This window comes from Rosa chinensis, chromosome 2 (assembly GCF_002994745.2).
Source record: "Rosa chinensis cultivar Old Blush chromosome 2, RchiOBHm-V2, whole genome shotgun sequence".
In the NCBI taxonomy this organism is placed as follows: Eukaryota; Viridiplantae; Streptophyta; class Magnoliopsida; order Rosales; family Rosaceae; genus Rosa; species Rosa chinensis.
In genome coordinates, this window is record NC_037089.1 from 46,808,207 (window position 1) to 46,861,795 (window position 53,589).

At 37.1% G+C, this 53,589-nt stretch overlaps 1 protein-coding gene and 2 long non-coding RNA genes across 13 annotated transcripts; 1 reads left to right on the plus strand and 2 right to left on the minus strand.

Moving 5' to 3' along the window:
* Positions 1-3,778: 3,778 nt before the first annotated feature.
* Positions 3,779-6,014, minus strand: LOC112188199 (60S ribosomal protein L11). Of its 2 annotated transcripts, XM_024327274.2 has the most exons (5): positions 5,972-6,014; positions 5,756-5,863; positions 5,625-5,667; positions 4,746-4,941; positions 3,779-4,253 (listed from the first exon to the last, which is right to left on the minus strand). In XM_024327274.2, exons 1-5 carry the CDS (start codon positions 5,972-5,974, stop codon positions 4,058-4,060), a joined length of 546 nt encoding a protein of 181 aa, XP_024183042.1. In that variant the 5' UTR covers positions 5,975-6,014; the 3' UTR covers positions 3,779-4,057. The 2 variants fall into 2 exon arrangements, with proteins under 2 accessions (XP_024183042.1, XP_024183041.1); XM_024327273.2 differs by lacking the exon at positions 5,972-6,014 and having other exon boundaries at positions 5,756-5,869.
* A 14,080-nt stretch (positions 6,015-20,094) lies between these two features.
* LOC112186120 lies at positions 20,095-38,599 on the minus strand. Of its 2 annotated transcripts, XR_005807231.1 has the most exons (4): positions 38,316-38,599; positions 31,557-31,634; positions 20,508-20,840; positions 20,095-20,419 (listed from the first exon to the last, which is right to left on the minus strand). It is a non-coding gene; the product is annotated as an uncharacterized LOC112186120 (long non-coding RNA). The 2 variants fall into 2 exon arrangements; XR_002930649.2 differs by having other exon boundaries at positions 20,095-20,840.
* Positions 31,903-37,239, plus strand: LOC112186119. 9 transcript variants are annotated; one of them, XR_005807227.1, is made up of 9 exons: positions 31,903-32,371; positions 32,558-32,702; positions 32,910-33,017; positions 33,096-33,255; positions 34,122-34,254; positions 34,358-34,456; positions 34,821-34,954; positions 35,304-36,759; positions 36,917-37,239. It is a non-coding gene; the product is annotated as an uncharacterized LOC112186119 (long non-coding RNA). The 9 variants fall into 9 exon arrangements; XR_005807224.1 differs by having other exon boundaries at positions 34,122-34,182; XR_005807228.1 differs by lacking the exon at positions 34,358-34,456 and having other exon boundaries at positions 34,122-34,182; positions 35,304-36,492; positions 36,605-36,759.
* Positions 38,600-53,589: the final 14,990 nt, after the last annotated feature.

A 53,589-nucleotide genomic window follows, 5' to 3' on the forward strand; every position in this document is an offset into this window, starting at 1 on the left:
TGTTTGATGCATTTGAATTTGGAGGCACTAGTATTCATTGCTTGTGCACTTGATCGATTATCCTTGGCAGAAAATCATGGTTTTCAAGTGTTTAAGAGTCTTGCTGGGTATTTTATAAATGTACATTAATTTCATTTGTGGATGTTGTAGAAAATCATTACCAGCAATGCCAGCATGGTGATACGCTCAAAGCAAGCGCATAATTTAACCCTATAAAATGTCATTGTTAGTATATAGTAAATAGAGATCGTTCTAACCGGGGATTGAGAGTACACCTGTAATTGTAAAAACAACTAAATAATTAAAATAAATACAAAGTATAATATTTACAAAATATATACAAATAACTAAATAAAAGGGGGATTTTAGAATTATAACATCAAAAATTAAAATAAAGAAAACGTAAAAACATATATACAAGGGTGGAACGCAAGGAATAAAGATTAAAACCACATTCACATACATGAAATCCATTCACAATTCCTATAGTTGATTATCTATGTCATGAGAAAGAAGTTGACCATGCGAAACGTTAGAAAGCAAACGATTTCCCATTTTTTACTTTCCTTGAATAATTAATCTAAGTGAAAGCACCTAAATCAATCCTATTGAACATGCAATCATAGTCTAGAAAGCTAGCTAATCAAGAACGCATTCAACGCATTAAGAACAAATAACGGATGTCAACCAAAGTGCACAACCTAGTTATGTATAAGTTCACCTATTTGCAATCCTCCTTAATTGATTTTGACTTTTGTCCAAAGCCTTTACTACTTAAATTAGCTACAATTACATGCATATATCCTAAGTTGGCCACCAAAGAACACATACATATAAAAGTTTTCTATAAAACAAAATCAATCAAGCAATCTCACATAAGCAACATATAAATCAACATATAGAAATCACAATTTTATTTCAAAACATATAAATAGACTTTAAACTTTGCCCTTAACGTTTATGTCAACTAGAAATCAAGTTCATATGAAATCAAAACAAAGAAAACCAAAAAGGTTGCAAGGAATAAGATAGAATTACACCATGAAGGATGAATGGTGGAAAGCTTGAGACGTTGGTCTTGGATCTTGAAAGCAAGGCTCCAAAGCTTCAGGACACAAGGTGGATGATGGCGGCTAGGAGGCTTCATGGCTTCTTATTCTCTTCTTCTCTTTGCTTGAAGATGCTGAGACTTGAAACTAAAGGATGGAGAGAAAGCTTGACGTAATGGAGAGAATTTTCTGAATGAAGAGGTGTGTCTTGTGGTGTAGCATAGGGGGGTTTATATAGGGGAAGGCAAGGCTTCATGAATTTAATTTCTAAGGAATTTTCTGGTTGCACCACACAGCTCCAACCAATGAATTAATGCCACGTCAGCTCTGCCATGTCACTCAACCAATCAAAAAGCTCCAAAATAATTCCATAATCTTTCCAAATATATTATTGCTGATTTCCCAAGATTTTATCTGATTTTTCTCTTAATTTTCAGCTAAAATAATCTTGAGTGAAAATATGAATGAATTTGGACTTGTTTTGGACATTTTCTCCCTTAAATCTCTCCATGGCATTATCCTTAGTGTCCTCCCCTTGATTTTCTCTTGATTTTCACATTAAAATTGCAGATTTTATTCTCTAATTTCAGCCAACATTTCTTGAGGGAATTGAGGAACGAATCTGGACTTGTTTTGAACCTTTTCTTCCTTGAAATTCTCCCTTGATATTCTCAACGTAATCTCCTTGATTTCCCATGCAAAAATCAGATTTGATCTCCCAAAATATCACCCATGTCATCATGTGGTCTCCTAATGCCTTCAGGTTTCCTAGCCTCATCAGGATTCCTGCGTTGACTGGGATTCCTAGTCGGACCAGGAAAACTCCATTTCTTCATTTCAGCTCATTTCAGCTCCATTTATTCCAAGGTACCTAGAAAATAGAAACTTTTGTTAAAATTACTAAAAATAGAAACTTTCTAAAGATTGAAACTTTCCTAAACAAGAAGGATTTATTTAAGGAAATAACTAAGTAAATATGAGGAAATAATATTTAAAATGTCGCATTAAAATGCTCCTATCACATGGACCAAAGTGTGCCAGACACACCGGAACCGCTGCACAGAACAAAAGATATTGAGAAAGGAGATACTCTTTGGGGGCTCTCTAGAAGATATGGGGTACACTTTTTCTGCTCTTTAATTAATTTTTGATACATGAATGTTTTATGTGAACATTTTCTTTGAGAAGTTTGCAAGTAAAAGTACTTCTCGTAGTGTATCGGTGATGACTGAGAATTGAGGGGTAACTGGGTAAGGATCCTGCTTAGTCAATGTTTGCTAACCTCAGATTCTTTGAAGTATATTGTATAGATGTTGGAAACACCTCTAATTTTTTGTGCGGAGGTTGTTTGATAAATAATCACATACACCGCTAGTTCTCCAGAGGCTTCATGGCTGCATTTTGGTAAAGTTCATGCAATTTTATTCTTCAATATTGTGGGATTTCATGAAGAGTATTAAGGAAAACTAAGAAATGGCACAATGAGTCAAAAAAATGCAAATATAATTCATTCAACAACGATGATGCAGCAAACTGGATTAAGAAAGTTGAATTTTCTCTTGGTTGCTAGAACAATATGGTGCTTAACTTTGCAGGAGTGCAGCCACATATGGGAAATATTAAAGGTTGAGACCATTTAGATCTGTTTTGCCATTTGCAAGACTTAGTTCAGTTGAAACAACAATGATATAGGAAACTTACTTTAGTGCAAAAAACAATGATATGGTTTATTGTATTTGTTAATGTAACTGAAGGTGAGATCCATGCTTGGTGGAACTCTGAAGAACTAACAGAAGTAATCATGTTTGCATGCCCAAGTATATTTCTTTCCTTGATTTTACTGAAGTGTTGCAACCAGTACGAAGTAATACCATTTTCCTATTTTTATTTGGCTGTTGCGAATTTTATTTTATGGATACAGTTGCATCTTTGCTTTCAGTTGATATATTTGTTCCATGATATATCTATGTATCAATTGACGAAATCAAAGGGGCTAATGGTATTAAAGGGGACACCATCTCCGCAGGCAAGAAGCTCGTCATTCCATGAAAACTTATTCTCTGTGTCTCGGGGTAGTATAGAGTGAAAGAAAAACTGGTTTTGAAGAATTCTCAGGAGGAATGTATGAGTTTCCAGGCTCTGGATTCACCATCTTAAGACTGGAAAGCAAAGTGAGTGTAACATGCAGTCTTGTACTCTTGTAGCTTTGAAATTTCAATGGAGAAATCTTTTTCATCTGTTTGAGTGTTTCATGTAGATCTCATGGCATTGTAACCACTTGCCTTGTGTTCTAATAAAATTTTAAAGATCTGTGGGACACTTGAGAGCAACTCCAACAAAGATATGTGTTTGTTTTTGTATTGGCTGGGCCAACAAACTCAACAATTCACTTACAGTCAGATTGGAGACTTGTATCTCACGACTCTGCTGAGCGAAATGCACAGCATGCTATAAAATTGGTTACTTTATGCAGCGAATAGAAAGAAAGAGGAAGATGAAGAGTGGTAAGCCCCTTACGCAGATAACAAGAGACACAATAGAGCCAAAATGAGACAAAACAGAGTAAATGCATTTTTCAGGCATAAAGGGGGAGGGGGAGAGATGCATGACTTAAAGCAGGGATGTCAGCTTTGAACAACCCAGAAATTGCTAGGACGAGGTTTTAACTGCAAGATATTGACCAAAATTGCAGCGAGAATACTCTACTTCTCAAACTGAAGAAATACCAATTTATCAAGTTAACAATTTAGCGTTATCATTCCCCAATAACGATACCCAATTTCTTCAGAGTTTGAGGAAAATAAAATTTAATTCCATCGCAAGTGCAAACCAAAATTCCAGACGAGTAAACCAATCATACATCGTAACTATGCAAATTTTGAAGGAGTACTTCCCGACACAAACTAAGGAACTATGGTTCACACGTTAACTCAAGCTTTGTCAGCACTTAAAAATTGAGGGACTCGGGTCATGAAGACTAATCATACTAATTCTGCAATCCTAATGACCTAAGAGATTTGCTGGGACTTGTTAAGGATCACACCCTCATACTTGACCTGGAACCACTTCATGGAATCCTCCTTCGTGACCCTGTGCTGGATCCCAACACGAGACTTGCATCTACGACGACGACCCACACGATAACCGGGGCGCTCCAAAACAACATAGAAATCCATTCCATAAATACCGGTAGAAGGATCATACCTGAAAAAAAGTAATTACTAATGAACAAAAGAAGCAAGAAATAGAGATATAAAATAAAAATGAAGTTAAGTAGTAATTAGTAACGTCATTCCACATGATCTATCATGCATGACCGAGAAATGCAACAAAATGGTTAAAAACTAGCTGCACACAACCAATTAGATAACATTCTTCAAGTTACTCTGGGTTCTTTCTAAAAATCATTAATTCAACAGAAGAGTCTGTGAAAGGCCAGATAACTCCTATATGACAAATCCATCTACTACTAAAAGGCAGGAAACAGTTCCAAATAACATGAATATAAGTATCATCACTGTTTATTTTTTTTCTTTTTCAGAATAAAAGAACTATATTTAGACAAAAACAGAAAATATATACTGGACAAGAAGCCCACACATGAAAACATTTACACATGGTGGATAAGCATGACTCAGATCTTTTGGGAACAGATAGATGCATGCGAAATTGTTAGGGATATAAGAGACGGCTTACTTGATTCCCAGATCGATGTGCTCCTGGATACCAAAGCCAAAGCAACCAGTATCACTAAAGTTCTTTCGGAGCAACTCGTATTCCTTGACCTTCAACCCACTCTCCAGAAGTGACATGGCCTTTTCACCCCTGACAGTGACGTAGCAGGCAATCTTCTCATTACGCCTGATGCCAAAGCTCCGAACAGTGTACCTTGCTACATATCCAAAGAGCATTACATAAGAATACAAAATGCAGAACAATGAAAGAATAAATACGGCAACAAAATATATGGATACCATCTAACATGTACATAAGAAAATCTAGAATAAAGTAAAAGGCCCGGAACTAAGCTAAAAGATATTGCATTTGGCAAAGTTTTCCCAATTAGTCACTTCCTCAGTTCTGCTATACTCCTTAACAACTCATGGCCACAGCTCCCCAACCTAAGGATAGCTTCCCTATAATTTCTGTATTATAGAGAAGCAAAATTTAAAGCTTTAGCCTCTTTTTCTTCTCCAACTCCAACAGATTCCCTATTTTACAACAATCTCTAAAACAGTTATAGGGAGTCTGTTGGAGCAAAAGAGGCTTATTTTTCCATAAAGTGGAGAAAAATCAAAATATGGGGAATCTGTTGGAGTTGCTTACACATGAAGTAGAATGCCTAAAATGTAGTACGAAATTAAAACAACCTTCTCTATGCATTGGAAAACAAAATAGCTCAATTAAAAAATCCTAAACAAACAAAGTAGCAGCTAAGACTTAAAATTTCTTCTCATTCACTTGTCACCTAAGCGACTCCAATCCAAAACCCACGAAATCTTTAAAATTTAAATAAATAAAATTATGATTGAATTTCAAATGCCTTTCTCATGTGATGGGATAAAAAATTGTTACCTTTGGAAAAAACAGGGGTTTGGCCACTGAGTTGCTCCAACACCTTTGAATAGAAAAAGGAATATATTTACAACAGAAGAAGCAGAATTGAAGGCAAAGTGGTATGGGATTTGTGTGAGACAGTGGGTTACCTTCGCGGCTCTGGTGAGTCGATCACCGCTCTCGCCTACAGAGATGTTGAGGACCAGCTTCTGGACCTTGATTTCCCTCATAGGGTTCGCTAACTTCTTCTCCGAAGCCTGCATTTCAAAACCCCACACCACAGAGCAAGTTAAAAAGAGAGAATGATGATGATGATACAGTAAGATACATGATAAAAAAAACAGTGAAATCGATGAGAGAGTGACCATTAGGGCTTTTAAAGTTGTTGCCGCGAGAGGGGCGGAGAGAGAGGTAAGAACCCTAATAGGAGGAGGAGGAGGAGGGCTGGAGGCAAAGGGGGCTAGGGTTTTGATGCCGAGTGTTTAAGTTCAATGTTTCTGCGAGGGACAAAATTACCCTCTGTCGAACTTAGGGCGAGTTTGGCCCCGAGGTGATTAATTTAAAAGCAGCTTTAGCTGTACTGTGAGTATAATCAGCTGTGAGTATAATCAGCTGGGTGTTTGGTAAACTGTGCTTTTAAAAGTATTGTGAGTACAAAAGCAGTGTTTAAGTGTTTGGTAAACTTTAGTATAAAAGTGCTGTGAGTTTAGAAAATGACCAAAAAGGACATGAAGTTAAAATGATGTTACTTATATATTTTGAGAAATAATAACATTAATGATCTTTATAATAACATTTATTATCTCTATAATTATACTCTACTCATTCATTTATCCTACTTGTGTGTGTAATCATCTTCAAGTGTCTTTGACATTATATTTCATGTTCTAACTATATTATTGCAAGGAAATATGGGTTCTTTCCTCTGAGTAACTTTCGTCGACTGAATCAATAAGCTTCCTTGCATCATCTTCCATGTGATGGGTTCTGTCAAGCATGTTTCAAACAAGTTTGATTCAATCCTCACAAATGTATATCCACTCTTTCTTCTCTCAGATCATGGCAATGCTTAAAAGCTTATACACTCAAGTATATGTGAAAGATAACAAGTATATCACATAATGTAAGAAACGAAAGCACATGTATAATTTTCTTTAAAGATCTCATGAAGGATACCAATTACTTGCACAGATGGACCCAAGCCATAGGTTCAACTCTTGTAACTCATCTCCACATCAAGGGCTGTCCCATCTTAAGGATCAAGAAGGTCTTATCAAGGGTTGTAATGGGGCCATGGCTCAAGGTTTAAAGAAACGAAGGGTAGGATTTTAACAAAGTGTCCTAAAAGCCTAGTAGAGCTCATGCAAATGTAGAGAGACTTCTAGAAATCCACCAAGTATGCCAAAAACGTCACTTTCCCATGGGGGTGTTATAAAGGGGCCTAATGTCTTCATGTTGGGCCCAAACTTCACTCTAAACTTCCATTGAACACTAATGAGTTGGACAAAGGCCAAATTTTTCTGTAATGGGCCTTCAAATCAAAGTAAACTCCTAACTCACCAAGTATGGGGGACTAAAATCCATAGATATTTGTTTCTTTTTCTTTCTTTTATTTTCTAGCCGTGCATTTTTCTTTTTCACTTTCTTTTTCTCGGCTTTTTCATACATTTTTCTCTCATGGATAAGTCTACCCCCACACTTGAGCTTTCACCTCTTCTTATTCTTCATTATTGACGCCAAAAATCTTCAAGTAAAGTCTCCATTTAGCTCCACTAAGTTCTTAGAACAAAGGGTATGGTTATAGCTATACTAAGGATTAGGTTAAAGATTTTTAAGGGTGATGAAAGAAAAGGCTTAACGTAGGCTCAAATGGGTTTATCTAGGGGAGTCCCACGACGGGCACAATTAGGGACACAGGTTCATTTGGCAATGGTGGTAATTCCTAGGGTGCCTCTATCCTTTCCAGAATCAGGGCCATGTATTGATATAACGTCTCAACAAGCACAAGAGTGAATTCTAGCATTCTCTAGTCCATCAAACTTAATCTATGGCAAGCAATCAATCAAATGAAGAATAATGAGATCATCAAAATATCGCCAAGAAATTAAGAATATATGTTCATTTATCACTCCAAGAACAAGGGACATGGCTCAATTATCTCACATGGGCTTTATGAATCAAAACTCATCTTAACATGCTTTATATTCTGTACCAAAGTTTCGAATCCATATCCACTACATATGCATACATTTTTCATATATCTCAATTAACCAAAGAATACCATGTTTAAAAATCATCTCAATCTTGTGATCCTCTTTTAGTCATGATTTCAGAGATATAGAATCATCCTAGACAGTTGAAAGGGCATCTTAAGACTCAAAACAAAAATAAAAGCAACGAAAATTTTTGAATTTTTGACATTTTTCAATTTTTTTGTATTTTTCAATATATATGACTCAAGATAAAAATGTAAATCCCTTCCCCCACACTTAAATATTGCATTGTCCTCAATGTAATCAAGAATAAGCATGCAATGAAACACTTAAGCATATAGGGTAGAGAATTACGAAAATGACTACCAAAATAAAGAAAAATTGGGGAAGTAAAAGGGAGAGATAAAACAAATCTGCGTTGATGACTCCTCCACAGCTTCTTCTGAATTGGGTTGCCTCCCAAGCAGCGCTTAATGTTTATAGTCTTTCAGCCTAGACTTGTACCTCCATTTAATGCTCAGGGTTTGGAACGTTTTGGAGGGGTACGGCCTCCACTTCATGTTCCACAAATGCCTCATAGTAAGGCTTCAAGCGGTGCCCATTCACCTTGAACTCGTTATTTGTTTGTTCACTCTTTATCTGCACAGCTCCATGAGGAAACACATGAGTGATAACAAAAGGTCCAATCCAACGAGAACGAAGCTTACCTGGGAAGAGTTTGAGACGAGAATGGAAGAGAAGAACTTTTTGACCCACAACAAAAGTCTTCCTTCGAATCATTTTGTCATGGAATGCCTTAGTCTTATCCTTGTAAATTTTAGCACTTTCGAAGGCATCATTCCTAATCTCCTCTAACTCTTGCAATTGCAACTTCCTATGAAGCCCAGCTGCATCCATATCCATGTTGAACTGCTTCACAGCCCACCAAGCTTTGTGCTCCAACTCCACAGGTAAATGGCAAGGTTTACCATAGATAATTCGATATGGGGACATACCTATGGGAGTTTTGTATGCAGTTCTGTAGGCCCACAGAGCATCCTCTAAACGCAAGGACCAGTCCTTCCTGTTGGGGTTCACAGTCTTCTCCAATATCCCCTTAATCTGACGATTAGAGACCTCAGCCTGCCCACTAGTTTGTGGGTGATAAGGTGTAGAAACCTTATGTGTGACATCATATCTCCTCAAGAGAGCCTCAATCGTCCGATTGCAAAAATGGGATCCTCCATCACTAATGAGAACTCTAGGCATTCCAAACCTGCTAAAGATGTTAGACCTGATAAAATCTGCAACAACCTTAGAGTCATTAGTTCTAGTGGCCTTTGCTTCCACCCATTTGGAAACATAGTCCACTGCAAGTAAGATATAGAGAAACCCAAAAGATGAAGGGAAAGGTCCCATGAAATCTATACCCCATACATCAAAGATTTCCACAGTTATGATATTAGTTAAGGGCATTTGATCTCTAGGACCTAGGTTTCCTGTTCTTTGGCACTTATCACAAGTTATACAATAGGCATGTGCATCCCTAAACAATGTTGGCCAAAAGAACCCAGACTCTAATACCTTAAATGCAGTCTTCTTAGACCCAAAGTGTCCCCCACATGCTTTAGAGTGGCAAAAAGAAAGTATAGCATTATGTTCATGTTCAGGCACACATCTCCTAATCAATTGATCAGAGCAATACTTCCACAAATAAGGTTCATCCCAAACATATTGCTTAACAGTTTTCTTAAGCCTATCCCTATGAGCACCTGACATGGTATCAGGAATCTTTCTAGACACAATATAATTCACAATGTCTGCATACCATGGTTCACTTACCTAAAGTCCAAAGAGCTGCTCATCTGGAAATGTCTCCACCAGAGGGAGATGATCTTCTTCATGCACCAAGCGACTCAAGTGGTCAGCTACCACGTTTTCACTACCCTTCTTGTCCTTGATTTCCACATCAAACTCTTGTAAGAGTAGGATCCATCTGATAAGCCTTGGTTTCGCCTCCTTCTTGGTCATCAAGTATTTCAGAGCTGCATGGTCAGTAAAGATAGTAACTTTGGTACCAAGTAAGTAAGAGCGAAACTTCTCAAGGGCAAAGACAACTGCAAGGAGCTCTTTCTCTGTGGTGGTATAGTTCATCTGTGCATCATTGAGAGTCCTTGAGGCGTAGTAGATGGCATAAGGCAGCTTGTCCTTCCTTTGTCCCAAAACGGCTCCAACTGCGTAGTCAGAGGCATCACACATTAACTCAAAGGGTAAGGACCAGTCTGGAGGTAACATGATGGGGGCAGATGTCAACAACTCCTTAAGCTTGTCAAAAGCTTCTTGACACTCCTTGTCAAAGTGAAAGGGCACATCCTTCTGGAGTAGTTGACATAAGGGTCTCGAAATCTGAGAGAAGTCCTTGATGAACCTCCTATAAAAACCTGCATGGCCAAGGAAAGAACGAATCTCTCTCACAGAAGTGGGAGAGGGTAAGTGACGCACAATATCAACCTTGGCTTTATCAACCTCTATACCCCTAGCAGAGACAATATGTCCTAGAACTATTCCTTGCTTAACCATAAAATGACATTTTTCCCAGTTTAAGACAAGGTTAGTTTCCATGCATCGTTTCAGAATTATTTCCAGATTATTAAGACAATCATCAAAATTCTTTCCAAAAACTGAAAAGTCATCCATGAATACCTCTATGATTTTCTCAATATAATCTGAAAAGATACTTACCATACATCTCTGAAACGTACCTGGAGCGTTGCAAAGTCCGAAGGGCATACGTCTATAAGCAAATGTTCCAAAGGGGCAAGTGAAAGTTGTCTTCTCTTGATCTTCATTTGCAATTGCAATCTGGTTGTAACCAGAGTATCCATCCAGAAAGCAATAGTAGTCATGTCCAGCTAGGCGCTCAAGCATCTGATCAATGAATGGCAAAGGAAAGTGATCTTTCCTTGTAGTTGCGTTGAGCCTCCTATAGTCAATGCACACTCTGTGGCCTGTGACTGTCCTTTGGGGCACCAGTTCGTTATCAGCATTCTTTACCACAGTGATCCCAGACTTCTTGGGCACGACCTGAACTGGGGAGACCCACTTGGAGTCTGAAATGGGGTAGATTACCCCACAATCAAGGAGTTTGATAACCTCCTTCTTCACTACTTCCATCATTGGAGGGTTGAGACGGCGTTGAGCCTCTCTAGTGGGTTTAGACCCCTCCTCCAGAAGTATCCTATGGACGCAAATTGTAGGGCTGATTCCCTTGATGTCCGCCAATGTCCATCCTATGGCGGTCTTGTGTTGCTTCAACATGTCCACCAACTTTTCTTCTTGTGGAGTCGTTAGTGCAGAGGACACAATCACTGGTAAGGTCTCCTTGTCCCCTAAGTAGACATACTTCAAATGGTCTGGAAGAGGTTTTAGCTCAAGTTCTGGGGCCTGGACCACTGAAGGTAAAGTCTTGTTAGTGGATAACGAAATGGACAAAGGAGAAACATACTTACCTATATAGGGAGATGCCTCAAGGAAGGAGACGTTCTCAATGATTTTCTCCTCACAAGTGTCTTTCAACTTGTCTTCTGAAATGGTGACTCCTTCCTTTGTATAGCCTACCCCACTCTCAAGGGTAGTGACTAAGGTATCCTCATGCATAATGTCAAACATTTTCTGCGCAAGTTCATCCAAAATATCAGTAGAAAAACAATCATGAACTTCTAGGGGATACCTCATGGCTTCAAAAATGTTAAAGCCAATAATGTCACCATCGAACTCCATTGTAAGAGAACCTTCATACACATCAATCTTCGTCCTAGCTGTCCTTAAGAAAGGACGTCCCAAAAGTAATGGAGTGGAACTCACAGGGGAGTCCTCCATTTCTAAAACATAAAAATCTGCTGGGAAGATAAGATGGTTAACTTGTACAAGCACATCCTCTAACAACCCTTTAGGGTAGGCATTGGATCTATCAGCTAATTGGATGATAACATTGTCAGATTTAAGTTCCCCTAGACCTAGGGTTTCATAAACAGAGTAGGGCATAACATTAACAGATGCTCCTAGGTCTAGCATGGCATTCTTAAATCTAGAATTACCAATAGTACAAGGAATGGTAAAGCTTCCAGGATCCTTACACTTTGGAGGAATCTTCCTCTGAATCAGGGCAGAGACATTCTCACTTACCTTTACCACCTCCTTTTCACGGTTTACTCTCCTAGTAGTGCAAAGCTCTTTGAGGAACTTGGCATACTTAGGGACTTGCTTGATGGCCTCTAGGAGGGGTAGGTTGACTTGCACCTTCTTGAAAGTTTCCAAGATAGCTTGGTCACTTTCATCCTTCTTAGATTGGGCAAACCTGCGTGGGAAGGGCATGCAAGAAGAAGAAGGGTTAGCAATAACCGAATTTGATAAGTTAGAATGACTACCTTTTATTTCCGGTTTTTCCTTTGATGGTGAGGATGCCTTGGTTTCTTCTTTGGACGTTGCAGGGTCCTTCTCAATACCCAACTTGGTGGGTTCTTGGTCTTCCTCAATCTCTATGCTCACTTGGGCCTTCTTTGACCCTTTTGGTTGATCCATGAACATTCTTCCACTCCTTGTAGTAACAACTGATGCATTCTCCACATTAGGGTTAGGTATTGTGTTACTAGGGAGCTTTCCAGTTTCGTGGATCTTGCTCATGAAATCCACAACTTGACCCATTTGCTTCTTGAGCTCTGCAATGTCCTTCGTGTGGGTCTGTTGTCCTTGAATCAAAGCTTGAGTGGAGTTTGTCAAAGCTTGTGTAGAGCTAGTCAAGGCTTCCAACGTTTTGTCATAGTGAGACATGGAAGGTCCAGAGTTTTGTGGAGGAGGAGGCATGTAGGGCCTTTGAAAAGATGATCCTTGGAATGAAGGCCCTTGTGGACGTTGGAAATTCCCACCAAGAGGATTCTGAACGTTGTCATTGTTGGTCCACTTGAAGTTGGGATGGTCCCTCCATCCTGGGTTATACGTATTGGAGTAAGGGTCATGTCTAGGACGTTGAGGTCCTCCTTGATATCCTCCTTGATACCCTCCAATAGCATTCGCAGATTCCCATCCTCCATTCTCATTGAGTTGAGGGCACTGATCTGTAACATGCCCTTGCATAGAGCATACCCCACAAGCTATTGTTGCACTTGGTCCCTTGGAACTTACCACTTGATTCATGAGAAGAGTAAGCTTGTTCAGTTGGTCCTCAATTGCAGTATTCTTGCTCATCTCATGCACCCTACGAATAGAGTGTCCTACTCCCTCATATTGTTGGGAGTTTGATAGGAGCATAAAATGTGACGTTTATAATGTTTAAACCCTATATTTTGCTAAGTTATTTCCTTTATCTTGATCAATTTAACTTAGTTAGTGTTTTTACAGTTAAAATGGAGATCTAATCATACTAGGAGACCTGTGGAAGACATGTGGAAGCATCTAAGAAGTCTGATGAAGATCATTACCGAATTGAACACAAATTGTGCTTTAAAAATCAAATCCATTACAGATTCGGAAAACTGCCACTGCAGATCAGTCAACTTCAACGGAGTGTCAAAAATCGTTCAGAGCTCAGAAAATTATGATCTTTATATGGATGGAAAGCTACGGATGTCTAGTTTCCAGAACTTTTTACAGCTCGTCGATATCTATTTTCTAGAAGAAGTTATGACCGTTTTAGTACACTGAGGTCAAGTCTGCCGGAAATCTGTTTTGTGTCAAAGGAGTTCTAACTCAATTTTGTTTCTTCATCATCTATCTTAGTTTGTTTTCAAACTTGAGTACCATTTGGACAGAACATTTAGACTGTTATAGTATAAATATATTATAGTATAAATATCTATATCTTGTAATAGGTACTTGAGTGTATAGATAAGTACTTGAGTGTGTAAATATAGGTATGAAGACTTGTGTGGCATAAAGGAGATGGGGAAGCAACAAGCATGGCAGCTCTCATAATTTCAGCAACCATGTGGAGCTGCAGCTATGATCATTGAAGCCACTATAATGGACTTCTTACCATTACATTCACACTACAATGTATTCCTATAAATACCCTATTCTGTGAGAATAAAAGAGACCTTCCTTCATCAATTTTCCATCTTCTTCCTCTCTCAATTTTCTTATCATAGCAGTTTTCATATCTTCAAGGAGCTTAGCTGTGCCATCCACCCTCCTAATTGTGATCACCACCTTGTACCGCCACCTTGGAGCTGCTTTGGATCTTTGGGACGTAATCAAGGGTTGTTCATTCCACCATTATCATCATATCTTCACGGTTTTGTGTAATTGTAGATAGAGAATTCTGTTTTTATTTTCTTTGTAAACTGAAATTATGAGTTCATAATCTTATTTTTGGAACAATTTTGATGCTCTTTTCAAAGTAATATTAGTTTATGTGTTCTTGATTTTTGTGTGTTTCATCTATATGAAAAGATAATCTGATTTTGTTTTAAAGAAAACGTTTACATGTTTTTGGTTCTTTGGTTCGAAACATAGAGTGATAGCATGTAATTGGAGCTAGCAATTAGGTTTATGCTTTGTAATCCTAATTCAAATGAGTAGTAAAGGCTTAGGACATAAGTCGAAATCAGATTGTTTATGCATTGAATTGACATGCTTTGTGTACATGGATTTGCATAATTATTAACCAAACTTTCACATGAACTTAATGATTTGAAACTTGAGTTTGCATGATTGCTTTGATTGTGTGAAACCTGTTTTCAAAATATATTGGTTAGGTGCTTTGCTTGATCAATTGTGTAAAGGGAAGTAAAATAAGAGACATTGTTTGCTTTTAACTTTGTTTCTTGGTTGATAACTTTTCATGGTATTAGTAAAGGATTAAGGATGCATGTAACAAATTGATCTTGAATTGTAGTGGATGAATTGTTACCAAAAGTTTCTGTTCATGTTTCCATTCATCTTCAACTTTTTGTTTTATTTTTGTTTTCCAAAATTTTCATTCCAAAACTCCCCAAAACCTTTATTTGATTGCGTGATATGTGTTCTTGTATATAAATTTGTGTTTTTAGCTTTTCGTACTTGTAAATATTTCAAATATAATCTGAAAATACCTTAAAAGAACTCGTGAACTTTGTTAAGTTTTTAGGATGTTAGTTTCAGTTCATGTGTGTTTTTCTAGTTAGTTTTGTGCATGTTAGAATTAGTTTTTTTTTAGATTTTGTGTTTGTGCTATATTTATTTGTATTTACTTATATTCATGTTCTTTGTTTTATTTTTGTAAATAATTCTTCTTATTGTTTAATTTCTTTATTTGTTTACACAATTACAGGTGTACCCTCAATCCCCGGATAGAACGATCCCTATTTACCATATACTAACGATGACATTTTAAAGGGTTAAATTGCGTGCTGCTTTGAGCGCGTCAGAGTTCAAGGCACGATTAGCTATAAGCTCCTTCCCAACTGCAGGTGACTTATCTACAAAAGCTCCTCCAGCTGCAGCATCCAACATTTGCCTTTCCAAGGGTAAGAGTCCTTCGTAGAAACATGTGAGTAGGGTCTCATCCTTCATCTGATGTTGAGGACATTGTGCAAGTAAGGAATTGAACCTCTCATAGTAAGCAGCGTATGACTCATCATGGGCTTGCTCTATTCCACTTAGCTTCTTCCTAAGTGTGATGACCTTAGAAGCTGGGAAGTATTTTTCCAAGAAGGCCTTTCTCATTGTCTCCCATGAAGTGATACGTCCTGCAGGGAGTTCATAGAGCCAATCCTTGGCTCTATCAGCTAGAGAGAATGGAAATGCTCTCATTTTCAGAAGATTCTCATCTGCCCCTTGTGGTTGCATGTTCGCACAAACAGATTGGAATTCTCGAATGTGCTTATTGGCATCCTCCATATTAAGTCCATGGAAGATAGGGAGCTTGTGCAACAGTCCACTCTTAAGTTCAAACTCCGCTTGTCTTCCAGCTGCAGGGGCAGGGTATACTATGCCTGTAGGGGGTCCTCCTTCAACAGTTGCGGTGGAAAGTTCCCTAATAGATGCCATTCTTTCTTCCTTGACTTCTTCAGGTGGTGGTGAAGGTGGTGGTGTAGAGTTGGACGAAACCACAGGTGAAGGTGAACGTGAAGGAGGAGATGGAGATGGTGTAGGTGATGTAGACTCCTCAGAACAGTAGGTCCTCTTCCCTTGCTCGTTAAATGTGTACTATTTGTATGTTGAAGGAGAGGGACTTGTGAACTCAAGGAGTGAAGGACCCTTCAAACGAGCGAGCCTTGCTTCAATTTCCTTTATTGTAGATGGTCCAAAAGGCTCGGTCATTCATAGGATTCCTGAACATCATCAGAATTCAAAGAAGTTAGCAAAGTATAAAGTAAACTAATTACAAATTAGTGATTTATACATCAACTTTACTATTCACGAGTTACTATTCACGACTTTACTATTTACGATTTATACAAGTATAAGGATAAGTATAAATTACAAACTAACCACAATCTTTTCACAAATAAACCACAAAAGAAATTTATACAAGTATAAAATGTACAGAACACACAATTTACAAGTGAAGGTTATGTTCAAGTATCTTATTATCTTTACAAAATAAAGTTAATATCTCAATTGATCACAAGTTGTAAGTCGAGCCCAATAGAAACCACTACTATTGGTGAGATACGATCTAGGGATAGTCGCCTAGACATAAGTCGCTTTCCTTTGTTTCAGAAGGCTAGATGGCCAGATTAAGAGGTAAGTGAGAGGGAGGACTCATTTTGGTGACACTACGGAGGCTACTCCCTCATTGAGGTTTAGGCCCCTATCGGCTACTCCCACATTGTGGTTTACGCACAGTCTATAGTATCTCTGAGATCCAATTGAACCCATCACCCAGGGTCTCAACCTAAGACACCACCTATATGCCCCTTACTCAGCTTGAAAAGAACTCATGTGTTAGACAGTTCTCCAAATGCTAATAAAAGCCGCCCACAACCTCATAAGACCTTAGAAAGGCACTAATGAAGGGTTAAGGCCAATATTAACAAAAGGGCCCTTATCTACTCATACGATTTTACACACTTATAATAAATCAAGAATTTAACAATATTTATAATTAATTCTTTACATTTCTTTTGTTTTAACAAGATTAGACACACTTTACAAAACTTTCAAACAATACTACACACAAACGTCAAAATTTTTTTCTTTTTCTTCTTTTCTCTTTTTTTTTTTCTTTTTTTACGAAATTAGTTACAAAAGTCTATTATTTCCTTTTCTTTACAATTATTTTCAACACTTAGGTACGGGAACAGGGAGTCTCGATGTGCAATGGGACTGAAACAGCTACCCTTCTCAAGACTATGTTTAATCCAATATACCTTAGTGAATCACAATATTTTCATTTGTTATATTTATCATTGATTTCAAATTCAATTCCAAGCGGTAAATCAAGAGGACGTGCGGCCCAAGTATAGTCGTCTAGACACAAAGTCCCTCCTACATCCTTTGGGCAACCTTACTGAAATGGCCAGGTAGGGGAGGGCGACCACGAGAGGTAGAATCCATTTTGGCATGAGCTACTCCCACATTGTGGTTTAGGCCCATTTGCATGCACTTCTGGATTCAAGAACCTGTCATGAGCGTTGTCCCCTTCCTAGACACCATCCCACATAGGCTATACTTACTTGGATGAAAAAGGTCCTAAGTGTGAAGACAGTTCAATGAATGTTAATAAAGGCCGCCCTCAACCTTAAGGGACCTGGACTAGGTACCAATAAGGGGTTTAGGCCTATATTAATAAACACGACTTCACCTATTCCATCTATAATTTACAACCTACAATTAAAATTCGTATTCAACAATAAAAATAACAACCTAAGTAATTAATCTACTAATTTTCGACAATTACAAAATAATTAACAAGTAAAATTAATTTTTTTTTTTTTTTTTTCGAACACACATATATACAACACAATTATTCACAATATGACAAATGATTTTTCAATCCCCGGCAACGGCGCCAAAAATTGATGTCGCTTTTGGGAAGCGACCAATTTAACCCTGAAATGTCATTAGTAGTATAGAATAAATAGGGATCGTTCTATTCCGGGGATTGAGGGTACACCTGTCATTGTCAAACAATTAAACAATTAAAATTAAAACAAAGTATAATATTTACAAAAATATAACAAAGTATATACATATTTACGAAATTAGGGGGGATTTTTGGTTTTGGTTTTCGAAAATTAAACTAAGTAAAGAAAACAATTAAAATGCAAAAACATAAAAATACAAATGGAATGCAAGAACAAAGATCAAATCGAAACATATAATCAAAGTTAATTCAAGTTCATCATTGTTCATCATAGTCATGCAAGAGGAATTGATCATGTGAAACGTTCTAAGCAAACAATTTCCCATATTTTACTTTCAATGCTAATTAACCTAAGTGAAAGCACCTAAATTAATCCTATCAAACATGCATTCAAGCCCTAGAAAGCTAGTCAATCACACATGTTTAACGCAAGAAGTTCAAGGAAGGCTATCAATTCAAATGTGCAACTTAGTATGAAAAAGTTCACCTAATTGCAATCTCCTTTGATTAAATTTCGGTTTTTGTACAAAACCTTTACTACTTATTGATTCAAGAACACAAAACCAAAAAGTTGATTCATGTTCTCGAATTCGTAGCAACATTCACATAAAAACCCTAAATGTTTCGAACCATTCAAGATTATCATACAAACGATTTCTATCATGCAAATTCAATCAAACACTTACACAAAAGCAACCATAAATCACAATATATGAATCTGAAAATTAACAATTAATCATAAAATTTCAGAAAACAAAACTTGTTCATACATATGTGTCAACTAAGGCAAACCAACGAAAATACAAACAAAGTTACAAGGATAATCGGATTACACCGTGATGAAGATGAGATGGATGAAGTGATGATGTGATCTCTTGAATTTCGAAAGCAATCTTCAAGGTGGAGGATGGATGGTGTTCACGGCTTGTCTTCTTCTTCCTTGGCCTTGCTTGCACTTCGTGGTTGCCCTAGAGGATGGAGAGGAGCACGGCTAGGCTAGAGGTTTTTCTGATTTTTTTCTAAAGTGTATGAAATGCAAAGAATGGAACTCCAAAACGTTGAGAGAAGAGATGAATATATAGGGGACGGCTTCTAAGTCTTCAAGCCGTGTAAAACCCTAGAGAAACTCACGGCACAATGACATAACTCCACATAATTTCCTCCAATGCTTGCATGCCACATAAGCCCTATGAGGTGGTTCAACCAATCACAAAATTCCAATATTAATTCCCTAGAAATATTGCCGAAATTCCTTGAGATAATTTCTGATTTTTCTTGTTTAATTTCGGCCAATCTTCCTTTAGGAATTCTAGGGATGAATCTAGACTCCTTTTGAGCTTTTCTTGGTCACCACACATATCTTCTTTCCTTAAAACTCTCTAGATAATATCTTTGCCGAATTCTCTAGGGTTTCTTCTTTATTTTGCACGGCATTCCCTCCTTTTCCTCTTGGCTTGGACGGCTAGGAAGACTCTAGGGTTTATCTCTTGATTTATTTCCATAAAAATAAACCTAGAAAATCTCCCTAGAAAATCTCCTTTTTATTTCTGATTTTTGGACGCCTCTTCCTTGTTTCTCTCTTGCAAATTTACGGCAAAACATCTTTAAGGGTTAGGGTTTGCGTCACAAACCCTAGTGTCATGGGCTTTGATGGGCCTTGATCCAATTTGCCGAAAATCCAAAGAGTTCTTGGGCCTCGTTGCTTCATCTTCAAGCCTTCTCATTTTCCAACGCAAAACACTTTATTTTTCCATTTCTTTTTCATGGTTGCGTTGGAAACTTGCTAGGGAAGCTTTCCTCCATTTCGTAGGATTTCCTGGTTGGACTAGGAAAGCTTATTTCTTCATTTCTGCTCAAATGTGTGGGCCGTTTTCTCTCATATTCGTTCGTCTTGATGTTCGCAAGCTCCTCTTTCCATTCGTGCGTTCATTTCCACTTTCTAGCTCGGAGGTCCTGAAAATAGAAACTATACTTAAAATAGAAACTTTCTAAAAAATGAAAATAGAAACTTACTAAAAATGAAAAATAGAAACTTTCCTAAACTAAAAAATGGAAACTTGCTAAAAATGAGAAATGAAAACTACAAAAATGGAAACTTTCTACAATAAGGAACTTTCCCAATCAAAGAATGGAAACTTCCCAAAACAGGGATTTTTCAAGGAAATGGCGCAGAAAAATGTAGGGAAATGCAGTTAAAACGTCGCATTAAAATGCTCCTATCATATTGCTAACTTAGCTGCACCTCCAATCTTTCTTGATCCTATACCTTTGGATTTATTATTTTTCTCAGTACCTGCATTAACTTGTTTTGTTGGTGTCCTTTTCCTCTTACCTAAAGAACTGGCAATGACTTCAATGGGACATGCCAAATCATCATCGCTATCTAATGGAACTGCAACATTGTTAACTTCTATATGATCAGGTGGAAGTACACCAGAAGATGGTGCCCAAGCATGAACACCACTTGCAGTAACTTGTTGGAACATCATATCTAGCTTCTCTTCCAATTCAGGGTTTATTCCCTTTTTACGCAATTTGGCATATTCAGGATTGTCCTACATTTTAAAAAAGATGACTGTTGAAATAAGTTCATTGTAAATTAACAAAATGCCACATTAAAAACTGCACTAGAAAATTACAAACCTAAATTTTACTACACCACCATTCATCAGGTGCATCTACAGTTTTCAGTTTGGGGTTCCACCCCAAACCAGTCTCCTTCCTAATTAGTTCTTTCCACAATTTCCATTGATCTCTTAATAAATCCCACTTATTTTTGAATTGAGATTTAGTATATTGAAGTCCCGTCTCTTTAGCGAAGTTAATGCCCAAATTTTCATAACCTTTTGGTGTGAGGTGAGTACCTGGACGACTTCCTTTCTCAATCTCCTTGATACAAAGGTCACAAAAGACATCTACATTATGATCAGTCCAAGTAGCCTTTCCTTTTTCCTGTATTCCACTCTTGTTTGCCATCTGTGTTTAAATCATCATTCCAAAATCTATAACAAATAGGTAATCGAAGGTCCCTCATATCACCTAAGAAGAAGGAAAGCAAAAGAAAAACAAAGGCCAATAACCATGGAAAAAAACAAGAGCAGAACAGCAAGGGGTTGCTGATGCGCCTGAAGCAAGCGCGCAATTTAACCCTGAAATGTCGTTAGTAGTATAAGTAAGTAGGGATCGTTCTATCCGGGGATTGAGGGTACACTTGTAATTGTGAAACAAATAAAGAAAAGTATTATTTACAAAAATAAAATAAAGAATATAAATATATACAATTGTATAAACAAATAAAGAATTAAAATAATAAAGTATTATTTACAAAAATAAAATAAAGAATATAAATATATACAAGTAACAAAATAAAAAGGGGGGGGGTTTAAGAATTATAGAATTGAAAATTAAGATAAATAAAATAAAGAAAATGTAAAAACATATATACAAGGGTGGATCAAAACCACATCCATATGCAAGAAATCCAATTACAATTCCTATAGTTGATTTTAAATATCATGAGAGAGGAGTTGATCATGTGAAACATTCGAAAGCAAATGATTTCCCATATTTTACTTTTCAATGCTAATTAACCTAAGCGAAAGCACCTAGATTAATCCTATCAAACATGCAATCAAGCCCTAGAAAGCTAGTCAATCATGACATGTTCAACGCATTAGACATAGAGAAAGGCTATCAACTCAAGTGTACAACTTAGTATGGAAAAGTCCACCTAATTGCAATCCTCTTTAATTAAATTCGGTCTTTGCACAAAACCTTTACTACTTTGATTCAAGTTTACACAAAACGAAAAGTCGATTTCATGTTCTTAAACCTAGCGCCAATTATATCAAAACCCTAAGTGTTTGCAACCACATAAGATTAAAATACAAAAGTTTTCTATCATGCAAATTTAATTAAACAAACCCACATAAGCAACATAAAAATCAACATATAGAAATCACAACTTTATCTCAAAACATATAAACGGGCTTTAAACTTTGCCCTTAACATTATTTGTTAACTAGAATTCATAGTTCTACAAATCTAAACAAAGAAAACCAAAAGAAATTACAAGGAAAAAGATAGAATTACACCATGAAGGGAGTGGATGATGAAGAGCTTGAGACATTGATCTTGAATCTTTAAAGCAAGACTTCACTATCACGGCACAAGGTGGATGATGACGGCTAGGAGGCTTCATGGCTTCTTCTTCTCTTCTTCTCTTTGCTTAAAAATGCAGAAACTTAAAACTAGAGAATGGAGAGAAAAATGGAAAGGAAATGGAGAGACAAAGAAGATGAGATGGATGAAGGAATTGGTGACTAAGGAAAATGGAGAGGAAATGGTGAGACAAGAAGATGAAATGGATGAAGGAATGTGTGTTATGGATTCAGAAATTGGTGATTGAGAGTGAGAGGAGAAGGTGTTTAAATAGGGAAGAAAAAGAAGAGTGAAATGATGAGATGAAGAAAAATAATGAAAGTGGAGTATGAGAGTGGTTTGTAAAATATGTAAAAGATGAGGTAATGATGAAAGCAAAGCATGAAGGTGAAGAAATGTGGAAGTGATGATGATCTTTTAGAGTAGAAAAATGTATCCAAGGAAAAAGAAATGCTTTCTTCATGTGGGTGGGAAACATGAATATGTGGTGTTGAGCTGTTTTCAAGTCAGTTTCTTCCCCTTTATTCCTTCAATTATTTCTCCAACAAGACTTCATTATATGTCTTCGACTTCTTCATATGAAATTATCCACCATGAGTGTAGATTACTGTGGTAAAATTTCAGAATTTCTTGCCATGTGGTTGGGCCGGAAATGCTGCTGGACCTCTTACAGGTCCAGTTTTCCGGTTTTGCTTCTGTAGAGAATTGGGCTGATCGTTTGAAGGCCTTCCACTCATATTTTTCTCTGGCACTCTTCATAAGAAATGATCCTTTGGGTGTCTAGAGTGGATCTGGAAGGTTTCAGCTCATTTGAAGTTCATTTGGTCAGGCGGCCGCTCCTTCTTCTTTGCTTGGCTTGGTTTCTCCTAACCGGAGTAGGAATATGTGTAAAATTGATCTTTTAGTACATTTCCATTTTTCTACTCCAATGTACCTTCATCTTTGCTCCCCTTGGTGTTCGCAAGCTCCTCTTTCCATTTATGAGTTCATTTCCATATTTAGCTCGGAGGTCCTGAAAATAGAAACTAATAAGAAAAATAGAAACTTTCCTAAACTGAAAAATAGAAACTACCGAAAATGGAAACTTACTAAAAATGATAAATAGAAACTATAAAAATAGAAACTTTCTACAAATAGGAACTTTCCCAATCAAAGAATGAAAACTTTCCTAAACAGGGTTTTAATAAGGAAATAACGCAAGAAATGTAGGGAAAAGCAAGTAAAACGTCGCATTAAAATGCTCCTATCAAATTCCCCCACACTTAGCTTTTGCTAGTCCCTTAGCAAAATCACACTAAGACACACACTAAGACTCAACGAAAATTAAAGACTCTACAAAAACAATGACTCTATTGCCCTTCAACTTTTTGTCTCAGAAATCTCCTACTTTCACAACATCAAGATTAGCACTCAACCAAGAATCAATATGTAGATATTCAAGAGTTAATTAAAACATATAATCCACACATACACAAGTAGGACTTGGTTGTGACAATGGTGATGGTTTCTGTTAAGCATGCTTCGAACAAGTATGATTCATATCCTCACAAGGTATATCCACTCTTTCTTCTCTCAGAATTCAAGACAATGCTTAAAAGCTTATAATCACTCAATTATATGTGAGAGAAAATATTTTGAGGCAATCAAATAGCTCACATATATAAGAAACGAAAAGCACTTTGTGAATATAATTTTTTTTTGAAAAGATCTCATGAAGGATATCAATTACTTGCACGGATGGACCCAAGCCATAGGTTCAACTCTTGTAACTCATCTCCACAAATCAAAGGCTGTCCCATCTTAAGGATCAAGAAGGTCTTATTTAGGGTTGTAATGGGGCCAAGGCTCAAGGTTTTAAGAAACGAAAGGTAAGGAATTTCACAAAGTGTCCTAAAAACCTAGCAGAGCTCATGTAGATGTAGAGACTTCTAGAAATCCACCAAGATATATCAAAACGTCACATCCCATAGAGGTTTTATGAAAGGGCCAAATGTCTTCATGTTAGGCCCAATCTTCACTCTAAACTTCCCTCGAACTAGTGAATTGGACAAAGACCAAATTTTCCAATAGTGGGTCTTCAATTCAAAACAAACTCCAAACTCACCAAGTATGGAGGACTAAAATCCATATACATTTTTTCTTTTCTTTTCTAGCCGTGCACAATTTTTTTTTTTCTTTTCTTTTCATTTTTCACGGCTTTCACATATTTTTTTCTTTATGGACAAGTCTACCCCTACACTTGAACTTTCACCTCTTCTCAATCTTCTTTCTCAATGCCAAATCCTCAAGTAAAGTCCCAAAATATAGCTCCGCTAAGTTTTTAGAACAAAGGGTAGGAGTGTAGCTATACTAAGGTTCAGGGTTAAGGATTTAAGGGTGATGAAAGAAAAGGCTTAATGTAAGCTCAAAGGGGTTTATCTAAGGGAGTCCCACGACGGGCACAAATAGGGACACATGCTTATTTGGCAATGGTGGTAATTCCTAGGTTGCCTCTATCCTTTCCAGAATCAGGGCCATGTATTGATATAACGTTTCAACAAGCACAAGAGTGAATTCTAGCATTCTCTAGTCCATCAAACTTAATCTATGGCAAGTAGTCAATCAAGAGGAAAGAATAATGAGATCATCAAAACATCGCCAAGAAATTAAGAATATATTTTTCAATTATCACTCCAAGAAAAAGGGACATGGCTCAAATATCTCACATGGGCTTTTATAAATCAAAACTCATCCTAACATGCTCATATTCTGTACCAAGGTTACGAAATCCATATCCACTACACATGCATGCATTTTTTCATATATCTCAATTAACCAAAGAATACCATTTTAAAAATCATCTCAATTTTGTGATCCTCTTTTAATCATGATTTCAGAGATATAGAATCATCCTAGACAGTTGAAAGGGCATTCTAAGACTCAAAAACAAAAACAAAAGTAACCAAAATTTTTTTAAAATTTTTGACATTTTTCAAATTTTTTTTTTTTTTAAATTAATTTAATTTCAACACTTAGGTACGGGAACAGGGAGTCTCGATGTGCAATGGGACTGAAACAGCTAACCTTTTTCAAGACTATGTTTAATCCAATATACCTTAGTGTATCACAACATCAATTATAAACACAAAAAACACAATCCAACATCAACTATTTTTCATTTTTTTTTTTATATACTAACTACTAAAAACACAATAAAGCAATAACCCTTCCCCCATACTTAATTCATGCATTGTCCTCAATGTATAAACAAATATAAATCATGCAAAGCATAAATCAAGCATAGAAGAGAAAGTTAACACAACGAAACCTAAAACAACTTAAAATTCATGAAAATAAAATAGAAGGAAGAGTTCAAGAAAGCAAATCTGCGTTTGATGGCTCCTCCACAGATACGGTTGAAATGGGTTGCCTCCCATGCAGCGCTTAATGTTTAAAGTCTTTCAGCCTAGACTTATACCTCCATTTACTCCTTTGGAGGAGCGGTATGCGGGCGAGTGGCAGCCCTCTTGCTGGTTTTAGCCTCCTGAGGAGGGTTCTCATGTTGTGATGCAGTAGCGTCCTTGCGAGGAAACCCAGGAGGATAACTCTGCAAGTTATTGACTTCCTGAGCAAGCTTGTTTATTGCAGTGTGACAGCGGATCAAAGAGCAGTTCATCTCAGAGATGTAATCGATCATGCAATTGACTCTCCAATCTGTCACCATAATACCATCGCGGAGAGAGGAACGCAAATCATCAATCGAATCCGACAAGCTTTCCAGGGTGGCCATAGGCCGAGGAGCACGAGTAGCTGGTGAGGAAGAAGACTCTCCGGGATGCAGTCTGGGAGAGCGACGAGGCAGAGGAGGGGGACTGCGGGTACGCTCACGGATAGGACGATGGTCCCATGGACGAGTAAGCCCAGCTCTAGTGGCCGCTTGACGACCTTCTTCTTCCAAAGAGAGAACACGGCGTTGATTGACGCCCCTGCGAGGGGCTACCTTGGTTCGAGCCATGAGGAAGTAGAAGGAATTTGAAACTGCACGCTTAGACAAACCTTAGTAAAATCTGGAGGAGACAAAAAAGGATGTATATGTAAAGCACAAAATAGGGTAGAAATCTCAACAGGCACACGGTTTTAACAAAGCTTCTAAGGGAAGGAGAAGAGTTATGATAGTTCACGGCCCAAGAAACTCCCCCACGTGTAAATATTCCTTTCTTTTCCTGGATTTATGGCATGCTTTCGGCTATAGCTTGTCTGTCACGGATCCTCGAGATTCGTTTGATTCCCCCACGCGTCCTTTCTTTTCCTTGATTCACGGAAATTAAACCTGCTTTCTGCTGTAGCTTGTCTGTCACAGCTCCTCGAGATTCGTTTGGTTCCCCCACGTGTCTTCCACGCACCAACAGCTTTTCCGTGTTTTCGGGTGACTTTAATCCAACGCGTAGATTTAATCTCAGAGATCGTCCATCCAACGGTGGAGATCCGCTCACTCGTTCTATAAATAGGTGCATTCTGAGGGAGCGACTATTCATTCCAAAAGAAAATTCTTCCGAGTTCCAGTCTTTCTCTCTCAACCCTTCAGCCTTTCTTTCGAAACTCAAATCCTTTCTTCATCAACATGGAACCACGAACTCTGCAACTAATGGAGTTACAAACCCAGCAACAAATGGAATTACAAGCCCAGCAACCAACCGAGGAGGGAGGAAGCATCCAAACAGCCGGGAGTAGTAACCGGTGGGCTCCCACACCGCCTCAACTAAGAATCCTCAAGGGCCTTTACTATGATAAGGGTTTTAAGTACCCAACTCCAGAGCAGATTCAAGAGATCTGCCTCCATCTGAAACAGTATGGGCAGATCGAGGACAAAAACGTCTTCTTTTGGTTCCAGAACCTCAAGGCTCGTGAGAGGCAGAAGTTGAAGGAATTTCGGAACGTTCCGGTTGGTGGATCTCTCGATCTCAATTTTGGTTCCACTGGTTCTACTAGTAATGACAGATCCACTGACAGATCCATTGATCTAAACTTTGGGTCACGTGTCGGCTATGGTGCTGATGGATCGATCATGGAACAACGAGGAGAATATCACCAGGAGATTGAAACCCTTCCACTATTCCCCATGCATGGTGAGGACATCTTTGGCAACATGAAGACTACTTCCGAGGGAGGTATTGGCTATGGCGGTGACTCTCGCATTTCCCTTGAGCTCAGCCTCAACTCCTACGGAGATGCAGACATGGTTTAGTATAGAGTATTTTTATTATTATTATTATTATTATTTTTTTTTTTTTTTTTTGTAAATAGCTGAATTTAATAAGACTGAATGAATGCAGTTTTTTTTTTTTTTTTTTTTTTTTATATATATAAAGGACTCAAAAAATAAAAGACAAATATAAATATATATTGGACTCAAAATGAAAGACAAAAATATAAATCTCTTCCCCCACACTTAAATATTGCATTATCTTCAATTTAATCAATTAAAAGCATGCAATGAAATAAGTAAGAATATAGGGATGAAATTTACGAAAATAACAACTAAAACAAATAAGCAAAAACGAAAAATAAAAGATAAGGATAAAGAAAGCAAATCTGATTTGCATGGGTTGCCTCCCAAGTAGCGCTTGTATTTTACGTCTTGCAGCCAGACGGTACCTACATTAAATAAAGTTAGTAACTATAATTAACAAAGAAATACAAAATAAAAACAAGTATAACTATTAATTACAAACTACAAGTAAAATTAACAAGTATATTGTACAAAAGACACAAGTTAAGTACAAGTGAGTATAAAACGTGAAAAGTATTTTTACATGTTTAAAGTGTGAAACAACAAAATAATTTACACGTATAGAGTATTCACAAGTATTTCTTTTATTATAAACATTATTGATATCGAATCAAATTCCAAGCGGTAAATCAAGTGGACGTGCGGCCCAAGTATAGTCGCCTAGACACAAACTCCCTTTCAAATCGTTTGGGCAACCTTACTGAAATGGCCAGGTGGGGGAGGGCGAACACGAGAGGAAAAATCCATTTTGGCATGAGCTACTCCCACATAGTGGTTTAGGCCCATTTGCAAGCACTTCTGGATTCAAAAACCCGTCATGAACGTTGTCCCCTTCCTAGACACCATTTCACATAGGCTTTCTTACTAAGATGAGAAAGGTCATTAGTGTGAAGACAGTTCAACAAGTGTTAATAAAGGCCGCCCTCAACCTTAAGGGACCTGAGCTAGGTACCAATAAGGGGTTTAGGCCAATATTAACAAAAGAGACTTCACCTATTCCTCTCAATTTACAACCTACAATTAAAATTCATGTTCAATAATATAAATAACATCCTAGTTAATTTAAACTAAGTTTCAAACAATTTTTAAACAACAAATATTTACAATAAATGACACAATTTAGCAAGTGATTTTTCAATCCCCGGCAACGGCGCCAAAAATTGATGCGCCTGAAGCAAGCGCGCAATTTAACCCTGAAATGTCGTTAGTAGTATAAGTAAGTAGGGATCGTTCTATCCGGGGATTGAGGGTACACTTGTAATTGTGAAACAAATAAAGAAAAGTATTATTTACAAAAATAAAATAAAGAATATAAATATATACAATTGTATAAACAAATAAAGAATTAAAATAATAAAGTATTATTTACAAAAATAAAATAAAGAATATAAATATATACAAGTAACAAAATAAAAAGGGGGGGGGGTTTAAGAATTATAGAATTGAAAATTAAGATAAATAAAATAAAGAAAATGTAAAAACATATATACAAGGGTGGATCAAAACCACATCCATATGCAAGAAATCCAATTACAATTCCTATAGTTGATTTTAAATATCATGAGAGAGGAGTTGATCATGTGAAACATTCGAAAGCAAATGATTTCCCATATTTTACTTTTCAATGCTAATTAACCTAAGCGAAAGCACCTAGATTAATCCTATCAAACATGCAATCAAGCCCTAGAAAGCTAGTCAATCATGACATGTTCAACGCATTAGACATAGAGAAAGGCTATCAACTCAAGTGTACAACTTAGTATGGAAAAGTCCACCTAATTGCAATCCTCTTTAATTAAATTCGGTCTTTGCACAAAACCTTTACTACTTTGATTCAAGTTTACACAAAACGAAAAGTCGATTTCATGTTCTTAAACCTAGCGCCAATTATATCAAAACCCTAAGTGTTTGCAACCACATAAGATTAAAATACAAAAGTTTTCTATCATGCAAATTTAATTAAACAAACCCACATAAGCAACATAAAAATCAACATATAGAAATCACAACTTTATCTCAAAACATATAAACGGGCTTTAAACTTTGCCCTTAACATTATTTGTTAACTAGAATTCATAGTTCTACAAATCTAAACAAAGAAAACCAAAAGAAATTACAAGGAAAAAGATAGAATTACACCATGAAGGGAGTGGATGATGAAGAGCTTGAGACATTGATCTTGAATCTTTAAAGCAAGACTTCACTATCACGGCACAAGGTGGATGATGACGGCTAGGAGGCTTCATGACTTCTTCTTCTCTTCTTCTCTTTGCTTAAAAATGCAGAAACTTAAAACTAGAGAATGGAGAGAAAAATGGAAAGGAAATGGAGAGACAAAGAAGATGAGATGGATGAAGGAATTGGTGACTAAGGAAAATGGAGAGGAAATGGTGAGACAAGAAGATGAAATGGATGAAGGAATGTGTGTTATGGATTCAGAAATTGGTGATTGAGAGTGAGAGGAGAAGGTGTTTAAATAGGGAAGAAAAAGAAGAGTGAAATGATGAGATGAAGAAAAATAATGAAAGTGGAGTATGAGAGTGGTTTGTAAAATATGTAAAAGATGAGGTAATGATGAAAGCAAAGCATGAAGGTGAAGAAATGTGGAAGTGATGATGATCTTTTAGAGTAGAAAAATGTATCCAAGGAAAAAGAAATGCTTTCTTCATGTGGGTGGGAAACATGAATATGTGGTGTTGAGCTGTTTTCAAGTCAGTTTCTTCCCCTTTATTCCTTCAATTATTTCTCCAACAAGACTTCATTATATGTCTTCGACTTCTTCATATGAAATTATCCACCATGAGTGTAGATTACTGTGGTAAAATTTCAGAATTTCTTGCCATGTGGTTGGGCCGGAAATGCTGCTGGACCTCTTACAGGTCCAGTTTTCCGGTTTTGCTTCTGTAGAGAATTGGGCTGATCGTTTGAAGGCCTTCCACTCATATTTTTCTCTGGCACTCTTCATAAGAAATGATCCTTTGGGTGTCTAGAGTGGATCTGGAAGGTTTCAGCTCATTTGAAGTTCATTTGGTCAGGCGGCCGCTCCTTCTTCTTTGCTTGGCTTGGTTTCTCCTAACCGGAGTAGGAATATGTGTAAAATTGATCTTTTAGTACATTTCCATTTTTCTACTCCAATGTACCTTCATCTTTGCTCCCCTTGGTGTTCGCAAGCTCCTCTTTCCATTTATGAGTTCATTTCCATATTTAGCTCGGAGGTCCTGAAAATAGAAACTAATAAGAAAAATAGAAACTTTCCTAAACTGAAAAATAGAAACTACCGAAAATGGAAACTTACTAAAAATGATAAATAGAAACTATAAAAATAGAAACTTTCTACAAATAGGAACTTTCCCAATCAAAGAATGAAAACTTTCATAAACAGGGTTTTAATAAGGAAATAACGCAAGAAATGTAGGGAAAAGCAAGTAAAACGTCGCATTAAAATGCTCCTATCAGTTGCCTATAATGTTCTCATAGTTTAAATATTTTGCTAAGATGCTTATTTGTGCAGAGTTCTTTTTACTTGTTCATCTGTTACTATTATGTCCACTTCTGAGTTTCTTATATGCTAGTTGCTATATATATATATATATATATATATATATATATATATATATATATATTGTTTTGTAAACTTTACACAGCAAAGATAGAATCTTTACTTTAGTATGCTACTTGCTTCCCTACTTGCTGGCATATAATGTTTCATTGTTAATATTGCATCCACATTTGCTTCACACATAACTAAGCAATGTCCATCAAAACAAAGGCACTCAAATACTTCCTGTAAGATTCAACCACATATCCAAGTATGACTTCCCACCAAAAATAGGAGTCATGCTCTGCCCCAAACTTGATACCACTATAATCAAATTTGAGGACACATTCTCATTGCATAGTTTCTACCATGTTATTATAATTTAGTACCATTGCTAGTCTACTTCCAACGATATCAATATCTGATCCATTTATTCAGACAAAAAAAAAAAGATCTAATTTATTTAAAATATCAAATTTCTGCTAGTCTACTTCCAACAATATCAATATCCAATCTATTTACTATAATATTTCTGTTGATCTCTAAAAGCTAAAGCAATTTATGATAGTCGGGTGTTAACATAATTCTAGTGTGATGTATAAATTGTTCTCTAAACACACGGAAAGAGTCAATATGATCATGAATCCACAAACATTAAACCCATATTTCAAAGTATTAGAAGAGATTCAGCAAACGCAATTAACAACATGCAGATCGTACTTACCTTTGCTAGGTTATAAGGAAGTAGATACAACCTTCTTCTAATTGCAATAGAGTAGTCCCTCTTCCTCGAATCAGTTACCTGTGTGATCATTGTTTTCATCAAAACTTCTAAACAAACACTACTAGAAATCTGTTCATAGACATCGCATGTTTTAAATCGGTCAGACTTACCCACGATGTAAAAAAGTAATCTAACATTGTTTTATGAAAATACCGATTTAAATGTATATCATTAACATCGGTTCTTAAAATGACCGGTGTTAAAAGTTTTGTTTGAAAATTTGCGGGAACCTATTTTTGCAAAAAGCGCTAAGTCTTTAAGTGAAATGAGGAAGCGGGGACTAAAACTCAAAATTTTCACACTTAGAAAAAAAATTGCGCCCGACCCCAAAACTGAAACACAAACCCTAAGCTCATTGTCGACCTCCATTCTCAACCCAGACTCGAGCTCCTCCTCCTCCTCCTCACCATCACAATCCTCCCTCCTTCATTCTCAGGAGGAATCTGAAGCGCCGAGATCCCGACCTCGATCTAAAATTGAAGTAACAGCTCTGAATCCTGAGCCAGGCCTCGATCTGAGATTGGCAGAGTTGAAGAAATTAAAGAGGAATGGTTCTTTCCTCTCAAGCCCCACCGAAGTCGGGGTTGGAGCCCTAAACTCGAACACAGCAACCCAGCTGCACTCAACTGCGCCATTTCTGACTCTCTCCGTGACTCCGTGTCTCCGTCTCCGCCATTTCTGATTCTCTCCGTCCCTGACCCTCCGTTTCCGCCTCTCCGGTCTCCCATCTCCGAGTCTCCGTCTCCAAGCTCCAGGTATCTCTCTCTCCCAGTCTCCCTCTCCGTCTTCTTCTACTCCTCTTCCTCTTCTTCTTCTCTTCTTATCTTATTCTTCTTAATCTGATTGAATCATGAATTGCCCATTTGAAATTGAAATTGAATTCCTCAGAGTAATGAAATTGTATATATGAATGTATCCTGATAATCTGATATGTTGGTCAGGCCCAGATTGGAGCTACTTTCATGGCCAGGCGGCCAGCAGAATCTAGATGACTAGATTGGGAAAATCGATCCCATTGATCTGCTATGATGCTTCTTTGCTTCGGTCAATCTCGACCAAACGATCACCTCAATGAAAATTGAAATCGTAAGTTATTTCTTTTTCTAGAATTCTAGTTGTTGAATGTTGAATTGTTGATGTCCTGATATATATATATATATATATATATATATATATATTGTGCTATTGCTGATTTACCGATTATGTTTACAATGAGATTGGCTGTTAATCTGAAAGATGAAAGCTTGAGAGTTGAATGCTTTCCTGGGTAAGTTAATCTGCCTTAATTTGCAGGCTTGGTGACTGTATTCAGATATTCTTCTTCTTCAATTCATCAATTGCCCCACCTATTCACCTATTGTCATCACCAATTTTCGAGAACTGCTGCTTCATATGTGTAAGGTAGTTAGAAACTTAAAATAAAGCTTGAAAGTTGAAAGCTTTCCTGGGTAATTATTAATTAATTCAACATTCCTGCAGGTTAGTGTCGAGAAGCCCTCAGAAGCAGAGGCCCACAATTCCTTTGAGAAAGCCCTCACAATTCCTTTGAGAAGCCCTCAGAAGCAAAGGGCCACAATTCCTTTCAAACCACTGAGCTTCTCTCTATTTTGCTTCAATACCAGAAATCTACTTTCTCTTGGTAAGAACTTCTACTCTCTGTTAAATTCCTGTTCTTAAATCTATTCAAGGTTCTTGTGGAATGCACTTTTGATAATTACCCAGCTTTGGTAACCCCATTAGGATGGACTGGAATTGAACTTTTTTACTGCACTCCAAGTGTTTGATGTTATGCCTCAAAGACAACACCCAAGCTGAACCAGTGGGCTATTTTATGATTTTTGAAAAACCTATACTCCTTGTTTTACTCTCAGTTTTTGACAGCTTAAAGTAGACTCTTCAATGATCATTTTGAGCTTGGTTTCACGAAAAACGGAGTTAAAATGAGATACTTGTGCTATTTTGAATTTACTGCACTGTTTCAGGATTTCTGCATAATCCAGCTTTTCTGTAATTTCATATTCTTGTTTGACCCTCCATTTGAACTTCGATTGGCATGAAACTTTGCAAAATAGTAGCTTTGCATGTCTACTTCAAATCTGGAAGGTTTTGCTTGAAATCACTGAAAGACAAATTGTTGGTGAAATTTTCTTGCTTGTTACCAGTTTTCTGAAATTTTCTCAAACTTGCAGCTTATTGTTGCAAACAATTGATTTGAGAACCTTTACACTTATTTTTCTTTTCGGAATAAGCCCACACATGGTGAAGCTCTAGCTATTGCTCAGTCTCTAATTGAGTGATTTAGTCTAAGGGAGAATTAGATTAAAGATTCTAACTTGCATCAGTTAGGATTACGAGGTTTAGGGAAATTGATATCAAAGAGGTGCCAACTTTTGCAAAAGGATCAGATTTCTCATTATTCATTGCACATGCTGAGATTAGTATAAACCTTGTGAGTGTGCTATTTCACTTTGTTCTCTATGATTGATGATATGTTTAAACTTACAGATTTTCCTCTGCTGAACTTGCTACAAGGACTGGTATAATCTAGGTGGTTTCCAGGTAGGAGGTGAGATCAATTCAGATAATTCTTTGGAATACATAGAAGAAGGGGCTCGCCACGTCATTGTCACTTCTGCGAGTTCTGTTTTTCTCCTCTTCTAAAATTGAAAAACCATGTATATTTCTTAGAACAATTGATATCAGGAAAACATTTTCTAAAACTTGTCATGGTTTTCTTGCAGTATGTATTTAATAATGGGCAAAACCTTGAAAGGCTTAAAGATCTTGTTCTTGTTGTTGGAAAAGAAAGGCTTGTTTTAGACCTTAGCTGTAGAAAGAGGGTATGAAGTTATCCAGAATTATACGTCTTATGTCCTTCATTTGTTCACTTTCTTTACAAGGCTAAGCAGTCTCATTAGACTACGTATTCTTGAGCAGTTTTAATTATTGCCTTTGAAATATCAGTTTATTAAAACTCAGATCATATTATGAATGCTAGAACACAGTGGACGAGTTTTGCCGCAAGCTACTGGAACTATTGTATTTTTTTTTTCTTTAAGCATTTTCAAGTACCATGTTTAATATATAATAGGCTTTTGTGCTTTAGCCTAATAAGCAACTGTCACACATTCGCCATCTCATTAATTTACTCAAGCCCCTCTTTTATTCGTTGGCCTTAATGTGTATCTGGTCTTTTATGTGCAGGAAGGTAAATATGCAATTGTCACAGATAGATGGCAAAAGTTCAGTGACGTGTATCTTGACAAGGAAATATTAGACTTCCTTGCCAAGTATGCAGATGAGTTTCTGGTACATGGTGTCGATGTGGAAGGGAAAAAGTAAGTCATTTTTATTGCTATACATGTTTCTTTACACAGTACATACGCTTACATAAGTGCGGCAGAAATATAGATATTTAAATAAATGCTCATGAAAACCATTTCCTTGTGCGAGGCTTTTTTTTTATTTTGTTTGTTTCTTTGTATGGTCACACTCTTTTTGCTGTTATCAAGAAAACATATTTTACCAATAAATTAGAATAGTTGAGGAAATTTGGTGGATTCCCGAATTATAAATTACTACTGGTTTTACTACTGTTCAGAACATAGGGTATATGTTCTTTGGTTTACCAAGAGTCGAAGTAGTTTAGATTGAAAAGATTTGGCTTGTTGCTGCTTTTTCCGTTAGTTTTAGGCAGTGTTTGGTGAGACTTCTTCTGATAATCAACTAGCAGAAGAACATATGTATAGCTGGTTTGACTTTTGAAGATGATCCAGTTGATAAAAGTGAAAAGCTGGAACGAGATGGGAAACAATGGGTTGATATGTGCTCTTCAAGATGTTATGTACCCAGAGTGCATGATAATGTCCTGCTGCAAAAGTGGCTATGTGAGAATAATACAAAACGTTTTCTTTAGCATAATTTACCCCAACCTAACCCTGGCTGACCTGAATAAAGAACTGTTCAGTAATTGGTGCTAGGGTAGGTATTCACAATCTGGTCAGTTCAAGTGTGTTTATTATACAAATAAATAAATAAATAAATAAAAGCACATTTATGTAGATTATGTTAAATTTCTACTTGTTTCTGACTATATCAGGAGCTCAGTTAAGGCCCTGGAAGTCTCTCATTTTGCTAGTTACTGATGTCACTGAAAACATGTGCATATAAGTATACCATTTTTCTTGTGCTCCTTGAATCCTGTTTTCTTTTTCTTTTTCTTTTTATGGAGAAGAGTGCTCCTTGAATCCTTAAGCCTGATACTCTTAACTTTCTTTTTATCTTGTGCTTTACAGATTATGAAAATAATGTTTCTGAATACAGGGTTTGTGCATCTGGCTTCTGTTATCCTTATTCTTATCTTTTCCCATCAAGTTCTTTATATGGGCAGTTTTATTATACTGTTTTCCTATGATACATCATAACTGCTTCTTGGAGTTGTTGTGATAGTGTTTTTTTTTCTTTTTCTTTTTCTCTTTTTTTCTTTTCTCCGTGATAGCTTCTCTGAGCATTTGTATAATTCGCTAGTATGTGTTGTTTCATTGTTATATCAAGAATCAGTTCAAATTGGAGCTAGTCTTATGGTTGCTCAGAATTATACTGAAATGTTCAACCAATGATACTTAAATTCAAATAATAAGTGATGCATTTTGAAATCCACAATCAGAAATTACGCAAGCATATATATTTGGCTGATTGTAAAGTTGCTCAAATGACATGGCATGTTAGCATTCTTCTAGTAGTTTGTCCCCTAAGTAGTGGTAAAATTAACAATAGCATTCTGCTGCCTATCAATGTTACTGCAGATCACTATCTTCTCTTTGATTTTCCAACACCAGGAATATTATCATGAAACTCATAAGAAGTTAAACCTCAGGTTATGATTATATTCTTCTTTTGTGATATTGTTGCTTTGACCATTCACCATGACCATGAATGATTGATGTGCCTTCTGCTCTTCATTTGGTTGGCTTCCTGATTTTCTGCAGTTGGCTGCAACGCATTTAGTTGACGCCCATATATGCAGTGACGTTGCAAAGTATGTTACTGCATTTCTTGTTTTTTATCAACCATGATACATTTGGAGCTCCCACACATAAATGTCTTCTCTAAGATTGATTTGATACATAACTATGGAAGCTAGGTAATGGCTGCAGCTGTCTTCCCTTTTTTTTTCTTTTTCCCTTTGCTTACACATGACTTGCAATGTAACTGTGTGGAAAGGTGATATGGGATTATGGGGTTTTGCTGCATTTGGAAACGAGTTTGCTTGCAATTTCATGTCTTTGCTTTTGACACAGGTACTTGCATGAACTTCTTACTCAAAGAGATGAATTTGACACCATTGCTTTGTTGATCCGGCATCTACATATAATTGTCAAAGACCAGACTTTGTACGTATTGAAGTGGCTGACTATATACAGAGTATGGCTACCAACATGATTTTGAGTAAGACTAGTTTTTGCTTTGAAGCAGAGTTTGGTGTTGAACTTTTGTAGTTGGTTGCTAGTATGTTTATAGGCTAGCCTTTGTAGGTTTTGGGGTTTTATTTTGTGAATTATGTAGAATCATGAATGAAGATGAGAAAATTAATGGAAAGCCCCAATTTTTGAATGATGAGAAATATATTTCTAAATATTTTCCCACCACCAGCAGATAGATGATTATTTGCACATCATTCTTATATATATGAACTGATGTATATAAATGGGGAACAAAACAATAATGACAGAAAATGATGTCAATTCAGAGATTAGAAATCAGTACCTAAAACTGGCCGGACTGATGTCTCATGATTATCAACATATCGAAATGTCACCCCGAAATCGATGTACACAAAATCAATGCACATCGATATCTAAACACCAGACCGTTATCTATTGTCAATGTACAAATCAGCTGTTATAGTAAACTGATTTACCATGAAATACAGGACATCGGTTTTGAAAAATAGAAATGATGTCTACAAAACTACTAGACATCGTTTCAACCAACGAAAAGCGATGTTCCTAGTAACATAAAACATCATTCTTCATAGATTAACTGATGTTGTCTAAAGCTACATACATCGTTTTCAGGAGAATAAGACGGCAAGATGCACGTAAAAATAGACACGAACAAACAAATTTTTTTAGAGACTGATGTCTACGAGTGTATTACACATCATTTCTGAAATTGTAATCGATTTAAATGTTCACTTAGATATTGTTCGAGATATACTTTATTAAGCATAAAATGTGAAAATATGAAGAATTAGACATACCTAACATACAAAAATATGATGATTATAACGATTATACATCGATTTGTTTTTTAGAATCGATGTTGGTTGTTGTCTGGGACATCGGTTAAAAACGCGCTTATACTGATGTCTATATCTTTCTCTACACCCACTAAGACATCGGTCGAAAATTAGTTTAACATCGGTTCTGGGCCGATGTCTATGAACAAAATTCTAGTAGTGAAAATCTCTGTTTTCAAAGCTTTAATCTAAAACCCTAATCTAAATTTGGAGAACCCGTAATAATTTATTCATCATGTAGACAATAACCTAGATAGGATGATGAAACCCAAAATACTACAGAAGATAAACAAGAATCAGAGACACAGAACCCCAAATCAAAAAGTCAGAAACATGCATTCCCAATTCAAGCTACTGACTTTTCACACATATGAATTCCACTAACCATATAGCCTTACCAAATAAGATTGTGATGAGTGATTTGTTGCAGATATGTAAATGGAGAGAAACGAGAGCTCTGTTTGACGTCGATCAGTTTTCTGAAAGTCTAGAATGAAGTTTGTGAGTTGAGAGCGTGTAAAAACTGATGATATCAGGTAATATAGCAAATTAGATGAGGGCAATATTGGTAAAGCAAATAAATACTCTCAGATTCTGAAATCAGAAGCGTCACTTTTGCAACTTGTAGATTATAGCATTGGGAAGTGGGAGATTGAGTTATAATCCACAACATCTGGTCTTACCAAACACCTATCCAACTTAAATTATGGAATAAGCAGCTTAAGCTACACTAACCTCGGGGCCAAACTCAGCCTTAGTGGGGGTTGGGGTTTTGCGAAGCTCGCAATTGATTTCGGGGTATAGTTTGTCAATTCATTGTAAAATTTTCGATTGAAAGCTTTCATTTTCATTTTCATTTTCATTTTCATTTTCATTCGGGTTTGGTTTTTTTTTTTTTTTTTTGTAAAAACGAGTATAATAAGCTAAAAATTAAAGCCCTAAAACAATAGACACTTCCAAGTTCCAACCCAACGGTTGCGCAGTCTCTTCCTAGTAAAGATTCCGCCATAGCAAGAACTTGTATAACCACACCCTCCAATATAGCATCAAGACCAGGCAAACGACCCTTCTCCACCATATTGGCCGAATTGGGTCTCCATACACCCACCCTTTTTCTAAAGAGAGGAGAGTAAAATAAAGCGCATGCGCTTTCCTAATGTTGAGATGTAAAGGGGGAAGTAGTTTGGTAAAAGCCAGTGTTTAGTAGCACATGGCTTCCGGGGGGCGACCAAGAGAAAAGGAACATCAATAGTAGAGCTCTTGGGCTTCACCATAAATAGGCCAGACAAGGTACCCTCAAAGCCTGACAACGAAAGATAAGACTTTAGAAGAGGAAGCTGCAATCACCAGCCTCACTGTGGAAGAGGCACCAACGCTAGCTTGTCGCCACCACCCTTGGGGGAGGTCCCCGACAACCTATAGATCCATCCACGAACGAACCACAAATACAGCAAAGCCCCAAGTACATTCACATATTCAAACTCCAATTTCTTAGGAAAAGAATCAGATAAAATACCTATGAAAGAAGAGGAACCACTTGTCCAAATGACCAAATCCATAACCCCAAGGCACCTGGACAGTCTCATCACGGTTAAGTTTTCTTTGTACTTCTACTTTTCTGTATACTTTTCTTTGCCCAATACCCTCATTTCGGTTCGCAATACCAAATTCTGAGCGGTTACGAACTCACTTGGTGAATTTCGCTTTAACTGATCCACATGTTATACTCATTCCTCAGTGCAAGAGTAGTACGCTGAAAATCAATCAACAAAACAATCTTGTATCTTATTTTAGTGATACGAAAAAAAAAAAGGGACGTCACCAACTTCTGGGTAGGTGAAGTCATTAACAACTATAACAGTATTATTAGTAGCTTGAAAAACTCAAACCATCATGTAAGAAAACTCTAGCATTGTTGTTCCCAACAAAATAAATTTCAACGCTTAAAGAAACGTCATAGTGACACCTAGAGAAGGAGAAGTCTGGAATACAACAGCTGCAACTTACGCAACCAACAGACGTTATAACGGAGGGGCAATATTGATAATTGGACGCGCTGTTATTTATTACGGTAAAAAAAAAAAAAAAAACTTTCATCGTCCTCTCCTCCCTCGCCTATCATCAACCCCAAACCACTTTCTCCACAGGCATAAAAACTGAATGAATTCCAGAAATGCTTAGGACCCGTGTCGGCAAGGATCTAGATCTGTTTTGCATCAACCTCGTGAACCCGATCATTAATATTATCGTCTTAATCGATTGGGCTGTTGTTTTCAGTAGTTTTCAACTTTTTCAGTATTCTTTGGAATGAAATCGGTCGATAACAGATCTTCTATTATTGATGACTATAATTGAGTATTGAATTACTACGACGTCTGCACTAATCTTTAACCCAGACCTTTGACCTTTTGTTGATGGTCCAAACCCAGATTTATGACCATCAACTATAATTAAATATTGTATTTTTAACTGAGAAACATTCCGGCGATCAAGAACAAGAAATTTGTAGGATTTGTAGCGGAGTTATAGAAATTTCTTGAATTCACAAGATCACCACCATACCCACCATTTCGATTCTCTTTCTTTACCCGAATTCAATCACTTTCAGAACAAACTAAGTATTGAGTGCATGATCTTTATTGAAATTGGGGCTTATTTGCAATTGACGAAGGCCTGGGTTACCTCAGATCAGGTCAATAAACTGATAAAGTGAAATAAGGGTAAATTCAAAAGTAATCCGAAGTGCCTCCTTCCTTCCAGAAACCTCACCATGTATTGTTTTTTATTAAAATTCAGAGCAGCCTAGGATTTAGCTTTGAGTCCACCCAAAGCGATTCAGATTCGAAGTGGGTGCTTGGGTTTCTGATTTGTGATGGGTTTTCCTGAATTTCTCTTTCAAAACCGGCCATTTCTGGAGTGATTCTGATCTGAGTTTTTGCTAGCCTCGACTATTGTTGTGTTTGAAGTTGGAATCTCATTTGGTCGATGAGATGAGAGGAGACGTGGTGGCTGGCTTAAATAACACGAACCCCTATCTTGTCTTCTTGTGAGAATAGACCACCAAGTCCCTCAGAATTTTTACATTAAGAGCAAGTGCACTGGTTTGCCCTTGCCTGGTTATAGTCATGAAAAAGCTGACTAGGTGACTTTCTTTGCAAAATCTTCTCTTCCACCGGTGGAAGTTTGACTGGGCAAGAATCACTCCTTCCTGACTACAGCCAAGAAAATAGTCATGGGAATGACTATTTTCATGCCCAGGCAAGAAAGAGACGAGCTCATGGAGAAGGAAGGCTGCAAACACAACGTGGGGGACGTCAGCAACACAGGGGAGAAGGACACGCGCCTGCTTGGGAAGTGAGGGACAGCAGCTTGACGCGTGGCGCCGCAACTGCTAAACGACTGCAGCAACACGCTTGTCGCGTAGCGACATCCTTTGGGCCGGCAGCTGCAGACCACGTGGAAGAGAACCATTGGAGGCTTTGCATTTAAATACCACTGATGAACAGTATTTTTGCGTGAACAGTAGCGTAAACAGTGAAAGAGTGAACAGTGTTGATCGGGCAAGAAAAACAACGGGTGCAAACCCATGTCCAGTGGCAGTGAATAGTAACTTGACCGGTCGAATTTTTGACTTCTCGACCTTGACATTTCTTGACTACGGGTGGACTTGCTCTAACAGCCATTAGTTTTACCCCCTAACGTCCGTCGATGCGAAATTACAGAATGCCTCTAATTGTACGAAATTGTGGCTCTCCTAACGCCACGTCTCCTCTAGTCAGCGGCTGTAACTTACAGCCGACGCATTCCAGCCTACTCCCCTAGAGAATCAATACATGGAAGAAAAGAGGAAAACCAATGAGTGGAACCGCTGGGGTAGATTGGCGCAAACTTGCACAACCCAAACTTCCATACCTTAGTATGTCACAAGTGAAGACTTCAACGACATAATAAAAAATGAACTTGATTTCTACATTAGACGTGTGAAAGTTTGTAAGCATGATTTCCCTAGATCTTAGAAGAAAGATCATGATGAATGCGAACTCAAACAAAACTCTGACATGGATATAACATTTGTTTTGTCCATGCCACAAGTAAAACTTTTCAAGCATACTGCCAATATTGCGTCCAATTTTTTCCATGCACCAAAATCCCAGTCGATTTTAGGGGAATCAAAGTTATTTTTAAATGATATCCCACTATTGTGATAAAAAAAAAAAAACTATTTCCGAATGATCCTAGGAAGTCAAAGACTCGTAGGCTGCGTTTGTTTGCCTGGAGATGATACTTGGACAAGATTAATTATCTCTTATCTAATGAGGAGTTGTGTTTGGAAGTCTAGATACTAAGAAGAAGAAGAAAAAGAAGAAGTAACAAATCATATACCAAACAGAAAAAGACATTGGTAATGAATTTATATATCATACATACCTGAATTAATGAAAGCTGTTGTGTGAGACGGATGAGAACAGATGAATTCTTTGTGAGTGAAGATGATCCAATTCGTCTCCCTTGATATAGAGCTTTTGGAATGTGTCAATGTGACTTTGTAAGTGATGAAAAAGGCGCGAAATAGACGCGCGAATGCATAGATTGCGAGGAGATTCAATGGGTAAATCTGGCAATTGTATATTTGAACAGGGTTATTATTGTCCAAAATTGCAGTCATAAATGCTAGGAAAGAAGAAGGGAAAATCAATCCCATGGGTCTTGAGTGGAATGACCTTTCCCCCTATTTTTCCCTTTGTCAGGAAAGTGCTTCTAGATTTTGTCGTTACTAAACAAAGGAAATGAATGACATTCCTTTCCTGATGCCTCAAATCCATGAACCAAACATGGCCTAAACTCAGTTCATCAAAATTGTTAAATATCAAAACTTTGATAGCTAAATACCACCTAAACACAAGTAGGTTCCACATTTCTTTTTTTGATAATTTAAAATGGTGGCCCAGTAAGCTACCACTTCGAAGTCGAGAGCAACTTGGGTATGGCCCCTTCCCAATGGATGCTTTTCACAAGCTGGGGTTCGAACCAAAAACCTCATATTACCAGGAGAAGCCTTGCAGTGTCCGTCCCACTTGCAGCCTAGCATGCTTCCATTGGACCCAGAATGGTCTGTTTGGCAATGAGACATTGTTGGGGTTTAGCAATCCTGTTGGGGGTTCTGTAGCAGTAGCATCAACCAACAAAAAATACATGGGCCTTGCAGGCTTGTATTATTTTAATAGAGTAAATGTCCCCTGTTTTTTTTTTCTTTTCTTTTTTCTTTTTTTGGTTACAAAGGGGACCTAAAAGGTCCAAACAGAAACAGAAAAGAAACTGAGAATTATGGCTCGGGTTTTTTTTTACTCCACACAGTTATAATTTGTAATTTTAAAAGTCCATATTTATCAAGGTCGATAATTAAATGAGAGCTAAATGTCATTGGGCCGAGGTGAAGGTCATTCAATTGATCATGGTGAGCCTGCAAATTAGAGGAGCATGTATCTGATTTGAATGACAAATTTGATAAGGTGCAAGTGTTAGGTTAGAGAATCATATACCAGTTGGTAGTCTAACCCTATATAAATAGAGAATGAGCTGATGATCGAGGTGTTAGGTTATGTGGAAGTCACAGGATGAGACTCGAGTTAGGAAGACTTGTCCTTGTACAATTAGGTCATACATATAGCCAATGTGCTCCGCCAGGTTGGTTCTAAGTAGGTGCCACGCCCCAGACTTAGTGTCGGTAGATTTTAAGCACTTAACGCCGAATTCGAGGTGTGAGTGTTACAAAGTAGAATGCAAATAAATTCTTCCTTTCAGGCTTTTCATTCTAGGCTCGTCCAACCCACTTTGGCTCGTGAAAATCTAAGTAGTTCTCTGCAAAAGGTATTAGAGATTGGTGGGTGGGTGAGCAAAACCACGCGCTCAGTGAGTAGATCATGTAATATGCCAGTAAAGCCATGTCATTTTATACAAGCTAGAAAGTAGTATATCGTATACACATAAATTCATAGCAATTCACCTTGCATCATCTCTTCTTATTGATTATCCTTCAATTTAGCATACCACACGGGAACTCTAATGGCTTTCTCTAGCCCTACACCACCGTGTGACACATCCTTACCTCGCATAATCAAATAAGAAATCCTCATGTTCCGTGACTAGTGAAACAATGGATTTAGCACCATAATATATAAATATATATATATATATATAAACTCTGCGTATTTCGCAAATAGACATGCGTCACTTGAAAATAAAGAGATATTTTGTAAATAAAAATCATGCTTTTTTCACAATTTTTGTAGCGAATAAAAATATTTGAAACATATTACACCACCCACTCACCTTGATAATACGAATCGCTTCCTAAAATACTGATCATAAACTAAGCCTTCTAGAAATACCATTGGATCTAACTCAAACCTTCAAGGATAGAAAGATGACATCAAGATGAATCCGTAGCTTTTCGCAGATCCTGAATCGGAGTTACGGATCAAAAGTTATGTTGAGCCGAAGTTTTAGAGAGAGAAAGCTAGAGAGATAATATTAGGAGAGAGAAAGATAAGAGAGAGAACGCTCTCAGAGAAAATGAAAGAAGCAGTAGCCCCTCTATTTATAGCTCAAAAAAAGACACGTGTCAATCCAATGGTTGTGGATTTAAATTTGCTCACCACTTTAATTTTGTGATGATATCACCATCCTATTAAAACTTGTCATGTCATATAGAATTAAATGAATACTTAACATATATTTTTTTAATAAAATATCATGATTAACTATAATTACGTTTTATAACACATGACAGTTTCATATTTAGTGGTGGTATCACCACGGTGAGCAAATTTGAATCCAATGGTTGTGGCCTTGTTGCCACGTGTCAACACAAGATTACACCACATCATCCTTTGTCATCACTTGACACTTGTCATGTGACTCCTTCTTTTGCTGATGTCATCATCACCCATGTGGCCAACTGCCATGCAGCCAACATGCCACTTGTCACTCCAACAACCAATCAGAACTCGCCGCCAAGTCAACATGCTATTTTTGTCCAATGAAATTTCAAAAATTCGTTAAACAAAACTCGTGAATCCAAAAAATTCACTGAAAAATGTACCTCTACTTTCTACTTCCAACCTCAAAAATAAAATTTGATCAACTTCAAAATTTGAGATCTCACAATAGGTTTTGGCAGTACTACGGGGACATGAAAACCCTAATGTTAACAGGGTGGTGGTCAACAACCAAACCTTGATCTTCAAAGCTTAGATACCTAATAGCATACCGGAAGCTATCCTCCCCCAATCTGTGGCGGCCATGTGTTGTCACCGAAGACAGGTGCAGGTTAGAGAATTGAGTGAACTAAGACTCAATGAAGATCCAATTACAAGACAACGACGAAATTGAGAAAATGATGAGGTAATTATCTCTCCAAAAAAATTGTGATTAGGTCTTGTTATTGGAAAGAAAAATTTGGATGCAGTGACTATGGGTTTATTGGAGGGACCTTCAAGCAACAATGAACAACCCAAGAAAAAGAGAGGACGCCCTGTTGGAAGTGTGAACAAGTTGCCATATGGAATAACAGGAAAAGGAAAAAAGAAAGATGGAGAACCAGAAAAGACAAAGAGCAAAAAAACCAACCTAATGCCAAGGTTGTTAGCTGTTGATAAGCCTGAAACAAGTACTAGCTCCAACCCTAAGGGGAAAGAGAAGGTGCTTGCTAAAGGTACAACATTTCAAGACATTCTGAACTTCAAGCCTTCTCAAGTGGGAGTGATTTCTATATACTTTCTAGGATGTTTCAAGACTTCTAGTTGATATATGCACCATAATTGAGTGTTAGCAGATTAGACTAGATGAATGATTTTGCCTTAGAAAGTGAAATTATTCTTGCTTTGCTTGTTGGCTTGCTAATTCAGCGAGTGACCATTTAGAATTTTAGAATTTTAATGAGTTTAGATGTGACTTAGATAGGACATCTGGTTTATTTCTGGCTATTCTTATATAAGTTCTATTAGACTCTGGCTTGTTTTTCATGGCTTTGATATCTAATAAAATCAAATCCTTTCAAAAAAAAAAAAAAAACTCTAGGTAAAATAAATATAATATTTTTTGGTATAATTATTATCCTTAATAGTCATTTTATATGAGGATATTGTTGGTGGCATCACGAGTGTGAAAATATGTGCAATTTGTGTGATGTTACCTATTCCCATGATTAAGAGGTTAAGTTTTAGTAAAGGGAAAAAGTAAGAGTATCGTACGTAAGAGATTGAGTACCTCTACCCTAAGCTAGATTACCGCGAAAATAAATCTAGAAAACACGTGTGAGTCTATCTTTTTACAAATTAATAGTCTCAACCTTTTGGAAGCCAAAACTATCAATAATGATATTTACAATGATAAAGTGGTGAATCGGCTTTGTTGATTTTAATTATTAAGAAGTAAATTAAGATGCAAAAAAATAAAATAAGCAAATAAAAATAGACTTTGATGTAAGAGAGAAATAGAGATTTATGCATCACACCTAATCTTACTCACGCACATAATATAACCCCAAATTAATGTAACAACATGCTTTGATAAATTTCCCCTTAGTGCTTTGGTGAAGCTACCAAGAAACTAACTAGTCATGCAATTTAACAATCTCTTTTGAAGCAAAGCTAAATTACACAACCTTTATACCATTCAAATCTTCCGAATCCTAAATGGCCTATGGTGCCGTAAGCCTAAATTCTTCTGGAACCTAAACTCACAACATCATGCTTTAATTTCAAGGTAAGAAATTCAAGCAACTTAGTTCTTCCCGTAGGAATAAGCTAAGCCACCACCTATTTAGCTACACATGCTCACGGAATCAAGAGTTTATCAAGTTCATGTTTCCAATTCATTAATTTCCTAAGGCATGCTTCTAGGTGATAAATCTATAAACACACTTAAGATACATGAAAGTATAGTAGCCAAAAGATTCAAAACATGCATAAACATCAAAGAACATAAAGATTACATTGTTTTATGTACAAGTTTGGCTAGGGCTAAGCCCTCACCCCAAATTCAACTACTCACAACTCATATTTACACAATTACAAGCCATAAATATCATAAATAACAAATAAAAGAGAGCAAAGAGTGGAGAACAAGTGATATACCCATGGGTTTGGCTCTTTTTGGAGCCAAACCAAAAGCACAAGATGTCTCCCTTGCCTCCTAGATGCTATATGAGAAGAGAAATGCTTTAAAGTATAGGGATTTCGGTTTCTAGAACCCAAATCACTATACAAATCCACAAAATCTCAAGAACAAAGTAAGAACAAGGCTTGAATGTGTGAGACAAAAGAGAAGCGATTGATCAAAGTGTGTAGAAACTTCGGTTTTGGTGAAACCCAAGTGGCTACATACCTTTCTCTTACACAAAACTCAAAGAACTATGTACAAGGTATGAAAAACTAACCTAAAACTAAAGAAAAGAGAGATTTTGATGGTCCAAAATGAGGGAGCCAAGGGGGAGCACGGTTTTGGAAGAGAGAAGAGGCTATTTAAAGGCCAAGGCAATTCAAATCAAGGGTGGAGATCAAAAGGAATGAAGGGCTAGATGTGATTGACAAATGTGTAAGCACAAAATGTGGGTCTAGTTTTTGACTCCACATAGAAATGACCTAGAAAGCCCATAGATATTTTGGTGGAGGAGAAAAATAAGGGTAAAAGGGTCATTGTGTAGGGGAACAAGGTAATGAATGGGAGACAAATGTGTAAGGTGTAAGAATTGGACCACTTGTCATCTTTCAAACTTTGAATTTCAAAATAACCTAGACCTAAAATCTTTCCACCTAAAGTCTCTAACCCTAGTCAACTCTTCCTTGTCCTCCACACTAGTTCTCAGTCGGCCAACTCGGCCCGGAAAAGTCCGGAATCCTGCGTTGACCACCGTTGACCCAATTTTTGTCCTTTTGCGCATTTTCTTCTCCTTTCTTCCTTCAATTGAATCTGTACCGAGAGTTCGGAATTGGCCTTTGACTTCTTCATACCAAATGTTCCTTCATGAGTATAGATCATCAATTTAAAATTTCAGAGCTTAGTTCACTGTATTTTGGCCTGAAATTCTGCTGGAATCAGTACAGGTCCAGTTTTGCAGTTTTCGTCTTTTAGTCTGAAACTTGGAGCGATTATTTGAAAGTCTTCCACAACGAACTAGCTCTTTCACTCTTCATATGAAATGATTCTTAGGATTTCTATAATGTATTTGGAAAGTTTCAACTCATTTAGAGTTCATTTGGTTAGTCTACCACTCCTCCATCGTTGCCTAGCTCGGTTTCTCCTAGCCAGAGTAGGAAAATGTGCTAAAGTTGAGTTTTTAGGGCATTTCCAAGCCTTTCCATGATTTCCTATCATGATAAGGAAAACATAATAAATATATATAAAAAAACACAAAGGTTAAGCAAAAATGCAAGATTAGGGGAATAATTACTATGTAATTATGTACCTAACAGATATATATGTCATTTAATAATTCATAACATAATGAGGTCAACTGAGCAGATTTAGAGGTCCCAATAGAAACACTCTTCATCTATTTCAATCCATATTAAAAAGAGGATAAATTAGTAAGTTAACAACTATTAGCAATGAATAAGATATTGATTTTTTTTTCTGGGTTTTTACTTTTGGTGTTCACAAAGGGTATTGAAAAGATTTTAATGAAGTTTTTGTGAATTAAATAAAAAATAAACGATTAGGAGACAACAAAAAGACAAAAAAAAGATAATAAAATTTGGATGGAGAAGATGAATTTTAATGTTATCCAATAAAAAATTATAAAGATTGTAAAAGTAAATGGAGATTGGAATGGTCTACTCATTTCATTTCATACTCCCTTTATATAGGAAAGAAATTACAACGGAAATATTGATTACAATTATGATATTAAATACTGATTGATCTATCTTTTATGCTAATTGATTGGTAATCACTGATTCCTTGATTCCCTCTTCGTCAGTTACTTTGACGAAGACACATAATATGTTTTTCCTTTAACACTCCCCCTTGTGCCAAGTCAAAGACGAAATGGTGCATAAGTTGTTGTCTCACTAAAAACCTTGCCAAGTAACAATAAAAACCATGTGGGACAAAAAATAAAACTTGGTCGAAGGAAAAGAGCACAACGTACTTTCTACATTTGAGAATGACATGTGTGTGTTAGACTCCCCCTGACGTCTACACCTCCCCATGATACTTACATTAATCAAGGGAGCTTGGAAAGTTTTCGCATTCCTATGCTTTTCATATGTTTCTCAAATATGGCCTTAGGCAATGATTTGGTGAACAAATCTGCCACATTCTCCTCAGACCTTACTTGATTCACTTGAATCTTGAGGAGGGCCTGTTGTTGCTGATTGTAGAAAAACTTTGGCGATATGTGTTTTGTATTATCACCCTTGATATATCCTATCTTCATCTGTTCGATGCAAGCTGCATTATCTTCATAAATGCAAGTAGGCTTTTCAGTGGTAGAACTCAAACCACTAGTCCCTCGAATATGTGTGATGATAGCTCTTAACCATACACACTCACGAACCGCCTCATGTAGGGCGATGATCTCTGAGTGGTTCGAGGAGGTAGCCACAAGGGTTTGCTTGGTTGATCTCCAAGATATCGCCGTGTTCCCAATGGTAAATACATAACCAGTTTGGGAACGACCTTTATGTGGGTCAGAGAGATACCCAGCATCAGCAAAACCAACCAAAACATCATTTGGCTTTTCGGTGTAGTGTGTGGCATTAATTTTGAAAATATAATTTTGCAAAGATTTTGATGAAGTTTTTGTGAATTAAATAAAAAATAAACGATTAGGAGATAACAAAAAGACAAAAAAAAGGTAATAAAATTTGGATGGAGAAGATGAATTTTAATGTTATCCAATAAAAAATTATAAAGATTTAGTTTTCCTTACGTACTTTGACTTAAAAAAAATTAGTGTACGTATTAATCATTTTGGATTTGGGTAATATCTTCTTTCAATAATTCAAGGGTGCGGCTATTGTCACCTTATAATTTTCTTTGTTCACCCTACTTGCTCATTACACCCTACATTTTAATTTCAATTATTAAATTTACTTATTTAACCCATTTCTCTTTCCAGGAATATCCTTCATCATATGACATATCAAATTAAAAAAGAAATTTTGTTTAACAAACATTTAATTTATATCAATTAAAAAAGTACTAAAATATATTAAAGTTTCCTAATAAAATCATAATTTAATTAATTATAAATTGATTTATAAGAGTGAGTAGTTTTTTATGGAAGTTGTTATTTTTTTTAGGTTCTTATCTGTTTCATTTTCACCAATTTTTTTCTTTTTTCTAATTTTCTGTTTATTTTGTAATTTGACTATATTACTCCTATCTATTTTATGAGTTGTAATGTTCTTAAATATTTCAGGATGCAATTTATACCAAATCAACATTATGGTGGAGTTGGTGGGGTAATACGAGATGCAGCAGGACAATTCAAAGCTGCTTTCATGCTTTCCATTGAACATGCGGCCTCACCAAAGCAATGCGAGCTGCTGGCTATTAGAGAATGTAGGAGTGGGCATTTTGTACCGAAAATGCGGTTACCGACCCGAACCGCATGAAAAAAACGGTTCGGTAACCGCCCCGAACTAAAACGGTTTAGTTTTATGATCACACCGCACCGAACCGTATAAAAGCGGTTCGGTTGCGGTTTCGGGTCATAAACCTCCCGATTTAAACCGACCCATACCGAATTTATTTTAATTACATTTTATTTATTTATTATTTCTTTATTGATGGAAATGTTGGTTTTCAATATATAAGAAATCCATTTTTTTATTAGGTTTTCAGTTTGTAATAAGTTGCTATGTTTGCTTGATCATTGATATATATATATATATATATATTTGTGTGTGTGGGTGTAATAAGTTGCTTGACATTTGGGTGATATTTGCCGATTTGTGTGGACTCTAAATGCATTCAAAATTTATTTATGCCTTATTGAAATTGTTAGGTAAAAATAAGTCTGATTTTCGCCCTCTCTTACTAGTTGAAATTAATAAATCACTCCAAACCGAAACCGACCCGCACTGCACCGAAAAATGGTGTAACCGAAATAATTAGTTCAGTCCTTTTGTAATGAGGTTGCGGTTTGATATATAGGCCAACCGAAAAAAGCAGTTTGGTTGCGGTTTGGGCCTCAAACCAAACCGAACCGCACCGCGCCCACCCCTAAGAGAATGTATGGATCTTCTTGTCGCATTACAATTACATAATGTTGTAATAGAAAGTGATTGCTTAGAAGTAGTTAATGAAGTTTCCAGCCCTCAATATGAGTTACTAGCCAATGGAGGTTTAATTGATGATATAAAACAAAGTTGGAGAAGGCTACAAGGTGTGAAAATTCAACACACTCCTTATGACGTCCTGAACCTAAATTCACCGGTTTACTAGTTGTTGGACAGTGAACGACAATTTGTTTTACCTTTACTCTTTTTCGGTAACTTTAGTGGCCCTAAATTGTTGACTTTTGTTTGGGTCAAAATTTGAGAAAGTTTTCTTCATGAAAGTTGTAGAAGGTGTTAAACCGAGCGCGTGCATATGTGGTACGTAAAAATCGGAGTTCGTATGCGAAAGTTATCAGAGAAAAGGTAAAGTTACTATTCATGGTAGAAATTGGTATAAATAATGAAAATTTACTGTGGTAGGTTTCCAAATCCGGAAACCCACCTTTCTGTCTCCTCTCCCCCGATCTCTCCCCTTTCCTCTTCGGGTGATTTCTTCTCCCCTTCGATTCGCCTCCGTCCGGCCATTAACCGGTGGGCAACCGGCCACCTCGTGATCGCCTCTTCCTCCTCTTGACGCTAGTGCCCTTGTGTTTCGGCGATTTGGCCGGAAAACACCGGATCGAAGCAAGGAACCTCACGGGGGAAGTTTGAGCTTTTCCGGCGATTCAGCCATTTCTGGCCGTCTCCGGCCACCAAACTGGCGTCGAAGGTGGGGTTTTTGCCAAGGATCATTCCCCCTAGCCTTGAGCCGCGATTTGCAGTGTGGAAGGAGAATCAAGGAAAGCCCGATCCTAGGGTTTGGGATTTTTCTGGAAATTTTTCACCGGCCGATTTGGAGCTCTTAAAGGTAAAATTGGATTGTGTTGTGGTTGAGAAAAATGTTGGGTCTGATGAGTAGGTGGCGCTGCTGAAATTTGGTGACCATTGGAGGTGGTGGCCACCGGCGCGTGAGCCCCACGCGCCGGCACTGTAGGTGGCGCGTGAGGCAGTGTTTTAATTCAGGTTTTTAGCCCATTAAATCCTATAAATTGTGTAGAGCTTGTATGTGAAGTTTGGTAATTTTTGGAGAAATTTGGAATTATTTATGAATTTTGAAGTTTAGGGTTTCGATTATCGAATTACGAGAATCCGACCGTCGGATATCTCTCGGTTCTGCCTTGGAACCTTTAAATTAACGAATTGGTATTAGTGGTATAATTCAGGCTAAATCCGAGCAGAATTGGGAGGTGAAATTATGAGGAATTGATTTTAGGAATTGTATTAAATTATTGAAGAATTATTCACGGAATATAATTGTGTACAGGACGACGTACCGAGCTATTGCTCGATGACGGAACACGAATGCGTGATCGTCGGAATAGTACTGTGAGTGGACTTTTGTTTTAAATAACGATGCATGCATTTATTTTCTTAAAATAATGCTCTAGTGATTATTCATATTACTTTTTGAGGAAATGAATTAATTTTCGGGAATTGATTTCAAATTATATTATGGATTTGCTTTCAATAATGAGTTTCAAAGGTTGGTTTTGATTTATAATATTATTTGATGAATTCCTTATTTTCGAGGTAAATTTCCAGAATTAAGCATATCCCTAATCACCGAGTTAAGCTCCTGGAAGATTTTTAAGATGAGTTTCAATGGAGTTGGATATTCTCAATTGTTTATTGACTTTCGGTTTTAGCATTGGGAATGCCTAAATGCCTAATTAAGGATTTTGGATTTGGTTGGCTTCTTGGAGATTTTGAGAGATTTTTGGAAATGGGATTTACCTATACTAATTTCCGGTTTTGGTTTCGGATTTGAGAATATTTGGGCGTGTGGGACACGCCGTTGATTTATTCCTATTTCTCATTTATCCATTTTGAGATTGAGAGTAATCTTGGTGTGCGGGGTCACGTCGTTGAATACATGATTTCTATCTCGTGAGAAATGTGGGGAAGCTACATGGATTTAATGGTTTTTGATGATTTTTCCTCACCATACGCGGGTTATGTGATTAGGTCTCCTCCTCATTGACTTTGTGTTGGTGAGTGGCAGTTGAGGTAGCTTGTTCTCCTCCTCACCTACTTTGTGTTGGTGAGTGGCAGTAGAGGTGATTTATTCTCCTCCTCACGTGGGTGGCAGTCGAGGTTATTTGGTCTCCTCCTCGCACAATCTATGTGTGAGTGGAAGTTGAGGTTATTAGTTCTTCTCCTCGCACAATCTATGTGTGAGTGGAAGTTGAGGTTATTAGTTCTTCTCCTCGCACAATCTATGTGTGAGTGACAGTTGAGGGTAGGTAGAGCCTGGGAGGCTCCATTTCCCGTATGGTGATATCTTTTCCCCATATCCTATCATTTCTTGACTAGCGGGGCCTAGTCTGATTTCCGTGTAACCAGT

Coding starts and splice junctions, on each gene's coding strand:
- LOC112188199 (XM_024327273.2), bottom strand. CDS start 5,869: ATGCAGGCTTCGGAGAAGAAGTTAGCGAACCCTATGAGGGAAATCAAG. Junction 5,668..5,755: donor GACTCACCAGAGCCGCGAAG/GTAACCCACTGT, acceptor TTCTATTCAAAG/GTGTTGGAGCAACTCAGTGG. Junction 4,942..5,624: donor AACCCCTGTTTTTTCCAAAG/GTAACAATTTTT, acceptor TTGGATATGTAG/CAAGGTACACTGTTCGGAGC.